General features: G+C 44.5%; 1 pseudogene; it reads right to left on the bottom strand.

Annotated features, from left to right (window-relative positions):
- Nucleotides 1-19,865: 19,865 nt before the first annotated feature.
- Nucleotides 19,866-38,623, bottom strand: LOC110557980 (large ribosomal subunit protein uL22-like; annotated as a pseudogene).
- Between the last annotated feature and the right edge of the window lie 33,466 nt (nt 38,624-72,089).

Raw genomic sequence — 72,089 nt, 5'->3', positions numbered from 1 at the left:
AGGTGACCGGAATCTTCATGGGACTGCCCCAGCTTTCACCCTTCTCCGTACTGTTTTACAGCAGAGGTGACCTTTTCGAAAGGTGTGTCATGATCCTACATCACCATCCACTATGGGACCCTCACTGTCCAGGACGAAGGCCAACCTCCAATCACTGCTACTGTTAGCTCTTCCCTGTCCAGATCCCATCTGAATGTTCGCACAGTGCTCCACTTCTTGCTTTCTCCAATGCCCTGGGTTCTTTGATGGCACCGCTCCCCCCATCCCCGCCCGCCATGCTATAGCTTTTCAGATGCCACTCCTTTTCCTTGTCCACTGGCAAGCTCAGGCTGCCCCTCTTGTGTCTTGGTTGGTGCTGCTTGCCTGGGCCTTCCCAGGTGGGGTTGTGGTAAAGAAAAGCAACAGTTTGCAGACATCATTTGTGGGTTGCCTACCCGTGGTCCTCAGGCAGCTGGGGAGCAAGCCTGAGGGGACAGATGATTCTGATGGCAGTACTCACAGGCAGGAAGGATACTGTCTTGGCCACTGTTCTATTGCTGTGAAGAGACACCATGACTAAGGCAACTCTTATAAAAAAGAAAGCATTTAATTGGAGCTGGCTTACAGATTCAGAAAGTTAATCCATTGTCATCATGGCAGGGAGCATGGCAGCACAAGGCATCCAACTGTGCTAGAGAAGTAGCTGAGGGTTCTATATCTGGATCCACAGGCAGCAGGAAGAGAGAGCCTCTGGGCCTGGCTTGGATATTCAGAGCCTCAAAGACCACCCCTACTGACAGACTTCCTCTGATAAGGCCACACCCCCTAATCCTTCTCAAGTCCTGCCACTACCTGATGCCTAAGCATGCAAATATATATGAAGCTATGGAGGCCATTCCTATTCAGACCAGCACAGACGCTTCTCCTAGAGAGAATGCCCAGAGCTTGGGTGAGGTCACAAAACCAGATGATTAGGAAACTGAGGCAGGGACTCCCTGGATCCAGCTGCAATTCTCTGAGACCCCTGTGTGAGCATCATTTTATATGTTGCTGTCACAAAATGCCAGACAAGAATGATTGAAGGAAGGAGGGGTTGAGGCTACACCATGGCAGCAGAGGCTTGAGATGCTTCGTCATACTGTGTTCACAATAAGGAGGCAGAGAGAAATGAGTGCCTAGAAATGAGTTGGCTTTCTCTTTATTCAGTCCTGGACCTCAAACCGTGAGAAGGCTGTTTCCAAGGTGATTTAAAACCCTATCACGTTGACAGTGATAACCATCACCCCCACCCCCCATTCCTGTCTAGCTAGCAGCAGCAGTCAGCATATCTCGGGCTTTGGGACCAGAACTTCTCCTCTAACCTTGTGGCTGCTTCTCCTGGCTGCCAAACACCTCAGCAAATGCCTGAGCATGTACAGTCTTCTTCCCTGTTTTCTCCTCTCCCCCTTTATTCTTCCTCCACACCCCATGATTATAGGCACAGTCTTAAAGCTTACAAAGCACTTTTGTGTATATCCCATCATTTCGTCTTCATAGCAACTCTATGAAATGCGTTGCTATGCTGTCTCAGTACTATGTCAGATATGGCGACGCACACTTGTAATAGGAGGCTACAGGAGCACGAGTTAGAGGCTAGCGTGGACAGCATGGGGAGAACTTGCTTCCAAACGTGAATAGTGACAGTAGTGGTAATGACACCTCCATTTCAGAGAAGAGTAAATTGAAGTTTGCAGAAGTTAAATCACTAACTCACTGGTAGAGAATAGGTTCCAAACTTGTTTGTTCGTTTGTTTTATTTCAGTGCTCGGAACCTGCCCAGGAACCTGCATATTCTAGGCATTGCTGTACCCCTAAGCTGTATCTTCAGCTCATAGAACTGGAATTTGAACTGAGGATCTTTAACTCTATATTTTTAGTGTTTCGTTTTGTAAACAAATACTACGCCACTGGTATTTAATTTGGAGCGATGTTTAAACCTGTAACATCTGCTCTGACACCTAAAAGATTTTATTGTAATCAAATTAATTAATAAATAGTTTGATGTGTAGTGAGGAGCAAATCCAAGGCTTCAGGCATGTCAAGCAAGTGCAGTAACACTGAGCTACACCCCCAAAACCCAAGATTTAATTTTATAAACTCTCTTAGAGATATAGGCATTGTGGATTCTGCCTTTAACAGCAACATTTGTGAGGCAGAGTCATCTCTGTGGATTTGAGGTGGCCAGGGCCTCTCTCTAAACAAACAAACAAACGAATGAACAAACTCATTTGGAGCACCTGAGCCTGCCTACTCTAGAGAGAAAGTCATTCAGTGTGCTTCCGTGCCTCCTCTCCTGCAGCTTGACAGTATTGCTCCTTTTTTTGCTTGCTTTGTCAGGATCTGTGCTTGTCTCCCAAGAACAAGAGTGTAACCTTGGGGCAAAGCTTGCCCCACATATTCCTGGCGCAGAACAAAAGCCTGATCAAAGTTTCTCCAGAGAGAGAGTCTTGTTGTTCTTATTGTTTTATTCCCTAGAGGTTCTTTTTTTTTTTTTAATTTCTTTTACTTTGTGTATATGAGTATTTTTCCTGCACGTATGTTTAAGTACATGTATCACGTATGTGTGCTGTACCTGCAGAAGCCAGAAGAGGGCAAGAGATCCCCTGTAACTGGACTTTCAGACAGTTAGGCACTGTGATGTGGGTGCTGGAAACCAAAACGAGGTCCTCCTGCAAGAGCAGCCACTGCTCTTAACTGCTGAGCCATCTATGCAGCCCTGTTTTACTCTTTGTACACATGAACTTGTTCTGTTTTTGTTGATAATCACAAAACCTTATAAAGCGTAGCTGTTATTATTTCTGTTATAGCTTGAAAAACAGAGGTTTGGGAGCTTAAGTGTGAGAAACAAATAAGAGCACTGGGTGCTTGGAGTAAAAACACCAAGGCAGCGTATTTTTATAAGCTGACAAATTGGAAAATCACAGACGGCAGTGTCTATAGGCCTAGCAGTGCCCATAGGCCTAGCAGTATCTATAAGCCTAAGGCAAGCCTTTCTTTGTGTTGACATTTGCTGAGTGGTCAGGAGGACACAATCTTCCATACCATCTGTGTCTTGTCTTCTCCTCTGCTTCTTACATTTGTCTTTGTCAAAACCACATTCTCTCTAAATGGAATATCCATGCCACACCCCCTTCTCCTGAGGCTCAGCCGTCACTGTGGAAGGGAAGGCAGAATTAACGTAACACCCAGAGGCAGTGAATGACAACCAACAATGAAAGTGCATCCTTTGTCCACACTGAGGCACATGTAGAATCCCCAGCATGGAGGTGAGAGTTGATCGCCAAGTCCCTCTGCTAGACATAGAGCTATCGGCAATTGTTAGCAGCTAGGAGAGGCAGCCATAGTGTCCTCTGAGACTGTAGCCCCTGGCTCGTTGGCCGCACTCCAGTGGAAGACCACACATCCAAGAATGTTTGGGCAGCACCAATTCGCCCTGATGGAAACCAAACCAAAACACCAAGTTGGGTGGGTAGAGAAGTAGGGGTGATTCTTGGAAGAGTCGGGAGAGGGGGAAGAATATAATCAAAACATGTATGAAATTCTCAGTCAGTTAATTAAACTAAAACACACAGAGGCCGAGATATCCTGTAATCTCAGCACTAGGGAAGCTGATGTAGGAGGATCCCAAATTAAAGTGCAGCCCGGGTATTAATGGACAGATCCTGTCCACGAGCCCACCCCACCTCCAAAGTTTTAAATTCAACTATCACAACAAAAAATCATACAAAAATGATCTTTTTAAAAACAACAACAACAACAAAAACAAACAAGTGTGCCAGGTGTGGCGGTACAGGTCTTTAATTCCAGCACTTGGGAGGCAGAGGCAGGCAGATCTATGTGAGTTAGAGGCCAGCCTGGTCCACAGAGCAAGTTCTGAACCAGTGAAGGCTACACAGTTAAATGCTGTCTTGAAAACCAGACATCAATCGATCGATCGGCCGATCAATGGATCAAGCTGAGTGTGGTAGGAGGCCCTGCACTCTCAGCATTCCCCCGTCTGCGAAACCCGTGGTGTGATGTTCTCGGTAGGCTGCTTATGAAAACCGAGCTCTAGCCAGGAGCCTTTGCCACTCTAGGGGACTCTTAGGACCCTGGTTAATGAAGTCACTGCTCTGGTCGTCGGTCGCTGACAAGTCAGAGGGTGGGCCAGGGGCCCTCTGTGTGTCCTGCTCTGCAGTGGCTCTCCGAGAGACTGCTAGCCCTGTCTTGTGCCTAGACTTGTCAATTAGCTGTGGAACGTGTTTCTAATTATTCGTTAGCCTTGGGGCTTGCTCACTCATTTCATCTTTATCTTCTCAAAAGGGAGAAAAAGTCCCTTTTGACCTTTTGATGAACTAATCTGAATTCTCCACATAGTTTTCTTATGCTGTAGAAGTCAGCCTGCCCGGCTCCCTGCTCCTGCTCCTCAGCCCCATTCTTTCATTTTCTTATTTTTTCTAAATGTACTTGCATTATCTGTGTGTTTTTTTTTTTTTTTTGCGTATGTATGGGTGAGCTCGTGTTTGCGGGTGCACATGACGTGCCTGTACATTTGGGTGATGTCTTCCTCAGCCTCTTTTCTTTATGTACAGAGGCAGGGCCTCTCACTTGCAACAAGAGTCCACCGGCTGGGTTACTCCAGCGAGCCAGCTTGCTTTTGCATTTCTTTTTAATGTATTTAATTTTATTTTAGTGCATTAGTGTGAAGGTGTCAGATCTCTTGGAACTGGCATTACAGACAGTTGTGAGCTGCCATGTGGGTGCTGGAAATTAAACCCCCGTCCTTTGGAAAAGTAGAGAGTGCTCTTAAGCACTGAGCCATCTCTCCAGCCCCACTTTCACATTTCTTATCTCTGCTTCCCTCACCCCCTTTGTGCCTACTTGACATCTATAAGAGCGCTGGCCATCTGAATGCTGGTTCTCACACTTGGCCTGGCAAGTCCTTTACTGGTTCTGCCATCTCCTCAGTTGCCTCTTCTATTTTTCTCTTGTGAGGAACACTGAGGGGAGCAGGTAATAATCCAAGGCCCAGGTGGTCAGACCAGCTCTTCTGTCTCCTATTGGACAGAGGGACTTTTCTGGCTTCTTGAATGATCTGGGCTCCAACCTCAGACCTGACAGGGTTAGAATCCCAGACTTGCAGGTTCATCACTGGGTCGTCACAAGCCTCAGCCTGCACATCTATATAGGAGTGACAGCTACACCTGTGTCATGGGGTCTTATGAAACCTGAATGAGCTAATGAATATAAAACTTTCAAAATCATGCTTGACACATCATAAAAAAAAAAGTTGCTTATGTAGAGGGCACTGGTGCTTTAGGTTCTACATCTCTACCACATACCCAAGAAGTAGAGAGAGACTCAGAGCCAGCCAGCCAGCTAGCCAAACAGAAAGACACACACGGACACACAGATGGGGCAATGGGGTAAGGCAGTAAACCCAGCCACTGCCTCCGACATGCTTCATCTGCTACTGCTCCTGTCCTAAAATTCTCATGGCTTCCCCAAACAGTGACACCACCTGGGACCAGTGTTCACATACATGGTCCTACAGGGGACTATAGCCATTCAACCTACCACAGTTAGCACCCACACACGCACACAAAAATCACCCCCGGAAGGACCAAAGAATTTCATATCTGCAGTGGTCAAAGTCCTCAAGGAACTTAAAATCCTCAGAGAACGAGCTTCTAGATTTTGGCTTTGGCAATGATTTCTGAGGTCCGAGTACAAATGACACAGAGCACACAGCCAATAGAGAAGTGGGACCACCTCAAATAGCAAGGCTCTTGTCCAGCAAAGATGACACTTAAAGGAGCAAAAAGGCAGACGAGCATAGGAGAAAACATTTGCCAAAAAGTTACTGGATAGGAGATCAACATGCAAAATACCTAAGATTTTCCTATAGTTTTTTTTTTGTTTGTTTGTTTTTGTTTTTTTTAAGACAGGGTTTTGCTGTGTTGTATTGGATGTCCTGGAGTCATTTTGTAGACCAGACTGGTCTCGAACTCATAGAGATCTACCAGCCTCTGCCTGCCCAAATGCTGGGATCACAGGCATGAGCCTGTAAGAATTTTTTAAAACATGCTTGGTTCCCAGCACCCACATAGTGAGTCACAATGGCCTCTAACTACAGTTCTAGAGAATCCAATGTCCTCTTCTGGACTCTGAGGGCTCCTGCATGCATGTGACGCACAGAAATTCACACAGGCACACACACATACATATAAAAATAATAAATAAGGGGTTGGAGAGATGGCCTGGTGGTTAACAGCACTGGCTGCTCTTCCAGAGGTCCTGAGTTCAATTCCCAGCAACCACACGGCAGCTCACAACTCTCTGTAACTCCAGTTCCAGCAGATCCAACTCATCTTCATAGAGATGCACAGCCAGGCAAGAACACCAACACATATAAAATAAAAATGTAAGGACAAGTAAATCGTTTAAAAATAAAGACATACATACATACATCTTTCAAAAAATGCCAAAAACCTGAATGGGCATTTCTCAGAGGTGCCATCCAAGGGATCAGTAGGGAAGATGGGAAGTTATCTCATTAATCATTAGGGCTATAGCGATCAAGACACAGCAAGCTATTAGCTCACAGCCATTGGGATGGCAGGCCCTTAAGAGTAGATGGCAAGAAGAGCTGAAGGAGAGACAGGAGTATTGGGACCTATATACAATCTTGGCAGGAATGTAGATGAGTGTAGCCTTTATTTAAAAACACAATGAAATTTCTTCAAAAAATTAAAGGCAGGGGCTGGATAGGTTGCTCAGTGTTGAGCCTGCACTGTTCTTGTAGAAGGTCTGAGTGTGGGTCCCAGCACCCACATCGGGCAGCCCATAAGTGCCTCACAGCTCCAGCTCCAGGGGATCCGATGCCCTCTCCTGACCTCTGCAGGCACCTGTGTTCTCACAGCGCATATGTCCACAGACAAACACTCGCGTCATTTAAGAAGACGAAATAATGTTTTGTTTAAAAAAAAATTAAAAGCAGCTACCACATGGCTTAGAATTCCTACCGAAAGGCTGAAGGCAGGGTTTGTTCCCCGATGTTTCCCTGTGAAAGGCAGAAACCCCACCCCCACCCCCGATGTAAGACCTACTGATGTCAAAAGAGAAAACTAAGCAAGTAGGTCTTGTGAAGTGATGGCGACAAGGGTTGTGGGACACCCGCTCAGGAGCCTATTAAACTGGGACGGGAGAGACGGCTCAGTAGGGAAAGATACTTGCCAGAAGCCTGAGGACTTGAGTTTGCTCCCCAGGGCCTGCATGGTGGAAGGAGAGAGCCAACTCCTTTCTGCTGTTTCCTGACCTCCACACACTGGCAGTAGCATCTGTATGCCACATCCCATGAATAAATAAATAGAATTTTTAAATCTTTTAATTAAAAAATTATTTTTAAACTGTATGCTTAATGAGATCGTGGGAATATTTGGATTAACGTGAAATTATAGTTATAGCCAAACGTTTTTTTCGTAATGGCTAATAAGAACAAGGAGGACTCATTATGATAGCCTTTGTTGTTCAGAAAACAATCTAATTGTATTAGTGATTCCCTTGATTTCCATGCCATACCATTAGCACCAGATTTTTTTTTTTTAATTTTTTTCCCTTAAATTAAAAAATAAAAAGCCACTAAAGCCTGAAAGGCTCCAATAATACTGTTCTGAATCGAGGTACAGTTAGCAAGAGCTATTGCTAGGATTATTTATCTTCACAAACTACACAGACGACAGCTCCAAATACTGCCCTGAGAAAATGAATGTAAATAGAAGGGAAACACACAATTCCAAATCAGGACCCTTATTTAACTGTTTGAGAAAAGGTCTCCTGTATCCCAGGCTGGCCTTGAACTGGCTATGCAGCTCAGGATATCCTTGAACTTCTGATCTTCCTGCCTCCTTCTCAGAGCTGAGATTACAGGTACGGGCCACCATGTCCGGTTTATGTGGCAGTCAGGGTCTTGGAAGTGCAGGAAAGCGTTCTGCCGGCTGTACCACACCCACAGCCCACAGATCCTTTCTGCACAGAAACCCACGGCTTAGGCCCCTCACTTCTACAGGGTTGGCACTTCTTGATGCTAGAGGTTCAGCAGAGAGGAGAGCTTTGCTCCTCCAGTTTTAAAACCCTGCCACAGAACTGGATTGTGTTGAGAGCAGGTTTGAATATTAAGCCAGCTGGCTGCCCGCTCTTGCGTATTCTCCTCAGGGCATCATCCCGCAGAGGCTGGCACTGGGGCTCCGCTGCAGGTGATGCAACCTGTTTGGGAAGGACATTTTAAAGAGAGAGTCTGTATTTTAATGGTCAGTTAGTAGCTGGCTACCAACTGTCTGAGCTCTCTGCCTGGGGACAGGAATGCCAGCCTTATTAAATATTGAGGAGTTGTTCATTACTGTGGGGATCTATGACAACAGCCTATCTGCATATTGGGAAAACAGTAGGCCTATATTCTGTAGAAGAGCGACTCCAGTTCCAGAGGACTAATGTTTGTCTGACTAAAGATGCATAAAAATGCAGGCTTTGTCTTGCTTTGTGTTGCATTGTGTGTGTGTGTGTGTGTGTGTGTGTGTGTGTGTGTTTTCTTTCTGGGAAATGAAAACTTCAGAAGTTTAACTTACATGGGGAAAGAGGCTGAAAAACAAGTCTTCTTGGGGTGTTAGAGCTGAAAGGTGAAGTAGACACAGGCCCCATCTCTAACCCAGAAGCTGTCCTTGATCAGAAGTTTAGTTTTCTCCACAGGAGTCTCGCTGGGGAAACACACTGCCCTTAAGGGCAGGCCACAAGGTGCATCTGTGGATGGCCGACAGAGCACAAGCTCAGTGCTGTCTTTGGAGGTCCCTTATTTCATAACATCATGTCAGGGCTTTACTTTTATTTTTCTCTTATTTAAAATTTTAATTTTTTATATATATATTTTTTCTCTTTTCATCTTATATGTCTTTTGCATATATGTTATGGCTTCCAGTTTAGTGATTTTATGGGATTCCTGCGTGTGTAAATGAGTGGGCCTCTGCATCAGTATCTTTTGTGTGTGTGTTTGTGTGTGTGTGTGTGTGTGTGTGTGTGCCTTTTTTTGGCTTCTTTTCCTCCTGCTTGTTCTGTCCCATTCTGATGTGTTAGTTCTTGCTCTGCCTTGTTATATTATAATATAATATAATATAATATAATATAATATAATATAATATAATATAATATAATATATAGTTCTTGCTCTGCCATATTATATTAATTATATTATATTATATTATATTATATTATATTATATTATATTATATATTTATAATCCCTTAGAAGCCCGTTTGTTTCCTAATGGGGGACAGAAAGGGGGTAGATTTGTATGGGAGAGGAGGTGGGAGGAACCGAGAGGAGTAGAGGGAGGGGAAACTATAATCAATATCTTACAAAGAAAAAAAAAATCTATTTTCAGTGAAAGAGGAAAAACCTTCTGAAAAAAAAAAAGAAATAAAAGAGAGAAGCACATGTTTTGAAATATCAGATTATTTCACACTGGCTCTGACTATATTAAATGTTTGAAATCCCGACTTGCATGTTGATGCATTATAAGAGAATGTGTTTGTAATTAGATTATGGAATAACTTCAGATTTAAGAAACCGAGAAATTGAATATAGGGCAGATAAGATATAAGGGATAAAAATAATGGGATATCAGCCGTCTCTTTCTAATAACCTCAATAATAGGAAAATAAAAACCTTGACATTCTGCGCAACACGGGCTGAAATCAACAACCCACAAGTGTGTGGGACAGTGGGAGGCGATGATTTGGTGCTGAGATGCAGCTCAGTGGCGGAATGCATGCTTCCCCTGTGCAAGAGCTCACTCTCAATACCTGTCACGAAGAGGAGCTGGAGAGGGCCTCAGCCAGTTACGTGCTTGCGAGGCAAGCCTGAGGCTCTAGGCTCAGATTCCTGAGACCCTCGTCAAAAGCCGGGTGTGGCGGCCAGAACCTATACCCCCAGAGCAGAGAGAGGCAGAGAGGAGAATCCCGGGGCTCAGTGGCCAGCTAGTCTAGCTGAATCGGTGAACTCCAGGTTCAGAGAGGGACTATCCCAACAACTTAAGCTGGAGAGCTATGTCGGAAGACGCCCAGTGTGAACCTCTGGCCTCCTCACACACCCTCAGGTAGGTGCACGTGCGCATTGTAAACTGACATGGAAGCCAGATGCCCACAGCTCTCCTTCACCAGCAGGTCACAGGAGCTCTTGCTGACTCTATTGGTGATTTAACACGGACTCAAAGTGGGCATGTGAGAGAGGACCAGTGTCTACCCACTGACTCTCATCACGCATCTTGTGACTACATCCATCTGCTTCTTGGCTGAGCCGGTCTTTCTGGGTACACATATATTTACAAATGAGAACAAAGGCTGTTGACCCCAGGGGTGCACCTTAGTCTTACTTTTCCTTCTTCCTGTCCATCCTTTCAACAGACTTGAGAGTCTTTTATTTCTTGTAGATACGAGAACTCAGGTCAACGTTCCTGTGAGTTGAGTGTTGAATGTCTCTATATCCAGATCTTGGGTGCTCTCTGGCTTCTGAGAGCTGTTCTGTAGCATCCTCCAATGCTTGTTAAAACAGTCATCAAGGGCTGGAGAGATGGCTCAGCGGTTAAGGGCACTGGCTCTTCTTCCAGAGGCCTCTGAGTTCAATTCCTGGCAACCACATGGTGGCTCACGACCATCTATAATGAGATCTGGTGCCCTCTTCTGGCTTGCAGGCATACATGCAGGCAGAATACTGTACATATAATAAATAAAGCTTTTTTTGAAACAAACAAACAAAAACAAAAACAAAAAAATAGTCATCAAGAACAAAATTCTTCTTGGAACTTGTACTTCTCACCCCTCAGTGGATACCCTGTGTGTGCGTGTGTGTGTGTGTGTGTGTGCGCGTACATGAGTCCAGATAGCCACAGAGGCTGGATGAGTTGGATCCATGCCACCACCCTTCTGAGCTGGAGTTACAAGGGGGTTGTGAGATGCCTGATGCAGGTGCTGGGAATCAATCGAACTCAGGTCCTGTGGAAGAGCAGTAACTATCTTAAGCACGGAGCCATCTTTCCAGGCCTCATCTAGTGTGTTTTATATGTTGTCTGCCTGTGAAATGAGCCTCATTCCCTAACTGAGAGGTCTGCCACCCTTACTTTGCTGCTCTGTAAGAGATTAGTAGTTAGGGCCTGGGCTCAGCTTTGACTGCAGCCGTGTGTCTTTTCTCTCTAGTTCATTAGTTTACAACTCTGGGTTCCAGAGCAAGTTACATTTACATTTCAGCTCTTCAGTGTGGCCAGACAACAGTATTGATCTTAAGCAGATGTTGCAAGTATGAAATAATCAGTACCCCAGGCATATCTTTGTGAATATTAAGCATGGTCACTGTCATGTGACCAACATCACCATCCAACATTAGCTGAGCACCAGCTCTGGACAGACACAGAATTAACAGACACTGAAGTGTAAACATTACCAGGCGATGAAGCTCAGCCTAGCGACAGAAATAAACAAAGGAGCGGTAAGAGCCTGGAGACATGGGTAAGAGCTGGTCTTTCAGAGGATCCTGGTTAGATTCCCAGCACCTACTTGGCAGCTCACAACTACCTGTGACTCCAGCTCCAGGGGGTCCAATGCCCTCTTCTGGTCTTCAAGGACATCAAGGATGTACTTGGTGAAAAATCATACACACAGTCAAGATACCCATATACATAAAAAAGAAAAATGAAATAAAGAATTCAGCATGGTGGCACATTCTTGTAATTCTAACACTGGAGAGGTGGAGACAGGCAGATCCCGGGGGCTTCCTGGCCAGCCAGTCTAATCTAACCAGTGAGCCCCAGCCAATGGAGAAATCATGTCTCAAAGAACAAGGTGGATGGCTCTTAAGAAATGATACCCAGACAAACACACACACAGACACACACACACACACAGACACACACACACACACACACACACACACACACACACACACATACAGAATGAGTACAGTATGATCCAAGTACTTCTATACTGACTCCTTCCTTGGCTCTCCCTGGTTTGGGAACAGTTCCATGAGACAGTGACACCTTTTCCAGGTAAGGAGGACTGGGGAAGGGAACTGAAAGCCTGTGGTCCCAGGAAGACAAGGTCTCACTTTCTGATCAGTTCTGCTTGGTGGCGCCACAGCCTAGCTCCTGGCCTTTGCACCTTGAGTTGTTGCTGACAGCTGCTAGAACACTCTCACCCATTTGGACTCGAAACCTTCCCTGCGCTGTCATCAAAGCTGACTATCAGGGACCATGATGCTGAGGAAAGAGCACTGGGTGGAGGGTCAAGGTCACACACCATGCTCCAGCTTTGTTAGCAGTCTGCATCAGAACATTGCTACGGATAAGAACAAAGCCTGCACTGGGTGATAGTGTCACACACCTTTAATTCCAGCACTCAGGAGGCAGAGTCAGGAAGATCTCTGTGTTCCAGGACAGCCTGGTCTGCAGAGTGGGTTCCAGGATAGCCAGGGCTACACAGAGAAATCCTGTCCTGGGGGGGGAGGAGGAGTTTAGGAAGAAAACCTGTAAAGAGGAAACGTTGCATTATATATTCTTATCCTACCTACTTTGCCATTGTAAGAGCTTAATGGGTCAGCAAGTAGCTTTCTTAAAAGTTGATTATGTTCAGACAGAAATGTGCTCTGTGAGAAGAGGGCTGGCCTTGTGTGCAGGAAGCCCGAGGTTCAAACCCCGTCACTGCATTAACAAGGTCTAGTGGACATGGAGGCAGGGGAATCAAAAGCTCAAGGTCATTCTCAGCCACATAGTGCATTTGACTTGGGGTACTTGAGACCTGTCTTTAAAACAAATTTGTTGCTGTTGTTCTGTGTCAGTGGTGAGTTAACCTCTGTCTGAATCAAGAAGGTTAGTTGCAATGATTCTCGAGCTCAAGGAAATGGGTCCAAGTCCTGGGTCATCCTGTGTTACTTGACCACCTTGCTTCACGGGACTGTGAAGTGAAAAGCGACTGCTGCGCAAACACTTGGGGACGGAAGCAGAGAGAGGATGCTAACTCCTGTGGCCTCGTGGCTTTTCACGTACGGAGTGGATTTGAAATGAATACCGTGACGCTTTCAAAGCTCTGACTTCTCAGCGTTTCCAGCATTTCCCTCTGTCATGATCCCACAGCAAGGATGTCTCTGGAGTTGGCTTGACAGATAGGTCTCAGGTTAACAAAGGGAACAGCCGTGTGTGTGTGTGTGTGTGTGTGTGTGTGTGTGTGATTGTGTGTGCAGTTACTGTTGACAATGTCCAGGCTGACAAATGGTTTTGGGTCCAGACTTCCCCCTGCATTATTAATGAAAAATTTCATATCACCTGAGGCTAACCTCGTTCCTCTCACAAGTCTTTGGCGACTAACAATCTCACTGCCTTCTGAAGAAGAGTCTGCCAAGCCGGCTCTCCTCCCACCCTTCCCCTTAAGAGATGCTCCAACACGAAGCTTCAAATTAGGTTTGAATAAAAGACTGTGATAAATAAGTAAGCGTCCCCCTACACAGACAGCCACTTGTTTGGGGATTAAAGTATCGATTTTCCAATGTGGCCGAGATTTAGAGGCAGGTTAATTAAACATTTACATATATGTGCCGAACAATATATTGCATGGTGCAATAATGTGCATTTTAATCAGAAACCATGGGTGTTTGTGTTTGCTTTTTCCATGTTAATTGGCACCATGCTGGCTCCCGCTTACGTATTTGGCTAGATGGAAGAAAATAGACATGATGTTTTAAATATTTTAATTAGGACCAGCAGTTGCCGGCTCCCTCATTTCTCATTGGACTGTTTCACATGCATGAATAAATGAGCTCGCCTGGAAGTTCTCTGCAGAAAGTGGTTGCCCTCTGGCCATAAAAAGAGCCCCATTCATTAATACTTTAATGAAATTAGCTGTGAGCAAAATATTATTCCTTTTAACTGTGTTCTAATTTCTTAATTTTAATTAGGCACATAATTGTAGGGTGCTGAAATTATCTTCATGTTCAGCAACTAAAGTTCCATCATCAGGGGCCTGTGGCGGGGGCATTGAGTACTCCCCATGCGGTCCAGCAGGAAATTTCCATCTGACTTTCTTTCTGCTTCACCAAAAGTCCTGGCTACCATCTCGCTTGCCATATGGAGATAGTGAGTCATAACTCCTTCAGATTCTGTGGGAGAGAAACAACATGGTCTACCATGAATCAGGGGTTTTGTTTTGCTGATGTTGTTGTTGTCGTCATCATTGTTGTTCTTCTTCCTTCTTTTTCCTCCTCCTCCTCCTTCTTTTTCTTCTTTCTTCTTCTAACAAGTTTAGCTACATGGGCCCCATAGAGGGCCTGGGGATGTGACGCAATTTGTAGAGTACTTGGCTAGGATGCATGAGGTCCTGGTTCCGTTCCCAGAGCTGCATTAAAACCAGGGATGGTATTCCAGGCCTGTAATCCTAGCACTCAAGGGGTGGAGGGAGAAGGATAGGAAACACAAGGCCATCCTCCATTATAGAGTAAGGTGATGCCAGCGTGGACTATGTGAGACTCTGTCTCAATTAATTAATTAATTAAATCAGGAAGGCACACTTAACCTAGGTTCCATGTCACTGACCCCTGAGCAGGTTTTGCTGGAGGACTCTCAGGCGCCTCAGTTCACCACCTCCTTTTGGCTGTTTCTGATGGATGTGTGAGCCCTGTGAGGATGAGGAGCAGGCGTAGCGGATGTCCTATCAATTACCAGTTTATGACTCCTAGCTCCGCCTTTAGGCAAACACAGTTGTCAAATTATGAGACTGAAAGGACCCCTTGATTTCAATGCTAGAGTTTTCTGATTAAGATTGTGGCCCTTGAGGGGTTTGAGAGATGGGTAGTGATTAAGAGCATGGCCGCTCTTGCAGAGGCTCCGAGATCAGCTCCCAGTGTCCAGTAGGCTGCTCGAAGCTGTCTGCAACTCCAGTTCCGGGGGATCTAGTGCCCTCTTTTGGCTCAGGTGGTAACCACACACATACAGTGCACATATGTACATGTAGGCAAAATACTCACACACAAAAAAATAAAAATAAATGAATCTTTAAGGTGGGGGCATTGTGTAACGCTCTAAGCAAATGAAAGAATGCCCAGATGAACGCAAAAGTAGATCTTCTGGGTTAACTAGAACAGTAATTTGTATCCTCTGAGTCCTAACTGTAGAAGATACGGCATGCAATCTGAATTGAAATTTAAGTGAGAAGTTATAAGCCTCTATGCAGTGGTCCACATCGCTTCCCCCAAATCAAAAAGATTTGTTATGACAAAAACTGGGTGTATATGATTCAATGATTTCTGGAAAAAAAAAAAAGGAAAGTTCATTTAATAATTGTTGGTAGCAGTCTCACCTTCCACTGTCAGTGCAACATTGTGTGCCTGGACTGGTAGTGTCTCAGTGAGCTGAGAAAGGCAACAGACCTAACTAAGTATGTTCGAGGCAGATCTGTGAGTTCAAGGCTAGCCTGGTGTGCATAGCAAGCTCCAGATCAGCCAGTGCTGCATAGCCAGGTCCTGCCTCAAAAAGTCATATATTTGATCATCTATGCAAAGCAGTAATAAAACCTTGATTGACTCTTTACGGGTTTAAGTGAGCTAAGGGCAGAGAGGACCCAATGCATACCGAGCACTCAGTAAATGCTAGGGAACAGTGTTGTCAGGCTCAGTCCTGGCACCCAGATGCAGGCTACCAGTGTGCGAACCAGACTGCGTATCTTACTCTTTCACGTGCAAAGCTCTCCCATGTGTAATCTTGGCCTCGTTGCATCTCTTTCATGAAGATGGATCTGAGTCCAGGCTTTACAGAATGAGGCAGACGTTATCCCAATGCCCGCCATTTTGGGTGCTTTTCCTCCTGCTTTGCACAATGCTGGGATTCAAACTTGGGCATGTGTACATACGAGGCAAGCACTGTTCTGGTCATCAGCAAGAGCCTTTCATCCAGAGGACTCCACTAAAGAGGACATAGCTCAGACGTAGCTTGCTGCTCACCCATGCCAGTTTTCACACTCGTCTTTCTTCACGACATTCGTTTCAAGTGTTACCTGCCTCACACAGGCTGGGGCAGTGCATCCCCAGCTCTGCACTTTCACTGTGTATCAGTTCTGTGCCGTCTAAGAATTTCCTTCTCACCTTGGTTGGCCCTTCAGGTTTGATGATGATATTTCTACTAGACAGGTTTTCTTACACTCAAATTTATCACCCTTTGTCAATTAATCAATTTTCTCACATTTTAAAAACAATTCCTTCTATGCTTCTAGATTCTAAAATATCTTTTCTCATGCATGTTGTTTTCCTTCCTTCCTTCCTTCCTTCCTTCCTTCCTTCCTTCCTTCCTTCCTTCCTTCCTTCCTTCCTTCCATTTTTTTTTTTTTCTGAGACAGGGTCTCAGTACATAGCTCTGGCTGTCCTGGAACTCACTCTGTAGACAAGGCTGGCCTCAGACTCACAGAGATCTATTTGCCTCTGCCTCCCAAGTGCTGGGATTAAAGGCGTGTACCACTATGCTCAGCTTGGGAGCTTGTTTTTTGTATTTGGTTTTTAATGAACTTTATTTTGTACATCATACAACTTGTGATATTAACAAATATTTTGATTTCCACATGGCTGGCTGGGTATTCAAGACACTTTGTGTCTAGTCTGTCTTTTCCCAGAATTTGGTTTCACCTCCGGGTTCTTGTCTACATATCTGTGTTTTGTTTCCCCTGAAGCTCGTCACAATTTTATGTATTATAGAATTTCAGAAGTCCTTCAAGCCTCAGTTTCTAACAAATTTTCAAAACTGGTAGGGTGAACTACCCAGACTTCAGTCTTTGAGATTGCTTCAGCTGATTCATTGCTCACACACCCATGTGAGTTGTAGAGTCAGCCCAGCCTCTCAGATCACACACGTATACATGCATATACGTCACAGATAGACACACACGCACACATTCAAACATACATTATCATACACACTTGCACATACAAACACACAAGCACACGTATAGACACACATATACACACAAACATGCACACATACAGATAGACACATAGTTGTTGGGACTTTGAAGTTAAAGAAATTTGCAAGAAGCAAAATATTTGTGATATCAAATTTTCCTCCATATCCATTTACTATCTTCAAATTTTTCATCTTTCTCTGTCTTTTAATAGTTTTATAATTTCATCTGTAAAATTATTGTAGATATATAATGTTTTTAGTTCTTCTAATTTGGCTTTAACTTATATTCTGATATGTTATTTTTGTGGTTGGTTTTCTCATTTCTCTAGGCTTCTCTTTAGCTATGTGTATTATGATGACAAATTCGTTAAAATCTCCATTTTAATTCTTGAGGCTCTTATAAAAGTATGGTTTTTCTATACCCACGCTTGCTCTGAATAATGACAAGAGACCTTTATGTATATTAAAAGCTTTAGGCACTATAGCTAGGCAGATACTCAGCTACTCTAACTTGATAATACAGGTTTGGCTTACCTGGCAGCCACATGGCCTGTTACCTGTCATCTTAGTCCTACCCTGGCACCTATTCATCCACGTCCCAATGGTGACTCTCTCCTTTTGTCCCCACTTAGGACCCTTTCACTGGGATCAGAAGTTCTACCTTAACTCATCAGCCCAGCTATTGGCCATTCAGCTCTTTATTTGACCAATCAGAAGGTGATAGAGAACAATTTACAGCACACCAAGACAGCAGATGCTGCCTAATAATGACAAGGCCAAAGTCCAGACTCCAACCAGATCTCTAGGTAGAGAAACCAGCATTTGAATACACAGTGCACACACACACACACACACACACACACACACACACACACACACACACACACAAATCACTCCAACAGGCTTTGGGTCTCAAATTTGTATTTAACTCTTAAAAATGAACACACCTTGAAGTTCTGTGCCAACATTCTCTGTCATTGCATCTACTTTCTTAAATGCATTTGTTCTGTTTTTGTTTGTTTGTTTTGAAGAAGCATGTGTGAACACATGTGTTGCTGAAAAGGAAACTTAGGACTAGACAGATGCTCCTGAAGGTATTCTCATACGCTTGGCTTTTGTCAGAGGTGTCCCTACGAGGGGTTCCTCAGAAAGCAGCAGGTATTGTCAATAAGAGACACTTTCTAACCTATTGTGTTTATGCATGAAACTAAACACTCATATTTTAAATGATCAGCCTGTATTAGACATTCTACCACAATCAAGATTTATGAGGCCTTTACTTCCTCTTACACTGTGAGGGTAAGACCACAGGGGGGATGTAACTGAATGTGGAGTGTGTTAGGGTATGATTCCATGGGTGAAGTAACCGAATGTTGGGTTTGTGGGTCATTCAGCAACAGTAAAGCGTATCTGAATGCTTAGTGACTGAAACTTGGAACCTGAAGCACCAACCGGGGTGGTTGCGAGGTGCTCCTGGCAGCAGTGGTGAGGGCTGCACTGGGCGTTGTAACCACAGCCCTGCTTCTCAGTACACAGCACCCACAGCCGGACTAGCATCCACCACTCCAGGCAGGCCGACACTGCCTGAGACAGCTCTGCTCAGATTCAAAACTACCTTGTGTCATACACTGTGTGTCTTTTTGCACATACAAAGCTTTCTTCTCCTCACAGAAACACCATGCCTTAATGACGTAAGACAAAGCTTCGAACACTCCCACACAATCATATTCTTCTTCACGCAGAAAAGAGTATGTCTCTGGATTGCATCATGTTAGAACGCTTGACTGCAAAAATTGTTGTTTGGGTTGCTGAAAAGTTTCGTTTTAAAAATGTTAAATGAACTTTGGCTTGGGATTAGGAGAGAATTTCTGGTTTCTGAAATGATGCTAACTGCATGTCTTTCATTTTCTACTAGGTGTTTATTAAAGCGTCATTCCCAGCAGTGATGATTATAAGTCAAAATATCTATCAACTTCGAAAAACGTCAAAGGTACGCTACATACCGCAGCATTGAATATTCGCCTAAGGTTTCATTTTAAAATATGTGCTTTTATTTATATGGAGGGGGAGTGGCTTTGCGCACCTGTGAGTACAGCGCCATCAGAGGCCAGAAAGGAGCATTCAACTCCCCAGAGCCGGAGTAACAGTTGGTGGTGATATGGCTGCTGGGAGCTGAACTCACGTCCTCCAGAAAAGCAGCAAGCGCTCTTAACCACGGAGCTACCGCTCCAGCTGAAAGGTTTGATTTTTTTAAGGAAAAATAAACAAGATGTCCATCTTATTCATATGCAGATTTGTTTTCTTTCTTTTCTTTCTTTCTTTTTTTTTTTTTTAAGCATTCGAAATGGCTTTCTACTAGATGTTCTAAATAGGCAAATGTATACGGAAAATAGTTTAGTAGTTTGGGAGGCAGTACTGACGGGCGTCCACTTGCAGGTTTTCAGTTAGACTTGAAGTTCTGTGTATGGGGTATTACCCTTTCTAACAAACCACTGGCAAAAAAATAAATAAATATTCCAAGCTATACTATAGCTCAGTTAGGATCAACTGTAAAAAATTGCTTTTCCCTAAAGGTTTGTCATATAGCCAACAGAGCCTGGGTGGACAGATCTTAGACCTCTTGTATAAGATCTACACAACAGTTCCCAGGGAAACGCTGATTCAACGAAGCTAGATATGGTCATTTTTACACGGCCTGGTTAAGTGGTTGTCAATAGCCTGTTTCGCTGCTTGATTGCTTTAATAACCCATTCGGCATGTTAAAACACACCCCTCCGGCCAGGGTTTATCAAACAGGGTTGATTAACTTTAACGGGTAATCCCTGAGACAATCTGCTTATAAATTAAGACCGCTAGAAGACCTTTACTTTTATCTTATTTTATGCTGAGTTTATTCCCATGCTGTCAGTTTTTGCTTCTTTGGTTTCTCCTGGGATATCTTTTTCTTCTGTGCAACCTCCTCTTCTGGCTTTGGAGAAGTGTGTTCCTTTTCAGTGAGGATCACTCTCCTTGTGGAAGGGAGAGTCGTGTATGGGTTCATCCGGCCATGAGCTCTGTTTGTGGGTGCATCTTAGGTGCCTTGTTCACCTGGATATGCTCAATCTACACCTAATCCCTTGACCTTGGCATTACTCTCCACATTTTTAATCATGTGCAGCGAAGACCCAGCCCTCTTTTTTGGCCATCGGCCCTGTGTCCAGCCCCACTGTTTGGCCTGGGCACATCTATGACCTCCACTATTACACTGTTGGAATGACACATACTGCTCCTTTAAAGCGACATCTTTCAGGCACTTAGTGACATGCACACCCTTGATGGCCTGGCCAGTTTTGAGGGTGTTCTTAAAGTGAACACAGATATTTGAACGTCTTGATTTGCATAATTTTTGTAGGGTTTTCTGGGTCAAGAGAGTAGTGAAGGACCTTCACAGGTCACCTCAGTCCACTTACAGGAGACGCTTGCTTTCAGCCTTAATAAATGGTAGAAGTATGGGTATCTCAAATAATGGAATTTCTTTGCCATGGTTTTTGTTGCACAAGGTCTGAGTGGCACCTGGCCTAGGCATGACTAAGAGAGGTTCTCACTCCAGCTGTTCCTGGTAGACATAGCTCTTGATTATGCCTTTTCTTTGGTAACTGGAATCAGGTTAGATTGCAATTAAAGGTGAGCAGAACTTCTCTTGTTCTAACTGAGAGCAATTTTCTTTTCCTTTCTTTCTTTCTTCCTTTCTTTCTTTCTTTCTTCCTTCCTTCCTTTCTTTCTTTCCTTCCTTTTCTTTTTCTTATTGTTTTTTTTTCTTTCCCCTTTTTGATTGCTACTAAAAGCAAGAAAGCTGAGAGACATGTATTTTCCGCTAGCAATCATGTGTTGATATATAAACAATTTAAAACGCAGTGTGCTGTGTGGTCAGCAGCATGTGATGTGGCCGTGGGGAATGCTGGCTTTGGACCTGTGGCCAGTCTTCCGTCACCTGGAATACTCTCAAGGCAGAAGATGGAAGGACAGAATTCCAGGACCACTGAGACATCATCCATCACTTAACCAAACAATTGCTTCTGATTGAGCAAGCAAAAAGATTATTTATTGATAGAAATGGTTAGAAAGAAAAAAAAAATCCTAGGCTGTCAAAAATGCAGCCTAGGATTTAAATGCTGAAGACTCATGGAAAAAGCAATCAGTCTCTCTCTCTCTCTCTCTCTCTCTCTATATATATATATATATACACACATATAGATACATGTATATCTATCTATCTACCTACCTATTTATCTATGTACTTAGCTACTTGTCTATCATTTAACTGTTGTCTATGTATACATTCATCATCACTTACTTTATCATTTATTAAGCTATATCTATCATTTGTTACTCTATCATCTATTTATTATCCATCTATCGATACATCATTTCCCTCTCTATCATGTATAAATCTATTATTTATTTTTATCTGTTTACCTATTTATATATCATTGTCTATTGAGTTAGCTGTTTATTGTCATCAAATCTACAAGTTATCAATTTTTACATCTTCTATCTATCATCTACCAATCTATCAACTATTATCTACTATGTACAAATTGTTATTATTTTTTTGGAGACACAGTCTCTCTGTGTATCCCTGGCTGTCCTGTAACTCACCTTGAACTCAGAGACCTGCCTATCTCTGCCTCCCAAGTGCTGGGATGAAAGAAGTATGCCACTACATTCAGCTTTATAAATCAATTAAAATCCATTTGCTCATTGTTCAAAAGTGGACCAAAAAGATTTATACAAGTGCTTATAGTCACACATTTTTTTTTAAATAAAAATATTGAAAGATGACAGGTATCAAAATAGTAGAAGGACAACAAATCAAAATTTAACATCATCTCACCACAGTGGAAATTATGCATTGTTCTGGTTTTCTTTGAGCTCTCCTGTGCTTCACAAAATTTCTGCAATGAGTGTGTATCATGGTTTAAATAAATGTTAAATTATTTAAATAATAAATAACTCATTAAAATAATTTCCTGTAGCATTCTGTTAAGTGTCAAGCAGCATCATTAAATGTCGAGACTCAGGCTCACTCTCTGAAACAGATACTTTGAACGGAAGAGAGTGTGAGGAAGCTAAGCTGGGAGAAGGGCTATGTTTGGCCACGATGATGGAGGATGGTAGACAGCATGCTTGTGGAAGATAGGTTTCTAATTTGTTGTTGTTCTCCGCCAGACAAGGGAAACATAACTGGTGGCATCATCACAGAGTTGCTGGGACTTAAATAGGTCTTTTGGCCTAAGAACCTCAAATCGCTGTCTCCTAGGGGGTCTTCATGTTTGAAACTTCTCTCCGCACTCACTGGAGGTGTACAGGAAAGCCCACCCTCCAGGACACATAGAGAATGGGCAGGCCAACTCCTGTGTTGACACGGGCTTTTCCCTTCTGCCCACCATCAGCTCCTTTCCTGGGGTGAGGCACCTGCCAATGAGCTCATGCCTCCTTGACCTCCCTCTAACTCTTACTTCCATGGCAGCTGGTGGTCTGAACAAACACACGTGAAACTATGCTGTCACTGGCCTTGCCACACCTGTGCTGAAAACTCAATTAGATCCCGAACTTCACTAGCCACAGTGTTTGGATGACTTTGAATATGTATGAGAACAAGATCTCTAGAGCAGCCCACAAGGTCCTTGGTGGCTTGCTGCTCCACTTCTCAACTAAGGTCCTGCCTCTCAGCCCTTGATGTTCTGACACAGAAGAGCCACCCCTTGGCTCCGTTTCTTCCCACCTCACTTTCCCATGCTATCCCTGCCGCCTCATCCCGGGGCCCATCTTTCTCTTATTAATGATTCAGTTTCAAACCCCATACAATTTCTTCTACAGTATCCCTTTGGGGTTTCTACGTCTCCTTCTAAGCAGTCACCAGTCTGCTGGGTTGACCTAAGCAATCATCTTTTGTGTGATGCTGGTCTCTCAGGCAGGTTACACGAAAGTGGAAATCATTTGTCCCCCAACACATCTCCTGTGGGCCCGGAGGCCCATTGCTTAATAGGAGCCCAGTAAGTGTTTGTTGCATGAATGAACGTCTTAAAGTTTCTTTGGAGCATCCTTTGTCTACTCCTCCCACTCTTCCACTGGTCACCACTAGTTTGGAAACAAGAGCGAGAAACAAGAAAATTGGAAGCCTGCTTGTGCCAGCCCCTCTTCTGTGATGTTCCCTTGGGTGTCGGGGTTGTGTCACTTCATCCCCCAGGTGGTTGTTCTCTGCATTTTGCCTGTCTCTCTCTTAGTTCAACCATACCAACCTTGAGAATGTTGTTGGTCTCTGTTTTGAAAGGAGAGAGGAGGAAGTCTTACAACCGCATGGGAGGCTCATTTCAGTCCTTGCAGGAAAAAGAATGTGGGTGGCAGTTGGATAGCATTATGGGCAGGGAGGGGGCAGTGTGGGAAGGGAAGAAACTAAAAAAACATGCCTTAGGAACTTTATCAGAGCAACATGTGGCGGTGTGTGCCCATCATCCCAGCTTTCCCTGTGGCAGAGACAGAGGGTTGGGAGTTCAAGACCATCCTGGACCACAAGTTGAAGGCCAGCTTAGATTGCATAACAAGACCATGTCTCAAAAATTCTAAATTGAAAGAATTTTAATAAGAAGGAAAAAGAGAGGGGCAGGAGGGCAGGCTGAAAGAAGGAAGGAATGCGAGAGTCTTTCAGTGATGACTGGCCTCTGAGCATGGGATTTCAGGCTGGTGGTGAGCCACCTCTGTGGTTCGCCCTTCATGAATGGCTTGCCTGTTCCCATCCCCACCCATGCACAAGTTAAAAATAAAATAGAAATTTCTTTTAGGGAGAGAGGTGTGAGTGTTTGGAAACTCATTCCTCTTTTTTAACCTTCAGTCCTCACACCTTTCCTATGCGGAGACAGGGGGTCATCACCAGCACTGAGGTGAGGCTTGGCTTATGAAAGAAAATGAATGTCATGGTCTGTTTAAAAGGCAACTCACATTGACATCTCTTCTCTAAGTAACAAGGAGGACCCTAGGGAGAATGCTTAATTCTTGTTCATAAGGGCAAATAGAATAGACATCGGAGGTGGTTGAAAAGAGGACAGGTCGGGAGGACAGGACAGGACAGGAGGACAGGACAGGACAGCAGGACAGGACAGGACTGGAGCCTATCATAGATATTCTCTGAGAGACTCTACTCAGCAGGGGACTGAAGCACATCCTGAGACTCACAGCCAAACTGGGCAGAGAGCAGGGAGACTTATAGAAGAAGGGGGACACAGAAGGACCCAGAGGGAACAGGGACTCCACCAGAAGACCAACAGAACCAATAAATCTGGACCCAGAGGGGCCTGCAAAGACTCATGTACCAACCAAGAACCATGTGTGGAGAGGACCAGACCTCCTACCCAGATGCAACCAATAGGTAGCTCAGTCTCCATGTGGGTACCCTAGTAAGGGGAACAGGGGCTGTCTCTGACATGGACTCCTCAAAACTTCTAAGGCCATCAATGATAAGGAAAGACCATCAGAACAAAGAGAAGTAGCCAGCTTATGTGTTCAACAGCAGAGGAGTTCTTAGCCATAAAGAAGGATGAAACTATGGAAAATGGATATATCTGGAGATTTTCATATTAAAAATAAATCAAGTGCAGAAACATAAATACATGTTTTGTCTTATTATTATTTCCACTTTTTATATAGACACATAAAATCATGCATAACACTTTCCCAAGGTGGGGTGACCTGTCCAGGCCATAGAGGAAGAGGATGCAGGCAGTTCTGAAGACACTTGATGGTCTGTGACCAGTAAGAGAGGAGGGCTCCCCCTTTCTGAGGACTAGATGAGGGGAATAGGAGGGGAAAGGGAGGGAACAGGAGGAGATGAGGGAGAGGGCTACAATCAGGATATGAAGTGAATAAATTTAAAAAAATAAAATAAATAACATAAAATAAAAACCAAATCTCTTCTACCAGAGAACTTGAAATTGTTGTTTCCATTTGATTCATGGCAAATTAAACACAAGCAATTATGTACCCCTTCTTTTCCTTTCCTCAGCCATGACAGAAGAAAGAGGTCTCTGAAAGAAGAAACAATAATGACAGTTTTCTTTAACTGTCCATTCAGGGATGGATGGAGTCCTGCTTTGCAGTTTTACTTATTGTAAAGGAAGGGTGTTAATTCTCAGGCTGTGCATTGCCTGTGTGTGGCTGGAAAAGATGCCTCTGGCACTGTCACTCCCAGTGTCACTTCAACGTGTGGAAGATCCATTGCTTCCTACTGTGTGGTAGAGGGTTAACATTAACGGTTTGTGATCAGTGATTTTTCTAAAAGAAGTAACATCTGCGTTTTAAACAGGAATTTTAAGCAGGAAGACCTAGATGCACGAGGCAAGCCCTCAGAAGCAGACTAACGGTGCTTTATGCCATTAATTACTGCTGCTTATCAAAGCGCCTTCTCCAAGCTAATTGCTGAGTCCCAGGGGGTCTCACTAAGATGAGCTATGGCCAAGAATAAACAATAAAACCCAAAATCAGCAGAGGTGGCTGGTTTAACGTGCCGAAGAGCTACCGAATGTCCACCGCCGTATCTCTGTCAAGTTAGGCCAGGGAGAAACTGGTCGTGGATGAATTGTTGGTTCAAGGGGGTTCCTACCAGGATAAAAGAAGCCAAGCTGTCTTCCCTGTAGGTCTCGGCTAAGCTCAGCACATCCAGGTCCCACCTATAGATTACCATGGGCAAAATTAACCTGGAAACTTAGCAATTCGGACTTTTAAATGATCTTTTCTTTCAGGTGAGCTACAGGATGGAAAGAGAGCTCCCCCTCAACCTTTTCTAGCCTGGCGTGAGGCCTTGATGCCTCTAGCTGCTGTAGCTAGTGGACAGCTTTTCTGTCATGACAGAACTTCTGATCTGCAGCATTCTTCAGCCTCCAGTCCTACTGTCTCCTTTTTTTTTTTTTTTTTACATTTATTTATTTATTTTTAACTCACACATAAAGGGCTAAGCATATGACTCTGAGTGCTAGCCTTCTGTGTGCTAAGCCTCACAGCCTGAGACAAATAGCTGAGGTGCCTATTTAACATGCAACGTGAACCTGGCTGCCAGGTTCTTCCAGCATCCCCGACTCCCCACCTGTCTCAGGGTCCTCCTCCTGGCTGGCATACCCTGTCCCCTACCCTGAACTTCCCAGCCCAGGGAGCTGGGCTGTTCTTCCCCATGGAATCCAGCCATTTTGATTACCCACTCCTTTCGTACCTTCGGCCTCCTGGCTGCTGCCGCTAGATCCCCTCTCATCCCCTCTCTCTTCCCCTCCTCCTCTCCTCACATGGTCCAGCTCAGTCTGGTCCTGTCCACTCCCGACTCTCCCAGATGTGTCTGCCTCTGGCTCTGCTGTCCCTTCTACATACAATAAACTTTCTCCTCCATTAGACCCAGGAGCAGTCATGTCCTTTCCTTTCTTTTTTCTTTTTTTTTTTCTTGTTTTTCATTCAATGTGCTTGCTCACTCAACACTGCAATAAACCAGACATGGTGGCATTACAGCTGTCACACCAGAACTTGGGAGGTAGAGGCAAAAAAGATCCAAAATTCAAGGTCACCTTCCATCTCCAAGATATAATGAGTTCAAGCCCAGCCTGAGCCACAAGCTTGAGACCTTGTGTCAGAGCAACCAATAAACTGCGGCCTAGTGACTAGGTGCTGCGTGATGGCTCACACGTGAATGCGTAGCGTGATGTTTAATTCCGGTGTGGTGTGTCCAGCTCCTCAAATGTTGGTCCTTTCTTCTTGGTGACAGCAACCCACATTCTTTCTTCTGTTTTTTCTAAGATTCGTTATCATGACATGCATTTGCCCTGCTGTGCAGTAGAACACCAGGAGTTCTTAGCCATGACCACTTGTCAACCTAGTGCCCGTCTGCAGCTTTCTCCATGTCCTCTGCACCCTCTCCTCCGCAGGCCCCCGCTACATGCCTGACTTTTCCAAGACCCGCTCTTAAAGTTTAGTGTGTTTGACCCAGAAGCTCTCTCCAATTGATAGCCACTCTCAAATGAAAAATTGGCTCTCGCCAACAGTCTCACTCTTTATTGTTTTGGTTTTTAATTAAGAAAATGTTTTTGCTAGAAAAATTGGGTTAAATTTATTTTTTTTCTCTGTATCTTAGGTATTTATTAGCTTTGACTAACAAGCACAAATTCACTTCATCATATAGTATCATCTTCACATAGAGGAATATCGTTTTCCATTCAAACTACTCTTATTTTAATAACACAATTACTTTCTATTTGTCATGTATCTTTTTAAATGACAGCAACTTTTTTTTTTTTTTTTTTTTTTCAAATTAAGGGCAGGTCCCATACCTAGCACCAGGTAGCCAACAAAGAAGTTCCTTATCTCGTAATGTTTTTTCAGGCCATTTAAAAAAAAAATCATACAGGTCCTTTTCATAATATTCTGGCTTCCGCTTTTGTATTTTTGTGGGGCTTGTACTTGTATGACCATGTGTCTCTCTGCATCTACGCGTTTCTCATACTTTTTCTTTGGCTCCCCCCCCCCCGCCTATTTGTTTTGATTTATCATATTATATTATTTATTTATTACTTTTTAAGTTATATTTTTATATTTATAAAGTAAGTTTTATTTACTATTTTATTCTTAGATGTCTGTTTGTTTTCCAAGTAGAGATAGAAAGAGTGTGGATTCAGGTGGGAGAGAGCTGGGAAGGATCTCAAAGGAGGTAGGGGAAGAAGAAATTATAACCAGAAAATATTGTATATTGAAAAACTGTTTTCAATAGAAGAAAAGTAAAGGGAATTTATAACCATAAGCTTGATATTTTTCTGGCCTGGCTACTTTCATATAGCGCAGTGATTTTTCCATTCTTTCCATGGTGTCACAGATGAAAAGATCTTGTCTTCTGGGTCCAGCAAGATGGCTCAGTGGTAAAGTTGCTGCCACCACGCCTGATAACCTGAGTTCTATCCCCAGGACACTCATGGTGGAAGGAGAGAATATGGCCCATGTTGTGGGTACAAATGTGTGCACACAAAATAAAAAGGATTAAAATGTAATAAAACTATTTTTTAAATAAAGAATGAAAAATATCTTTATTGTATGTCTTCACATGGTAACACTGTTCATTTTATGTCCCTGCTAAATTTTGTTTTGCTTCCTTTAAGGGATTTATTTACTTATGTTGTGCTTTGTTTGTTTGTGTGTGTTGTGTATTTATGTGATACATGTGTGTGGACATGGGGGTTGGGTATGCAGGTTCAAACTGAAGTCTTCATGCTTACACAGTAAGTGCTCGCACGCTCTGAGCCACCTCCCTGGTCCTCGTTTTGAAGTTTAAACATGATGTTGAGTTGACAAAGCCATTGGAAAAATAGTACCCAAGGGGTTTCTCTTCTCTCTGATTGGTGGGTGGAAAAGGCCAACCTTCAGGTTGGGAATTCAGTTCCCTCCTTCCACCACGTGGGTCACAGGGATCATCGGGTTGTTGGGATTGACAGCAAGCGCCTCCACCTGCTGAGCCACCTCACCAAGCTCCAGTAACACAACTGTCAGCCACTTCCTTCATGGAGGCCTATGGACTGCAGAGAATCGGCCCCAGGAATACTGCTTCCTTGGAGCAAGTCCTGGCAAATATAAATGGCCTTAGACAGAAAGGCAGGGAGACAGGAGAGAGCAAGAAAGGCAAAAGCAGGGAGAGGGGACTCTCAAGAAAGTGAGAAAGGAGATAAGAAGAGAAATAATGGAAGAAAAAAAAAACCAGAGGGAAACAGAGAAAAGAGAGAGATGTGGGGACTGCCAAGGCTGGTCATCCTCCGAGTGGCCCACACTTTATCTGAGAGCTGTCCAGACACTGCGGCATTGAACAGGGCCCCAGACAAAGGTCTGATAAGCCGTTCCCTTCCCTGGATGTTAATAGCTGGGGGTTTCCCTACCACAGACAGAGCTTTCCCTAGCAGGTGTGAGAAAGCAGCTGCTGATGCTGTGGCTGCTGGACAATGATCAGCTTGAATGTTTGGAGTCACCTTCGAAGGTGTCGGGCCCTGCCCTGGACATGCTCCTTCTGAGCGAGTGTCATCTTAGAAAGTGAGTTTGTGAAATGGGGTGTGATGGGATGGAAGCCATGCTCCCATCCGACTTGATGGAAATGAGTCCATCTCATGATGACAATCCATTCCCATTCCCCCACTGAGGATGGGTCTAAGGGCCTGAAGATGCTCCTGCACCAGGGACCAGACGCTCCCTTCCCATTTAACAGGAACCGCAAGGGCAGAGTTACCCATACTGACAAACACTAACCTCGTCAAAGGATGCCCTTCAGGGGAAATGCGGAGCAGGCCAGGTGAGTTCCTGGGGTGCACACTGGACCCTCTTGTAGCTTTGTCCCAGGCGGGTCTGGCTTATGCTACAGCTTCCTCACTGTCAGCCTCAGACGAACAGAAACAGTGAAAGCCCAGGGTTCTCTGAGACCTCATCTAGACATGGCTATTACAGGAAGAGACCAGTGAAGTTGATAGCACAAGTATTCCTTTAGGATTCTGATGTCAGAGAAAGGAACTCATCGGCTCTGAAGCTGTCACATCTGCCTTAATTATGATTAATAACATACACATACCTGAGATGGCTCTTTTTTTCTCTCTCTCTCTCTCATGCTGACTTTCTTTAAATGTCTCTTTGCTAAATATGATCTCGGGGATCAGTGCAGCGTAGCAATAGGAACAGACTGGGGGTGGGGGACGCCTCTGTGTGCAGCGGAGCTTGAAACATTTGTGCCTGGTTGGGTAAGCTGGCCCCGACACCGTATACTTTGTGTACTTTTCATTTTCCCTTTTCTTTCCTTTTTCCTTCCCTCCCCCTTTCTTTCCTACATCCTTTCTCACTTTCTTTATTTGTTTTCTTTTTCTGGAACAGGGTCTGCACGTTGTACCCCAGGCTAGGCTACGACTCGCTATGCAGCCTTTGCTAGCCTCAGACTCACGGGAACCCTCCTGCTTCAGCCTCCCGAGTGTTGGGATCTCAGGCATAGAGTACACACTCAGCCTCTTTTCTGTATGATTTACAGGTCTATGGGCAGAGAGAAAGTTTGGGGTCAGCGAATTTTAATGTGGTCAGAAACGAGCTTGCTGGATTTAAAGAAAAATCAGTACATTCTGTCATTGCCCCTTCAGGAGAACGGCCTGCCATGAGCTTCTGAGGTGAGAAGCTGTGTTGGTCCATCGGGGAAGGAACGGATGGGAGGGAGGAAGCACAGTGTTTCTGTAAGAGGGAGGAGAAGTTGTAAATGGTAGCTAAACCTGGGTAGATGGTAGAGCTGCAGCGGTAACTGGAGCTCAGTCCCCAGACCTGGTGTCTCGCTGTGCTTTCTGTTGCTGTGATAAAATACCGTGACCAGAGCAGCTTGCAGAAGGAACAGTTTGTGTGGTTTACATGTCCCAAGCATAGTCTGTCACCGAGGAAAGTCAGGGCAGGGCAAGGATTGAGGCAGAGACCACAGAGGACCTGTGCTCACTGGCATGCCCCACACTGCTAACTCAGCTACCTTTCTTATACACCGTGGGAGCCCAGGGGTGGCACCAGCTCCTGTGGGCTGGGCTCGCCATCCCAATCTTCAGTCAAGAAAACGTCTCCTAGACTTGTTACAGGCCAATTTGATGGAGGCTTTTTCTCAATGGAGATTCCCTTTCCCAGATGACTCAAGCTTATAGCAAACTGACAAAAATTCAGCCAGCATACCTGATTTCTGATTCTCCCTCCCTTTCTTCTTTCCTCCCTCCTTTCTTCACTTCCTCCCTCCTTCCTTGCCATCCCTTCTCTCTTTCTCACACACACACCACACACACACACACACACACACACACACACACACACACCACACACTCGCTCGCGCATGCGCGCACTCACATACACTCACACACACTTATACATAAAATAACAAGGTGCTTTATGTGAGCGCTCTATGTGACAACACATAGCTCTGTGTCATCGACACGAAAAGGGATATGGAGAAGTGTATGCCGGAGACACCATTGTACGGGAGGCTGTGTGTTAATGTGGACAGGCCTTGCCTTGCTTCTTGCCGAGTAGACATATCCTTTGCTTACTCTTGTTAGTGTTCCCCGAGTGGCTTACATTGGCGCAGCGATTTGCTCTGCTATTACTGCTTATTCCGGGGTGGATTTGCACCTGACCTCATTCTGTTGTTTAGGTAAAGTTAGCAGGCCTCGGAATTCAGGGAGTCAATGGCTCCAGAGTTCCTGGGCTTAATTAGACAGTTCAAGCTCTGATTGGCCGCCGTGAAGCCAATCAATCAGCAAGCGTGCTTATTCGCTCTCCGGGAACTGCGGAGCCACAGCAGAGCCCCGCAGAATCACTCATTCAGCGTGGACCAGAGCACTAGGCAGGGCTGGGGTGTGTGTGTGAGGGGGGCATGTCCACAGGCTTCTGGACAAATGCAGTAGGCTCTTCCTGTGTGCAGTGTAAGGAGAAGCAGACTGCCCTTGTGCTGCAGACGGAGACACATTGAAGTTACATGTGCTTGCTTGTCAAGATGGAGACAGGTCGTGTCGACTACAACAAAAGCTGCCTTGGAGAGGGAAGCAAGGGTGCATGGGAACACGTGGGAATAACAGTATGACTGCCATGGGACCCACCCTCCCAAAAATGCGAGTGGCAGGTAAACCCCAAACCTATTTGGCTGTGAGGTTCCTAAGGAAAGGACGGGGTCTCTCTCCCTCACTCTGGCATCAAGAGATCCGGGTTCTGTGTGGCACATTTACTGAACAAATAAATAAAACGCTCATTCTAAGGGAGGTTCAAACATTGCTCAAAGCGTGTCTTTACCCAGAACTTAATATCTGTCATATGAATATTCATTTCCCCTATTCTCTGACTTTCACCCTTTCTAAACCTATTTTTTGTAGGGGTGCTCATGGGGGTGTGGGTACACGCATGCAGGGATGCACGTGGGAGTCGGAAGACAGCCTTGGGTTATCTTAGGAGCCTTCTCACTTTTGTTTGAGGTGGGGCCTGTCCTTGGGCTGACCTTTTGCTGCGTAGGCCAAGCTGACTAGCCTTAGAGTTTTCAGGGGCCCACCGGTGTCCACCTCCCATCTTGCTACTGCTAGAATTCCGGGCCTGTGGTGTGCCTGGCTTTTTATTTGAGTTCCAAGGAGCTCGGATCATCACAATTGCAAGGCAAGGACACTAGCAGCGGAACCATCTCCCCAGCCCATAACCTTCATAACCCCACTGCGGACACACCCAGCATGCACAGCTTCATGCTGTACAGGGATAGTCTTAGGGGACCTGCCTGGTTGATTCAGTTGTATAGGTTTTGTAGTGTGTTTTTTCGTGATGGTAATGATGATGATGATGATGATGATAGGAGCTGGAGAGATGGCTCACAGATTAAGAGCAGTGGGCATAGGTTTTACTCTCCACACTTGGGGAATATATGAATGTGATGCACTTTTGTTGTTTTTCAATATTCAGAGACGACTTCTGCTAGCAATGATGCAAGCACAGACAGGTACCAACCCTTCCCAGAGGAATGTGCAGGCTAGAGGTGAAGACAGGCTACAATAAAGCATGAAGGGCCGTCTAACTTGGATGTGAATGAACATGGAGGCTTCTACAGAGAAAGCAGCACTCTGCTTATGCTTGAAGGCTTGGGGGACATGGTCCGTGGAGTGGGTACCAGCACCGTGACCTCACCACTATGGAGGGCCAACACAGCCCTCTGCATGACTGAAGGTTTTCTTTTGTTCTAGCTAGGCATGTGATACTTTCTAGGATCAGCTCATAAGCAATGACCAAGGAGAACAAGTAGCTAAAGACCCCAGATTCCTGTCCCCCCTCTCACAGATTCCCAGAGGCTTGACTGTCAGCTGGCCATTTGGCCGCTCAGTAGCCCTCTCCTCTGATCTCCATGGCCCACACCCACTGTCTTCCTTGTGTTCGAAAATTACCTTAAAAATCCTCGTTTCTGTCCTCTCGTATAAGGATCTAACTTAGGACATGGGGGGGAAGGGGAGTAAGAATCCTAATCAAAGCCAGCCATTTTTAATAAAAGCCCAGAGTTGGTAAAGAATGAAAAGAAATTAATTGTGAGTTACCGTGAAGTGTGTGTTAGCACACAGTACTAGTTGGAGTGAGAAGATGCTGCACTGTCTGGTTTCCCCCTTAGGTAGGTTGTCCTAGGAATAGCAGTGGTGGGTCTGTACCAGGGTATCTGCAATCACAGCCCCCTAGGAACACACACACACACACACACACACACACACACACACACACAGAGGATTTATGTAAGTGTTGAATATAATTTTGTACAGTTGGAGTAGCTTATGCTGGGAATTACATTCTTAATCCTCTAGATTCATCTTCTCATCTGATGTACTAATTAGATGCCAAACACTAATACAGGAAAAAACCAAAGTTTCGTTTGTGAAATCAAATGTTGAAAAATAGATCCTCAACATAAAAATAACCGGTCCTTTGATGTGGTGTTCGAGAGGAAAGACCTGAGCAGCCTTTCAGGAATGAAACAACCTTGCCTTGGCCTTCCTCTGCTGTCTGCTTGACCGGGCAGAAAGAGACTGTGTGTGGCTTCTAAATTGGTTTTGGTCCCCACATCCCTGACCTGGTGCCTTTTCTGAAGCGGAAAGTCGTCAGAAAAGCCTGTGCCGTGTTAAACTTCGAGAGCTCTCTCGTGGGCTGGTGTCTTCCCAGACACTGACAATCTGAATATTTCCTGCATGCTAAGCAGACAGTTGTCAGGCACTTCCTCTAGGCGAGATAGTTATAAATGCCGTTTATGGCCCTGCTATGACAACTGTGAAGGACATGCCAAAGAATTTATCACAGGATTACCCAAGCACCAGCAGAATACCTAATAAGATTCTAAATGACCCAAGATGATAATAAGATCTAGCTTGTAGCAATAAGATATTAATAAACTGCTCTTTTCAATAAGGGAGACTCCTGGCATCATTACCCTGACATATTTGTTTTGCTTATATTTTGTGAACAAAGTAGGGCTGCTGGATTGAATAGTAAATTTATAAAACCCCGTGATGTATGAAAAACACAGCCCATCTGAAGTGGAACCTACAGGCTAAAGTCAAGAGCCCAGTGCTTGCCTATGACTTCCCAGTGCTGGCATCCCAGAGCCATCGATTCTAATTTTTCCATGCCATTTGCCTTTGTATTTAAAATTTATATAAGAAAAATATATCTCCTGCTGTTGACCACAAGGCCATCATTCAAATGAAGAAACTTAGTAAAGTCATAAACCAAGAGCGTGTGGATAAAGAATGAATGGAGAATACAGAATTCAAAATGAGATCTGGGATCCGGCTGGTGCCCCTGCTTTCAAAATAAAAACCATTTAGTGTTAAGTTAATTAAAAATATGGACCTTGCTTGTTATCACTTAGCTATTCCTTTTCGAGGGCCAGTGGCGGAACTCAAGACTCGCTGGCGGTCATTTTTCTAACGGCGTATTCCACCAGGCTTGGCTCCTCCCTTGTCTCAAACCTACCTTGATTTTTGTCTTGCTGCTCTACAGATTGTTTCTGAGGACACTATGGGTGGATAAGACCTTTAAAGACCTTCACTTCAGTTCTAAATTAGTCTTATGCCTGGAAGTTGTCTCCAGTTACCTTTACCCTGGCATGGCTGGTAAGATGCCTTAGTAGGTACAAGTGCCAGCCGTGCAAGCCCGACTATCTGAGTTTGATCCCTGGAGCCCCCCAAAAAGCCAGGTGTGGTGGCTGACACCCTGTAACCCCGGGACTCCTGGGGTGAGATGGAGGTAAGGCTGGGAGAATGCCTGGGGAACAGTGGTTGGCAGCAAACAAGAGACATCCTGTGCTAAGCTGGACGGTGAGAACCCATTCCTGGAAGTTGTGCTATCACATACACACACACACACACAGCTGCGTAGTGGACATTCCCACACTGACAGGATGATTTAAAAAGAACAAATGATTATCACAGCAGATTTCAGAATTGGAGTTAGCAGTTGTTTTTCAATTGAGGCATGCTTTACATGTGATGAAATGTACAGTTATTAAGTGTATAAAGTCATAATAAGTGAGGTTGTGTGTAATCGCCACTCGAAGCAAACTGTACGGTCATTTTCGTCAACTCATTTTCGTTGCCTCTACTCATTCCAGTGTGCAGGCCTCATTCTCAGCCCTAGTGACCGCCTTTCTTGTGCCTATCATTGGATCCATGTCTTAAAATGTAGATAAGTGGAAAAATCTTTTATTTATTCTTTGACAATTTCACACATGCAAACAATGTATCTTGATCTTATCTAACCCCCCCGCAACTTTTCCCCCCACTCATACTGGACATCTCTCTTTTTTATCCCCCGTTCCCTGCAGCCCTGATATTTTCAGTGGCTCATTGAACCCAGTTAATGCTTCCTGCTGGAATGCTGGCTGCCTTTGCTGGCTTAATCTTGTGCATATCTAGTGCAGGTAACCATGACTGCAGTGCGTTCGTGGGCGCGATGCACATCATGTCAAGAGGAGAGGGTTTCACAGCGTTCATCCCCAACCTCTGGCTTTCGCATCCTTTTATCCTCTCTCTGAGATCTCCTCTGAAGCTGTGGGGTTCATCTCAATGAGCCGTTTGTGTCTGAGTGCTTCTTTGAATGCTGTACTCATGTGCACAGATATACACACACACATTCACACAATTCAGAGTAAAATAACTCTCTATAAAGGCACACCAAATGTATGCACTGTAAAATAACCAGCAGATAAACTGACCTGCATGAAAGTTGAAAGCCTTTGTTCATCCTGTTTTTGTGTGGACTTTTTTTATTTATCTTAAATACATGCCCAAGAGTGAGCTTACAAAAACTGGAGAGATGGCTCAGTGCATCTTCCAGGGGACCCGGGGTTCAATTCCCAGCACCCACATGGCAGCTCAGAACTGTCTGTAACTCCAGTTCCATGGGATCCGACACCCTCACACAGACATGTTCAGACAAAACATCAATGCACATGAGCTAAAAATACATTACTTTTAAAAGAGAGTGAGCTTCCTGGGACAAAGGTAGGTGTTTAAGAAGCTTCCAGATGATTCCACCAGCAGTTGTGGGTTCGGAAGCACCACACCCCCCACCAGCACTCACTGCTGTCTATTCCTTCCGGTCTGGCCATTCTGATGGGTAGGGAGCAGGTTGCTCGTCTCGGTTTTAAGTATCAACAATATTTAAAAATAGCCAGGTTGGGAGAGGGCTGGCGCTGAGCTTTGAATAACAACCCACAACATTCCTTTTGTAAAACGTCCCAAAGTTCAGCACCGACAGCAAGAGACTTTAAGGCCTGTGAGTTTCAGACCACCACGGCATCTTCCAGAGGCTCCGCCTGTGTCTCTCTCCAACTCCAGTTCCTTTGCTTCGTCATAACTCTCCAAAAAAGGAGATGCAGTCTATCTGGTTAAGCTTGGTGCAAAAGCAGCACAGGGGTGTCATGACCAACTATGTAGAACTGGCCCCCACCTACACCCGGTGGCATTTCCTGCACAAGCTAAGGCATTCGCCGTCCTGGAGCTGCCATTTTGTAAAGAGACGAAGCGACAACTATCTGCCTTGGCACCTCGAGTTGAAACTCAAGCCCGGCCAATGTACGCCAAGCCTTCTCAGCAAGTTCTGTTTGAGACAAAAACTTTTTAAAACTAGAAATAATATAATTGCTTCCTACCCCCTATAGATGATAGTATTCAACCTAAGAGAACCAACCCCTGACGCTTGAGGGACGCTCAGGCTTGAGTTTGCTTTCAATGTGAAGTTACATACTTTCATATTCCGCCCTTCACACACACCCACATACCTTTCATTGTACCTGAGACCTGCCTTCCTTCAGTCAACGGTAGGTAGTCCTGTGACTGCTCCATCGAGCTCTAGGTTGGGTACCCATGGCTGTTCTCCAGGCCATCACTACTGGTCTCCAAGCTGTTCTTTGTTCAGTGTGCTAGAAAGGCCAGGAAGACAGTGGCTAAAGGTCCCACTGTCACCTGAGCAAAGTGGCTAAGACTGTTCCTGAGATACACAGGAAAAATTCCAGGTTGTCTGACCTTCAACCTGGAAATGGCTACCTGCCACGGGGACACTTAGTAAAAGGCTTGAGCTTAAAACAAATGGCAATGATGGAAATGACATTAATAACACACACTGACTGAACGCTTACCACAATCGTCAACTCTGTGGCCAATATATAATGCTTTTGTTAGGAAAATGACCCCATGGTTCCTGAAAACTGTTCTTCTAGGTCATAGTAGGTTGCTAAAGTCCGCCACTAGGGGGCAGCATTGACGCTATTGTCTTAATGGAAGTCAAGGCAAATTCTGTTTACGAGTCTTAATCTTTTTAGGTACATTTTCCTGCTCATTTAGGATGAATATAAGTAATCTTCCAGTTATCTTACACAGTAAGTTAATAATTTAAGAAATGAACCTGGCCCCTCATAAATACTGCAGAGGAAGGACAGTGACATAGTTTTCTTTTTTTCTGGTTTTCTCAATCCATTATTTTATGTCTTCATTAATTATTCCATTTGTAATAGTTGCGCTTGTTAAAAGGGAAGTCTCCACTATCAGGAATGAGTTATTAGCACATGCTTTCTAGGCTGTGTACTTGCCCAGAGCACTTAGCTTTCTGTCCGTTTAGCTGAGTATCGGTTGCATATGGGTATTTTGCTGGGGAGGGAACGTTCGTCTCCCCTAACGCTCAGCTTGGCAGAAGACGGCTGTGGGCCTTACACTTTGTTTGTGGAGGTGAAGTCGGCAGCTTGGCTAGACTTACTGTGTAAGCCAGGAGTGCTTCCTGGCACTGTGAAGAGTTCATCAATTTCTTACATGATTTGCTCAAGTGTTTTGCTTTGTGTGGCGAAAGTGAGGAGATGTGCTTCGGGTCATCTGATCCTTGATCACTGTGCCGCCTCCCAAGAACCACTTCTTTTCTTTGTTATGAACTCATGATCCTTCTTCACTCTTCTAAAGAGTTCCCCTTCCCTTACAGCCTTCATGTTTAAACTCAATTAAGTTTTTGAGAGAGGGTTTCACTATGAGCCTCTGGCTGGCCTGAAACTCCTATGTAGACCAGCCTCACCTTGAACTTGTGGAGATCTGCCTGTCTCTGCTCCAGAATGCTGGGATTTAATGCAGCACCACCATGGCCAGCTCCATTTTAGCAATTTTAAGCTTTTTTTGAGTTCCAATTTGACAGTAGATCTTTTTTCATCCTTTCATTTGAATTTTGTGTGGTATTGTTGTATTTCATTCTTGAGTCTTCTGATGGGTATGTAACTGACTGAATTATTAAAACCTTCAGAATCTTTGCCTTCAATCAACCACCTTAGTTTAGTTAAGTTCCATGACTTTAAATGCGATTACTTTGAGCTGCTTCTCAGCCATCTTGTTTGTCTCAATACACCCCCATTTCTTTTCTTTTTTTAATTTATTTATTTTTAAATTATTTTTGAGATGGGGTTTCTCTGCGTAGCCCTGGCTGTCCTGGAACTCATTATGGAGTCGGGCTGGCCTCAAACTCACAGATATCTGCCCACTGCTGCCTCCCCAGTGCTGGAGTTAAAGGTGTGTTGCCACCATGTCTGGTTTATCATTTCTTGCCACCCACCGTCATCCCGTTTTTGGTTTCATTTCAAAGAACTGCTTGTTTTAGCGCTTAACCCTTCTCCCTACTTACATTAAAGTCATACATTCTATCACCAATGTCTCAGCGATCACTGACTTTTAATATTGATTCGCAGAGTCAAACTTTAATATTTTCCGAGCTGGAGAGGTGGCTCAGGGGTTAGGAGGAATGGGTGCTCCAAAAGTTCCCTTGGTAGCTCCCAGCCATCTGTACTGTCAGCTCCACGGGGACCAGCTGCCCTTTTCCGGCCTCCACAGCTAACTGCATACACATGTGCACAAGCAGACAAGCAGGCACACACATATAGACCTAATGTAAAGTTGTCGAGGTTCTTCCACTTGTCACATATGACAAGGTGTCATTCTTTTTTATCAGTGAATAACTGTTCAAAAATGCCACGTTTTTTACAGCTATGGGTCAAGTTGTATCTTTCAAAAAGATTAACAATAAAAAGATACATCTTAGACCTTCCCCTCAGCCCCTCAGAATGTGGCCTCATTTGGAAATAGAGTCTTCATAGAGGTGATTGGATTAAAATGAGGTTGTTGGCATGGGCCTTCACCAGCTGTGGCTGCTGTGCTTATCGTCAGGAGAAGTTTAAACATAGACACACACCCAGAGGGAGGCCCAGGGGACCAGGGAAGCAGGCAGAACACTGCAAAGGCTGGAGACACAATGTCACAAGCCAGAGAGTGCTGCGAGAGACAGAGAAGGCGTCCTCCTCTGGGGAGCTTCACGGGAATGTCACCCTGCCAATGCCTCAGTTTTTGATCAGCAGCCTCTAGAGCTCAATGGGACATATTTTTGTTGTTCTAAGGTACCCTGTTTGTGGTATTTTATTACAGCAACTTGGAAATGAAACATTATTTGTTTAATCTCCCATTTTGGTTATGTTTTTCTTAACTTCTAGTAGCAGGTCGTTTTTTTTTTTAATCTAATTTTTTAAAAAAAATTATTGCATCTTGGTTCTTGCATCATTCCTTATAGCTTCTTTAATGTCTTTATTTGTTTTATTTTTATTTTTATCTATGTAAATGTATGCATGTGTGCACACAATCCACAGAGGCCAGAAGGAGAGCCAGTTCCTCCAAAGGGTGTCAGACTATGAGCCACCTGTCATTGGTGTTGGGATGGAAACTCAGGTCCTGTAGAGGAATGGTGGGAGCAGCAGGCACTCTTCACTGCACAGCCATCTCTCCAGCCTTCATCTAGAAGCCCTTTAAATGTGCACATCTTTAATGCCTGCTTCAGTCTTTCTACCGCCTTCAGTTCTTAGCCTCTATTTTTTTTTTTTAAGATTTATTTATTTTTATGTGTTTTGCCTGCATGTATGTATGAAGGAGCCACATCCCCTGGAACTGACAGTTGTGAGCTGCCATGTGGTTTCTGAAATCAAACCTGGGGCCTCTGGAGGAGCAGCTATCACTGAGCTATCTTTCCAGCTCTGTAGCCTCTTTATTCTCTCTGTTCCTTCTGTCCTAACTTCCTCTTCTCTCTCTATCGGTCTCCTCCCTCTTTTCATTCTCTCTCTTCCCCTGCCCCTTCCCCTCCTCTCCTCCTCTTCTCCTTTCTGTGCTCGGTACTGGGCAATAAACCAGGATTCTGATGAATGCTGGGTAGCTCTGCCCTCAGTGAGAATCCCCAGCCTGAGCCTGTTACTGAGCTCGTTTTTCTCTTGGACTTCTTTTTTTAAATGATAAGCTTCCTTTCAGCAAGATCTTCCACATCTTCAGGGTTTCGTGTTCCTAAGGTTCCGAAGATGTTTCTGGACTAGTTTTGTATTTTCTTGCACTGGGCACCTTAGTGGACATACTGGTTTGCTGTTAGTTTTTACTTTAACTCCTTCAGTGAGGCTTTCTAAGAGTGAGCTTGGACTCTATACACAAGCAAGCTTGGGATTTGATTTCCTGTAGCATGTTCTTCACTACCTGGAGCTGGAGAAGGCTGAAGTTCCTTATGTCTTCTTGACCTAGTCAGTGTTCTATGGCTATGAAAAGTCACCATGACCAAGACAGCTTTTACAAGGAAAGCATTTAACTGGGTCCTGCTTACAGTTTCAGAGGTTTAGTCAATTATCATCATGGCGGGGAGTGGTATATACTAACTTATAAGTGGATATTAGACATATAATATAGGATAAACCTACAAAAATCTGTACACCTAAAGAGCTAAGCAGGAAAGAGGACCCTGGGTAAGATGATCAATCCTACTCAGAAAGACAAACAGGATGGACATTGGGAGAAGGAGAAAACAGGAAACAGGACAGGAGCCTACCACAGAGGGCCTCTGAAAGACTCTACCTAGCAGTGTATCAAAGCAGATGCTGAGACTCATAACCAAACTTTGGGCAGAGTGCAGGGAATCTTAGGAAAGAAGGGGGAGATAGTAAGACCTGGAGAGGACAGGAACTCCACAAGGAAAGCAACAGTACCAAAATATCTGGACACAGGGGTCTTTTCTGAGACGTATACTCCAACCAAGGACCAATCATGGAGATAACCTAGAACCGCTGCTCAGATGTAGCTCATGGCAGTTCAGTATCCAAGTGGGTACCCTAGTGATGGGAACAGAGACTGTCTCTGACATGAACTCAGTGGCTGGGCTCTTTGACCACCTCCCCCTGAAGGGGGAGCAGCCTTGCCAGGCTACAGAGGAGGACAATGCAGCCAGTCCTGATGAGACCTGATAGGCTAGGGTCAGATGGAAGGGGAGGATAACCTCCACTATCAGTGGACTTGGAGAGAGGCCTGGGAGGAGATGAGGGGAGGGTGGGTTTGGGAGGGAACAAGGGTTGGGGCTACAGCTGGGATACAAAGTGAATAAACTGTAATGAATATTTTTAAAAAGGTTTTTTAAAAAAAAGAATAATAGATTAAGTTCTCCCCAAACACCAAGCTTCTGGAAAAGGTTTTCCTTTATATTGAAAAGGGATACTTGAGAAAACAATTTTTTTTTTCTTCTTCAAACAATTGTATATGTTGAAATGAAAACAAACAAACAAACAAAAAAAGAATAATAGACAGGAGCATGGCGGCGTGAAGGCAGACATGGTTCTGGGGAAGTAGCTCTGAGTTCTGTATCTGGATCTGCAGGCAGGAAGAAGAGAAAGCAGCCAGGCTGGGCTTGAGCTCTCGAAACCTCAAAGCCCACCCCCACCCAGTGACACACTTTCTCCAACAATGCCACAACCCCTAATCCTTTCAAATAGTGCCACTCCCCAGTGACCAAGCCTTCAAATCTATGAGCCTATGGGGCCATTCATATTCAAACTACCATGCCTCCCCTTCTTGGATCTTCTAGAATCTTGACTTCCTGTTGGTCCCAGCTTCCCCTTGCAGGCGCTGCTCCATCTCCCTCTTGATGACTGAGTGTTTGGGCCCAGCTTTTTGCCATTCGAATCTCTATCTCCTCACCTTGCTCACCAGACAAGATGGCAGCCCTGGCAGTGTTCACCTCCTTAGCTCTAGCACTTGGGGTAGGAGAAGAGCCTTTCTTCATGATTTCTTACAAGGTAGGCTGCCTCTCAGAAAAGCATGCGTGGCTTCCCCAGCATTTTGGTGCCATTTTAGAAGTTGTCTGGACTGCCTCATTTCTCTGGAACAGTGAGCCAGGACCAGTAGGCAGTGAGTGACTGTGAAGGAGAGCCAGGGTCTGTGAGGAGGAACATGTTTGCTATGAGTTAGCAACAGCCCAGTCAGTCACTGGAGAATGGGGTGGGGGGGGGAACTCAGGGAAAGAGAGGTTCAAACTTTTACAGTATTTTATTTTAGTCAGATTTAGAGCACTGTGGAAGGATAAAGCGTTGTATCCAAGGTCTGGCATGGTCACACGAAGACGGCACTTTTATTCTCTGCAGATGGATGCTCACCTTTCCCTCCCACTCATCCCTCTATGCCTTTTTCTTTGTAGAAGCAAAACTGTGCTTTGTGAGCCACGGGAGGCCAGGTGTCTGCAGGAGATGGCACGTGGCTTCAAAACATCTCCATGCCGACTTCACCCTCAAGGCAGTGGACTGTTGTGAAGAGAGTCAGAGATGTTCCCAGGGCGTTCCAAACTGTGGCTAATGGAGGGAAGGGGCTTGACTCAGAACTGCTGCTTTTAATTTTTAATCCCATCAACTGTGATTTCATTGTCTGAACAAGCTCAGCAAGTAAGTCTCTTGTTCCATACTGGAAATGCCCTTGACACCCAACTAGACACCTTGTCTAAGTCCTGGGAGCTAGTTACTGGATTAAACAAAAAACTAGGACTGAACATTCTTTTTGCTTGATGACATTTTTACTTTAAAGAATGTTCAGTCCTAGTTTTTTGTTTAAAGTAAAAATGTCGTCAAGCAAAAAGACCATTCTCACCTCAAAGGGAGTAAGGCATAGTCAGTCCTGGAGCTGTAGTGAGGGAGCATAGATTTAGGCTACCCCAAATACCATGTTCCAATGTGCTAATGTTTTCATGAAATCTTCATAGCAGTGGTACAAGAAAAACATCAATCAACGTTTTTTAATTTTATTATTTTCATTGATTTATTGATTTGGGGGTACAAGTGTGTACGGAGGATTGAACTCAGGCTGTCAGGCTTGGTGGCTGCCACCTTCACCTGCTACGCTGTCTCACTGGCTCTCGGGGTACTTTAAAACCATATTGGTGGAAACATCAGGTAGGTAAGTAGGGCCACACAGGCAAGTGGGAGGTCTCTGCTGTAAGCCTCAGATGCTAGCTGTTGACGTTCTTAGCCTCGGTGCTGGTGGAGGCTGAGAGGACTATGCACACATTCCAGAAAGGATATTACCAAATGGGCATGAGAACAGATGCCGGGTCGTACTCAGAGGTGGGCAAGGAGTGGCTGATAACGGGCTAAAGCAAGCTGAAGGTAATGCGTCTCCAGACAGGCTACCTTCCCGTTCTACAGGACCAAAGAAGTCATACATACTCAGTCTATCATATTCCATAGACAGAATAGGGTCCTAGGTCAGAGCACAGATTCCAGAGCCACACCGGGTTTGGAGTTCTAGCCCAGCCGCCCTCCACTATTGGGACAGCGTGTTCCCTACCTTTATTGTCTAGGATAGCAACAGGCGCGCCTGCCCTCGAAGGCCTTGAACAAGGTGGAAACACATCAGCTACTTATACCCTCGGAATGCTCTACTGTTGACAGCAGTCTATAGAAGACATTGGTTTTAGGCTCAGGGACTGCAAAGAACGTCTAAAATAAGATCAGAGTACTGGAGAACTCTCTAAAATTGTACCCTAAATTGTGTGTGTGTGTGTGTGTGTGTGTGTGTGTAACAACATTTCTTTAAATTAAGATTCTCTTGGAATTCAAGTGTGGCGCAAACAGGTCTCTCCTCAGGTTCAGCTTAGAAAACGTTACTCAGGGGCTGGCACTGGTCCCTGGCTTTAACACCACCATACTGGAGTGGCACTGACTAATAATTGTAAGGAAGAAATGGTGGCCATTAAGAATGCCCAGAAAGTCAGAGGATGGTTTCTGTTGAAGACGATTAATGTCATTCTTCCTCTATGGGTGATGTCATTGCCAGGTGAGCCTGCCTGACTTCTATGATGTGCCATGGAAAGATTAGGGATTCACTTGGGGCTTCTCCCTGAGAGGGAAGTGTCTTCCTTTCCCAGGATAATCAGGAGCGAACCAGTGGTGATGGCTGTGAGATCGGGAGGCCCTGGTGAAACCCACAGATGCGTGTCTGGGAATTCCTCAACCTGGTGGCTCCCAGGAACCATGACTCTCTTTCCTTCTGTCCTTTGCCTCTGGCCTTAGCCTGGGCATCTAGGGGAATCTGGAAAGACTTGTGAATGTGTAAGCAGTAAACCCATTTCTGTGTGTCATCTGTGTCACAACACCATCGACAAGGAAGGCTGTTCCCTCCTGTTGTCTCGGATGCCTCCTAACATATATAAACATATTTATACAGCCCTTGGTTCACAACATTCACAGGCAACGCTCTTTGAGGTTCTCCCTTTTGGTAATCTATTTAACTCAAAGAAAGTCCTAGTCATATTGTGGGCAGACAGTAGGTAGGAACCTGACAAAAGGCTAATGAGCTCTCCTGTGATTCCCTGGGAGGACCGAGACTCATTAAGTCTCATTTCCTGGGCAAGTCACACAGGGAGAAGGAAATAACTGTAGTGAGAGCCGGAGAACTTATTGCCTTCAGATTTCTGAGCGTCTGTAGGTGCAGCCACATGGTAATCAGGGCAAACAGTGGAGGCTTCTAATTAGATTCTCTGAAATATTTAATTAGGCGCTATATTCATATTTTGTTATTTTCCGATAGGAGCTGACCTCATACTGGGGAGCATCCGTACACCAAACACGGCTTCTTTTGGTGAGATTCGGTTCCTACCATCAACCTCCAGCCTCCTGCCTAAAGCTCATGTTTCCACTGTGACCATGGTCAAAAGAATTGCCTGAAAGTATGATTGATGTCTAGGAGGCCATGGGCAGGATGCCTCACGGAAAAGGCACTCCAGACAGACTTCTCATAGCAAAGGGGAGTGAGTATTGGTGTAAAACATCAGGGTGACCGAGGCTAATTCAGACCCCAAGTCATGTTTGTGTTAAATATGTAGAATTTGAAGCTGCCTGTCTTTTAAGGTCACAGCTATTTAATATAACATAGGGGGCAGGGATGGAGTCTTAGTTCAGGAAGGGTAAGTGAAGGAGACTACTGTATTTTCTTAATTTAAAAATGCACCTGTAATCCTAGCGCTTGGGGAGGCAGAGACAGGCAGATCTCTGTGAGCTCTAGTCTAGCCTGGTCTACAAAGCGAGTCTAGGACAGCCAAATCTACACAGAGAAACCCTGTCTCAGGAAAGAAAGAAAGAAAGAAAGAAAGAAAGAAAGAAAGAAAGAAAGAAAGAAAGAAAGAAAGAGAGAGAGAAAGAAAGAGAGAGAGAAAAGGAAAAATGCACTTTAAGATAAACTTTTCTAGCTGGACATGGTAGCTAGAATCCTAACACTCTGGATACTGAAGCAGGAGGATTACAAGGTTGAAGCCAACATAGGCCTACATACGTGTGAAGCCAATACAGCAGGCCTTGCCTTATACAACAAAGTAAAATAATTCATTTTTTTAAAAAATCTTTTTTATTTGTTTTTATCTTATGCACATTGGTGTTTTGCCTCTATGCACATCTGTGTGAGGGTGTCAGGTTCCCCTGGAACTGGGGTTACTGACAGTTGTGAGCTGCCATGTGTGTGCTGGTTAAGAGCGGCCAGTGCTGAGTCATCTCTCCAGCCCATTAAAAAAAAAAATCTTTTAAGAAACATTTTATTTTATTTTGTTTTGTTTTGTTTTATTTTATGTGTATGAGTTCTTTGTCTACATGGTACATTTGTCTATGTGTCACCTTTTGCCTCATGCCGGGGGGGGGGCAGAATAGGGAATCAGATCCCCGTGAACTGGAGTTAGGCGGTTGTGAACCATCATGGGGGTGCTGTGAATCAAACCCGGGGCCTCTGGAAGAGCAGCCAGTCTCCTAACCACTGAGCATCTCCCCAGCCCTGATTTAAATGCTTTAAATTAATTAACCAGTTAATTATTCATAGGTGAGGTATAATGAACCCCAGGCTAGCCTCATGGTCACTGTGTAGCCCGGATTACCTTAAACTTCTGACCCTGAGCACTGGGACTGCAGATATGCATTTCCAATGTCTGGCTCATATGTACTGGGGGTCCAGCTCAGAGCTGAGAGCAGGCTAGAGGGCCATCTTACCAACTGAGCTGTGGCCTCAGTCCTGAGATATTTTTAGGATTAATAAAATCATGCTTAATAAATTCAATATAGTATTTTGCTTTCTCCCCAAAGAGATGCTACGGAATCTGCAATCAACATGTCCTCAGAATGTAGGAAATCCCGTTCATCACTCCCTTGAAGTCAGAAAGTCTTTCTCCAAACCTGTTTGCATTTTGGTTCATAAATCACCAGAGCTAAATCTCTTACATTGGTAGCCAATGCTTTAAAACAGATAAACTGTGCTCAGGCTGCAGAAAACCTAAGCCTGATCCATGGCTGGGCTGACCCAGAGCTGGGGCAAGCCTCTGAAGATAAACTTTTGCAGGTGGGAGGGACTCTAAGCCAATGTCAGCGCAGATGAGAAGTTGGAGGTGTGGCCAAAGTCAAAGGTCAAGTCAGCAAAGGGAGTGGTTCCACTCAGAGTGAGGTGGCTCTCAGGCGGAGTCCGTAGAGAATCAAAACCTTAGAGCAGGGCCAGGGGCAAGAGCTTTCGTCACACAAGGCTGCTGAACTGAATTTCATGCCTCCAGCCCCCACAAAAAGCCAGGTACAGGGGCATGCATGTACTTTCGTCACTCCAATAGCAAGATGCAAGTGGAGACAGGAGAAATCATCTGCTTGCTTTGAGTGTGCTGCGCAGTGACAAGGAACTGGAGAGACTGCTTTAGACAAGGAGAACCAATTCCTGGAACTCCTGGAAAGTTATCCTGTAAGCTGTGGTACACGCTAGCTCAACCCCTGTCCCCACACACACACATACACACATACGTATACACGGTTGAAGTTGAAAAGATGTATTTGTCCTTTCACAGTGTGAGAACACAGCAACAGAGACAAGGTGCCAACTGCGGTACCATGAGAGCAGCCCTCGCCAGACACCAGATCCTACCAGCCCCTGGATTTTGGATTTCACAGACTCTACAAGTACAAAAGAGGAAAAGGCCAACAACAAACTTCCATCACTTACACCTTAACCCAGCCTACACCCAAGCTTTTGGCCGCTGTCAGGCCTTCCGAGTGAGCTGTCTTGCTTTCCCTCCCAAGGGACCACGTCAAGGCAAACCAAGGTAGAAAAATATCTTTCCTTTCCCATCTTTCTCATGCGCATGACAAGAGAAAATGAAGGTACGCCGAGGCCCACAGGGGACCGTGGGTGGACGGAGCCCTCCCATAAATCTTCATTCAAGGCTTCGATGGAAGGAAAGGGGATGCCACCAGCTCTACCAACACCATCCATTTCTTTTCCGGAAGACACAGGTCACAGGCTAACCTTCCACCCCCTCTGAATTTCTCCTCTAACTTGCTGCAATTTCCCTCCTGTGCTGTCTGCTGCTGTCTCCCTATGCACCCTGCATCCTTACTTGAAACTCCTACAACTCTGAAAACTTTGTTCTGAAAAATGAGTGTCCGGGTGCACACACATTTTTTTTTCCCCAAGTAGGTCCTGTTTCTGAGTTAAGACTGGTCTTTAGTGACTGCAGAACACTTTTATTTTAACAGGGACTGGTGACTATTCTAAAGGGGTTTTGTTGCTGTTGTTCTGTTTTTCTGAGACAGGGTTTCTCTGTGTCGCCCTGGCCGTCCTGGTATTTAAAGTTTTTCATTTTGATTATAGGTATGTGTGCGGGAGGCAGTGGTGACGGTGATTGCTTTTTCATCTTCTCTACTGGGTGAAGGCATGCTTGAAGCACGGGGTTGCCCAGTCTGACATGTTTTTAGCCACATCAGACCTTCTGGTCTTCAGTAGCAGGTACTTGGGGAAGTCCCCAGGAATCCAGAGGTGCAGGTGAACTCTGGGCTCACCTCCAGAGCTGCAGGGTTGATGGGCCTCTTCAGAAGGGAAGGGACTGCTGCAGTGGTCTGAGCTAGGCTCTAAGAAAGAACACGGATGTTGTCGGGCACGCCTTAGACTGTTGGGAGTCTGCCCATAGTCTGCTAACCCCGAAGAGCTTGTCTGCCACTTGGTGGGTGTTCAGAACACACTGAAAGTCTTCAGTGGGGAAGGAAGATAGCCCAAGCCACCTGCCTTAAGGGTCCGGAGGTCTCTGCTATTTCTTGCCTTCCTCCCACATGGAATGCTAACCCAATGTAGAGTTGTATCTCTTTTTTTTTCAACTCCGAGTTGTCCTGTGTTTTAAACCAGCCCTCTGGAGTTCTGCACTGGGGTTCCATTTGCTATTAAGGGCTCTAATGAGGAGGGACAGGCAATTATTATTATTTATTTCACTAATTAGCCAGATAATCATTCATTCTGAAACTATGCAGGGCTGGAGAGCTGTTCGGGTGCCCTTTGTCTGATGTGGATTCATTTATTCCCCTCCCTCCCCAATTTTCCTTTTACTTAAGAAAAGAAAAAAGAAAAGAAAAGAAAAGAAAAGAAAAGAAAAGAAAAGAAAAGAAAAGAAAGAAAGAAAAAGGTGCAAAGGCAGGGGGGTGAGGAGGGAAAATTTTAAAAAGATGGAGAGACCATTTCTGAGCTGCAGAGACAATGCATCCAGGAGCCCAAGTTCATAAAAACATCACCCTTCAGTCTCTGAAGACATCATGCTTGATGATAGCCATAAAACACGTTAGTGTGAAATAAATTGCTGTTCTATTCAAATCCTTAAACGTACCACTGTAGATGTCACCCGAGAAATGCAACTCTTTTTCCCGATGCTGAGGTATATTTTATCATAATTTGTGGGGTGGGTGACAACCTTATACACATGATCGCCTTTTCCTGCTCAGTTAGCTTGGCAAGGTCAGGGTCCTTTGGCCTTTTATGAATGTAGGACTATTAAGAAATGAGAAGGATACCTGAACAGCACGGAGAGAAAGCTGGATTTTTCCTTACTGATAAACACATTTTTTTTTTCCTTCTGTGGTGTTTGCTTTTAGGAAATTACCTTTTAAATATTCTGAGTTGATCGGCGGGAGGGGGGGGATGAGGGGACCATTGCTGATGTTTTCTTGTTGTTGTTGTTGCTTTTGCCCTAGGACAGAAACAACTTCTGAGAAGTTGGAATTCCTTCTCAGTATCACAGTGTAGCATTTGGTAGGACTTTTCCCATCAAAAAAAAAAAAAAGGTAGAAAAGTAGAATGAGGAATTATTGCTTATTTAATGTAGTGGTTCCTATAGGGTCGTTGAGGGGCATGAAGGTGTTTCTGTTAAGGTGAGTCTCTAGCCTGCTAGATTAGACCTACAGGTTTCATGGTTGTTTTTAATTAAGATTGTTATAGTTCAATTTATACTCCTCTGGGGGTGATAGAAGCCACAGCCAAGGATCCAATGGAATGGAGGTGAAAGGCCAGATCTTGGTGAAAAGGAAAGCAGACCTACCTGCCTGCCTGAAGGGTGACATGTGTTCCTTAGTCTTCTGTCACTGTAACAAATTACACAGGGTGATTCACTTACAGAGAGAAAGGGTTTGTTTTGGCTCATGGATTCAGAAGTTCTAGGCCATGACTAAGTAGTGAAATTCACAATGGGGCCATGTTCAGGAAGCAAAATCAGGAGGCTCGGCTCTCCAGCCCCCTTAAAGGAAAGCTCTCAATGGCCTGAAGACCCCTACCAGACCTCAGCTCTTACAGTTCCCACCGCTTCCGGTAGTGTTGTCCTGGCAACCCACTCTTAGCATACAGGTCTTAGGGCCTGTGTGTGATCCAAGCCGTCACTCTTAGCTGTGACCAAAACTGAAGGACACCCTCTCTGCCCCCTCCACTCCTCAATAGATCAAAGGACTCCGTAGGGAGCTTCTGGCTTTCACAAGTCTCTCCCTTTTTTGGACTAGCAGTCTGCAAATGCCTCTAGTAGTTTGAAAAACAGCTCTGGAACTTTTTGGATAACCATCAAGATGGAACCCACAAGTTTGGGGCAGCAAGTTCCAGGAAGCTTTGTTTGTTTTCGCAAACTTTCAGAAACTCTGTCATGGAGAAGTTGTTACATCCCAGGGCCTTGGGAACACCACAAATCCTTCTGGTAGCGATGGAAGCAGGAACAGTGTCCTCAGGTGTGTAATGCTCACCTCCACAGTGATGTAATATTATCTGGACATTGGACATATCGATACTAATGCATTCATATCATAGTTAATCTTTATATTTTATATCAAAGGAAATCATGTGATTGGGTTGGGGATGTGGCTCAGTTGGTAGAGTGCTTGCCTAGCATGCATGAAGCCCTGGGTTTCTTCCTGAGCACTGGATCAAACTGTGTGTGTTGTGTGCAGCTGTTTAGTAGGTGGAGGCAAAAGGATCAGGTCAGTCTTGGCTACATAGTAAATTCAAAGTCGTTCTTGGCTACATAATGAGTTCAAAGCCAGCCTGGGTTATGTTAGACTCTGTCTGAAGGAAGGAAACAAGGAATAAAGAAAACAAACAAACAAACAAACAAACAAAAAAACCAGAGAGAAATAGAGAGAGAAAAAATCTAAACGAAGAGATGTTACCCTACCTAAAAGTGAGATACAGTTACCAAGTACTATACTAGAACAAATAATTCGAAATAATTCTGCTATACTCTTGAAATCACTTTCAAGAGGTCTAGGGAAGTAAATTTCCAGCACTCAGGGAGTCAGAGGCAGGCAAATCACTGTGAGTTTAAGGCCAGTCTGATCTACAAAACGATTCCAGGACAGCCAAGGCTACACAGAGAAACCCTGTCTCGGAAAAAAAACAAAACAACAACGACAACAAAAAAGCTGCATTTTAAACAGATTTTCAACAAGTGCCACTTCTCTTCAAGGTCACCTTGCCAAGTTACAGGCACTTCCTGGTGACAAGAAATACAGACCTGTGAGGGGGATTGAAAGGCCTCAGTGCAGCCACTCAGAGGGAGGGAACTTTGTAGCAGCCATTTACAACAGAAAAGAGCGGGAAGTAAAACTGAGAGAACGAGAGACTATGAAGCAACAGAATTGGAGGATGGGAGCTGGGCGGGACTGTGCTTAGTTTCACAGCCAGGACACGGCAGGATGTCACCTGCTCCCTGGCAAGGTGCTAGATGAAGCCAGTGGCTGTAAGTGGTGTTTGCTCGCCCAGAGAAGAGGCTCCGATGGCCCTTTGAGACCTCAACACACGCAAGTGAGCTTTGCCAGCAGGATTTGGGGTGGATCTGACAATGAGAGCCCCAGGTCCACATGAGGATGGACAGACTTCTCCGGGAAAGACTCGCTTGTCGAAACCACAATCAAGTTTCAGGCTCTGTCTAGGCAATAATGATTTGCTTTTGTTGTGTCTCTCACGAGGTGCCTGTGTGGCCTGCTGTGTAGCTTCACTGAGGCCCCTGATCAGACGTGAATCATCAGCTTCAATCCCCCACTCTCCACCCTCTCCCTTCTCCGCCACTCTTGAACACCCTGGTTCCTTGTTGCTTTCAGAGAATGTCCCAGTTCCATTTCTGTGGCTGCAGTTCTGTGTGTCCTGACAATCCGCAACTTCAGGACGAGGGGCCCATTTTAGCTCTCAATTCCAAATTGTATTGTACGTAGCTGCTGGAGCCTGAGGCCAAGGGTCACATCACACCCATAGTCAAGAGCAGAGTGAACAAATAAGTGCATGCTCAGTGCTTGGTTAGCTTTCTCTGCTGTTAATACAGTGCAGGACCCTAAATCAGGAAGCCGGGCCGGCCACTTTCAGGCTGGCCCTTCCCACATCAATGAAGGCAGTCAGCACAATCCCTCACAGAGAAGCCCACGAGCCAACCTGATCTAGATAGATACACCTTTCCCAAGACTCTTCCCAGATGGTGGCCAGCTGTCGCTAAAGCTGTGTGAGTCCAGTGCCGGCAGGCTTTGCACCATAGAGGCGGTCCTGCAGGGGGTTGTTCTGTCCCCAGAGTCTCTGTCAAGATCTTGCACACATCCGGAGCTCAACACACAGTTCCTGCACCATGAGCGAGCAGTAAGAAAGACTAGCTCCTCTTCTCCATGTCCTCTCCCAGTGCCAGGCTTCATGCTGAGTCATGCACGCACGCATGCATACACGCACACACACTGGTACGTGTTGTCCATGATGCTCTCTCACCACTGAGGTTACACTTCAGTGTCCCCCCATTCACAGAACACCACCCCAGCTGAGGTGCACCGGAGAGGCAGGAGGCACAATCTTGCCTTAAATAAGAATTGTGGTGGCACCGATTCTAAAAGAAAATAATTTTAAACAAGAAGCCGCAGAATTGCAAAGAAATGAACTAAGCAGGAAAAAACTGAATCTGAAAATTTCGACAGCCTTCCCGGAAAGAGCCCTTCATTTGTGGCCAATGCTCAGTTAAGACTGGATCTCAACTAAGCAACAAGAACCATTTGTCAGTGTGGGTATCTATTAGTTTCACCTGTGTAGTACATCTTTACACTCAGAAATTATTGGTTATGTATCAGAAACACATAAGAGACACAAAACCCACCTACTTCTGATGTCTGTGAGTGTATAGGAGTGTGTGCGTGCCTTTGTGTAAGGTGGCCAGTCTGTGGTGGCATGTGCCTTTTATCCCAGCACTTGGGAGACGGCAGCAGGTGGATCTTTGTGAGTTCCAGACCAGTCTGGTCTACAGAGTGAGTTCCAGGGCAGCCAGGGCTGCTACACAGAGAAACCCTGCCTGGAAAAACAAGAAGCAAACAAATAAATTGTTACAGCTGTGTTCTCTGCTCCTCAGAAACTAGACATCATTTGCACACGTCCTCAGTTATCTGTATCTTTTCCGCACTCTCTTGCTCGATCATTTTTCAAGAAAGAAACCTCAGCATCAGGATGAGTAAGTGACCTAAATTCACACAGCTCCAAAGCCCATTGTCCTTCCACAACATTGTCAAGATCTGGCATAAACTATTTAAAATTTTTGGGCCTTCTTATTCTAGCGAGTTTTGACTCTCTACTTGACGTAGCCTTAGAACACCGGTTCTCAACCTGTGGGTCACAACCCCGTTGGGGGCAGAACAACCCTTTCACGGGGGTCGCACATCAGATATTCTGCACATAAGGTATTTACATTACAACTCGTGACAGTAGCAAATTTACGGTCAGGAAGTAGCAGAGATAATTTTAGGGTTGGAGGTAGCCACAATAAGAGGAACTACATTAAAGTAAGGTTGAGGACCACTGGCCTAGAGTCACCTAAAAGAGGATTTGCCTAGATCAGATTGGCAGTGTCTAGTGGTGGGGCATCTCACGGTGGGCAGCACCGTTCCCTGAACAGGTGGGTGGTTCTGGGATGGGCATGAGAGTTAAGCAAGCATGGGCCAGCAAGCCAGCCAGCAGTAATCCCTCCATGGTTTCTTCTGCAAGTTCCTGCTTGAGCTCCTGCCCTTGCTTCTTTCAGTGATGGACTGTGACCTCTAAGTTGAACTAGCCCCCCCTCACACACACACACACACAAATTTGCTTTTAGTCTTGGGATGAAACTAGAGCATCCCCCAAACAGAAATCAAGGTGTAAGCCCCAGGGAAACTCCAGGTGCCTAGCTCTTTTTGGCTTCTTCATGACTAGAGTTTTCAAGATCCTACACTGTCTCTGAGGTATTAAATTCAAGCTCACATACTGATAAAAAAAAAAAAAAGAGCCCTGAGAGGATTGTCATGGATCTGCAAGCCCTTCTCGGTTTTCCTGGGCCTCATGGTCCACACAGCTTTGCCCCATGGAGTCAATTAATGCTAATTAATGGTTCCATGGAGTCAATTCCTACTGCTTTTCTTTCTTATTCACTTGAAAATAACTACAGATCAACAGAAAACAGCGGTGGCCTGGAGAATTTCAGTTCCAAGGGCCTGGGCATTTTGTTCTGAACGACAATATTTAACAACAAAATTGCTTCATTTCAACCTCGATGCGTTTCTTCAAGTGGGAGCCCTATAATTTAAAAATAATAAATGCAACAGACTGAGCATATTGCTTTCATTAATCCCAGATACTGCTTATTTTCAGTGCTTTTAAATTATTTGGGTGTGCTCAATAGATTTAGTTGAAGTGGAAAAAGAATCATTCAAATTTCAGACCATTTGCGGCCATCAATTTATCTGCAGTTTTCCAGCCAAGTAACCGGACTTCAAAGTAGCATTTAGTTTGAGTGATTTCTTACCCCACCCCCGCCCCCACCTCCGGCTGGTTTGAAACCGTGAATTAGCCAAGTAAAAATGTCGGCGGAGGTGAAGGAGCCATAAACAAGAGCATCATAAGCCCTGAGTTATCAGCCAGTGCAGGTGCCCTGATGGCACGCCGCCTCAAGGGCATCCAGAGTGAGAGTGCAAACTTTCCCTCTCCAAAGTGAAGGGCAGCAGCAAGACCGCCACCTTGACATTCCACTTCTAACCTTCCCACGGTGAGAATTCCAGAAGACTGAAAAAGACGGGAGCCTGCAGGCCCGGCAGCACCCGGCCATAAACGCTGGGTTTCCGGAGAAGAGCACCAGGTGCTACGCTTTCCTTTCAGATAGAGGCTGACTCACTGAGTTGGGGAGATACCTTGGCAGGTAAGGGTTCTGGCTTTCCAAGAAGGAAGACCTGAGTTCAAATCTCCTATCCATGTAAAAAGCTGGGCTGCCCCGTGCCCCTGTAACCACAGCACTGTGAGAGGTGGGGACAGGGTGATCACCTGCCTGGCTCCAGCTTCATCAAGAGACTGTCTCTGGGGCATAAGAATAGAATGGGACACCCAAGGTCCTCCTGTAGCCTCTATGTACACATACAGGTATGAGGGCCAGACCAGACATGTCTGCATACCACATACCACACCACACCACACCACACCACACCAGACACACACACACACACACACACACACACACACACACACACACACACACTATTTGGAGTACAAGTTATGGCCTCTGTATTTGTATCCTATATCTGGAACCCTGTTGAGGACCCCTGCATTATTAACGTGCCTCTTGCTGTTCTGTAGCTGTCCAAGACCATGCCTGATGAGACAGAAGTGTGCTGAGTGATCCTGTGAACAGGCCGTTTTTCTACGCGACTCACACCTACAGTCATTCAACTTTATGTCAACCCTGTCACTCAGGTGTAGTGTTCGCCCATCTTCCAAACGCAGAGAAGCGACTTTTCAAGGAGGCCCCGTCAGTGGCCCCGTGTTGATGCGTGTTGGTGCGCACAAAGGTCTTTGCGGTTTCCCTACACAGTTACAGTGTCTAAGGAAACGGGAAGAGATGGCCAGCTGCAGGGAAGGTTGAGCATGCTCTTCTTTCAGAGTTGTGATAATATAGAGACAGGGACCTAGTCCAGATAGTAGAACGCATGCTTGAAGCCCTGGACTGCAACCTCAGCATTGTAAAAAAGCCAAAACAGTAGTTCAAATTTATAACCCCCGCATTCCAGAGGTGGGTGTTCATTCAGGGGGCTCAGAAGGTCAAGATCATCCTTGGCTGTAGAGTGACTTCAAGACCAACCTGGGCTACACAAGACCGTGCCTCTGAGTGAATGAATGAATGAATGAATGGTCCACATACAACCATAAAATCAGGGTGATGTTTTGCATTGCGTGCCTAGGCAGACAGGTAGAGCTCACTTTGTCAAAAAACTGTCTCCTTGTTATGGAAAGGAAACTCCCAACTCCATTACAAAAACAAACACAAGGTACTAGCCGCAGAGTCGATAGCTCAGCAACACATAGAAAGAATGATAACAATCCCAGGCAATTGTGGTTTCCACCTCATCAAAATTGACGTTTAAAGTTCACCATGGGTTGTCTGTGTTTCAGATTTACCCACGGTTTGTTTGGGTTTTGAATTTGTGGATTTGCTGAGAGTCTGGGCTGTTTCCTAGTTGGATAAGGGGCAAAGTGTAGGTAACACAGGGTCCAGGTATAGGGTCTCACTGGAAACATTTTTTTTTTAAAGACCCAGTGCGTTTAAGGATTGAAAGATGACGACACAGCATTTTGGGGGGGCTCAAAAGGAAAAGACGGCACCCAACCAAACCGTTTGCTCATTTCTTTCCTGTTACTGATCTCTGAAGTGGCCAGAACAGGCAGAGACTCCGCAAGGTTTGTTTGAAATGAATTGATGCTTTCTGTCAAGGTGAAACTGCTATGCTGAAGAAAAGGCAGACAAGGGAAGGAAATCCATCTTGCAATTCAAAGTAATTCTATTGTTGTTTTCTTTTTCAATTCAGTAAACAAGGTGTGCAATGAGATGCCAAGTGACCTTGTCTTTCACTGTAATTAATATTTTTGGTTCCCAAACCACTGGGGAACTGGGAATGGATTCATGCTGCTCTGGAGTTAGGGGAACGAAGCACAGATCTAGCTGAAAGAGATAGACTCCTGGGTCCTCACAGTGCTCATTTACCAGACACTCACCAGGCACCTACCTGCCTATGGGTTAAAGCTCAGACTGAACTTGAACTTGGCCTTCTGAAACTCTTATGGTATATAAGAATACCATAACAGTTTTTACTGCTGTAGCAGTATAAACTCAAGCAACGGACATGATGAGAAGTGAACTCAAAGCCTCATAATTCCTCTAGACATTGAGGTCAGTTTGGTCTACATAGCCAGTTCCTAGTGAAACCTTGTCTAGACACACACACACACACACACACATGCCAGAATGAAGAGAATTTTGTCACAACCTGGAAGCTGCCTTTGTAATTCTACCATTTGTTCGTAGGCTCAGCCTGGACTGTGGAAGAGCTAGACACCCTAGCAAAGGGAAATGATTTACACTTGAAAGCTACAGCTGCTATAAAAATAAACATTGAATCAGTTTCTTCCTTTAAGTCCATGTTCCATTAGAATAACTACAGTAGGTGACATTTTTCACATTTTAATTGGTGTTTTGCTGATTTTATCAGAATTTCTGCTGATCAAAGCAAATCGGCTATTTATTTATTTTGTAACGAAGCTAACTGTTCCCTGCAAGTTTAATGTACTGTAATGAATTTTAAATATCCTCCCAGTTAGATTACAAAGTGCTTGAATCTAGGCATCCTTGTTACACTTAAATTATTAATTACTCAAATGGACAAAGGTAACGTTCAGAAAAAAATGTCACATTTTAAATGAACCTGGATTAGATGAAAATGCTGGGTCGACCTTAAAAGGTTTCAAGACGATCATATTTTCCCTGTGATCTGCTTAACCTGCTCTTACCTGCTTGGTTCTTAGACATATGATAAATACATTCATTATTAGTTTATTCTCAGTAGCTTACAGAACAATAAGTTTTTATGTTATTTACACTCCAGTGACTTTGGTTTAATTGGCTTCTTTTATGCTATTTATATAAATATAAATCATACTGGGTTTTAAAGTATTAATGATGCATTTTATGTTGTAGTGCTGTTTTTGTTCAGAGCAACACTCCATAAATTCACATTGTCCATGGGCAACAGCTAAGGAATGATACAGGATCTCCTTCCAAAGTTGAACAAATGCCTCTGAACCTTACAGAACTCGTGCTGGAAAGGAAGAGATCCACAGAATTACAGTGCACTTACAGTTGAGTTAGCAAGCTAATTTATTCAGATATATTTGGAGAACAATTCTCCAGTCTGTGGCTTGGAAAAATGACAGACTTTTCTCTCCCACTGATCTAGAATCACCTTGGAGATGACTCTCTCTGCACATGTCTGTGAGGGATTTTCTAGATTAGGTAAACTGAGGTAGGAAGATGGACACCGTTCCGAGGCCTGGGATTCTAGACTGCATATGAAAGAGAACGCCAGCTGAGCAGCGGCATTCATCCTCCCTGTACCCTGACCACATTCTCGAACTGTCACCAGCTGCTTCAGGCTCCTGCTGGCAGGAGTCCCCTGCCAGCATGGTTTCCACCCTTGAGCTGTGAAGGGAAACAAACCTTCCCTTCTTAAGTTGCTTGTACCAGCTATTTTGTGGCAGCAATGGGGTCAGTAGCTAATGTCCATCAACACCCCATCCTTGAGGCCCTCTGACAGGAAAAAATAAAATACCCACTTATAGAAGATGGGCATTCGGGTTTTGCTCCTTCGCCTGCTGCCTGCAAATCTCCCATGGCTTTCTGAGGGTACACCAGGTACAGGGGGGTTATTCAAATGCCTGGCTCCACATAAGTTTATCCAGTTCTGTTTTTTTTTTCCATAGATAGTCACTTTGGAAACTGATCTCTCTGCAGAGATGATTATGCCACTTTTTATTTGTTTGTTTGATCACTCTGACAAAACACCTGCTTCAGAGGTCCTCATCCATCAGGGTGGAAATGCTGGCAGAGCCCAGTTCCCCACCTCATGGAAGAAAGAAAGCCGAGAGGAGACAGACAAGGACCTAGGAAGAGATGGGGGCCTGGAGAACAAAGCTCCAGGGACAAACCTCTTCCAGTAAGCCCTGCCTCCTAAACTTTCTAGAAGTTCTCCAAATTATACTAGCAATTGGGGACCGAGCTACTAATCCATGAGCTCTTTTGCAGAACACTTTGTGTTCAAGCCAAATTTTAATGAGGAGCACATGATGAGTTATAATTTATTCACCTTGATTCACCATTATATAGTCAGTTTTCAGACACCTAAAGGAGTGCTCATGACACAAAAAGTAGCTTCCATACAAAGAATTCTAGATTTGGGGACCTTTCTCTTGCTGGAAAACTTTGGTCAAGTCCCTTAGCCTCTCAGACTGGCTTTCCTTATTTGTAACGTTGACACGTGGAGCATCTTGCTTGGTGGCTTATTCTGAGAAACCAGTGAAGTGAGGTTATGGGGAGCACAGAGTTGCTAGATACAGCTCGTATCGTTGTCCGACTTCGGTGAAGTCACTCTACAGACCCTAGGGCAGCCACAAGGCAGGTAACTGGCATATTTTTAACTCAGATGGAAACCACTGCAGAAAAACAGCAAGAACTTAGTGAGAACGATGTCACTGTGAAAGAGAGAACATCTGATATTGAAAACAATACTACCCAAGACACTAAAATAGTGAGTGGGCCACTGGCAGATGCTTTCAATATGAATTGGGAGTTCTTTACAGAGCAGGTTGGAGAATCCGCTGGTGACAAGAATCTAAAAGAAATGGTTCATTGGGCCCACATCACAATTAACGAGGGAAACTCACACCACAAAGCCCATGACATACATATATTTATACTTTTTCTCCATACCAGCTCAGTGGTTTAAGTTGCTTGGGTGTAATGATCCATTTTACAGATAAAATTATGGAGGGTTGAAATGGTGGAAAGGGGTTTGCTTCAGGCAGACTTGGGCTGGGTCTTCCCTTTTGAGAGATGGTTTCCTGGGAGTAGAACCTTATTTGTATGAGTAGAATAATCAGCTAAGGATTATTGAAACAGTTCATTACATCCTCACAAGCATCCTATGGGCAGGTGTTCTAGAATTCTCTTTTGTTGCTGTGATGAAGCACCTTGACCTCAGAGGAGAAAGGGATTTGTTTCAGTTTGCAATTCTAGGTTACAGTCCATTGTTGTAGGGAAGTCAAGACAGAAACTTTAAACACCCATTCAAACCACATCCACAGTTGAGGGCAGAGAGAAATGCTTCACTTGCTTGCTTGATGTGATCCAGACTCCATGCCTAGGGAATGGTGCCACTTACAGTGGGCTAGATCTTCCCGTATCAGTTAACCTAATTCAGACAGTGCTGTGGAAAGGCTGCTATTAATATTTACTATTGTTACATACAATTATTATAGCAGTTATTATTTAACTTGCTATCGTATCAATAAAAGATACAGGTACCTGCTGTGTTAATCTATCCATCTATACACTGGAACTGGACAGAAATTTACCCCCAAAGCTACCTTGTTATCTCCCAACCCCACATCCAATGCCATTTGCTTTAATTACTCCTATCTGGGCGACTTTTCACTCATAAGTCCCTGAACACTTGTTTTCCATCTGGGCCGATTCTCTCCATTCACTGGTCCTCAGAACAAGCTCCTCCTGGCCATGTGCTTCTTGTTCATGCTAACCCTTGGTGACTCTGCTTTCTTCTTCCTCCTCTCCTGTACCCCTCTCCCTCCTCCTCTCCCTTCCATGATCCTCTTGCCCTCCAAGCCCTCGAACCTTCGCTCCGCCTATCTCTCTTCTGGCCAACCTAGGTATAGGTATTTTATTGGCGAATCAGGGATAACTTGAAGTCACGGTTCACAAATGTCATTTTGGTTATGTGTGAGGGTTTGCTCAAAGAACAGTAAGGATCTGAGAGGAATAACATCTGAACACATAGTGGCTCCGGATCAAGCACCACAGGACAGTTCCCCACAGACAGGCCCGCAGGCCCGAAGTGTAGATAACCCCTCACTGAGACTCTTGCCGGGCAATTCTGGGTTGTGTCAAATTGACAACTAAAGCCATCAGGGAAGATGTGCTGCCATGAAGGTCGTGCTACAGATAAGGGAACGGGCAAAAAGATGTCACAGAATCCAAAGCTGATGGGAAACCCAGAGTTTGCAGCCAGAATATTTGCTCCAGAATCCATACTCTCAGAATGTAGCTTATCCTCTCCAACTGGACTGGCATTGCAGGTAAGGAGTGAGGGGTTCTTCAGCTTCAGCAAGCGTCATTACCAATGGATAGGGTTGTTTGATTGCAGGCAAACCACCACAGCTTACAATTCAGAGGGTCTGGAGGACACTGAGAGTGTGCCTTTTATCCATACTCTCCAGCTAATGCAGTGTTCTGGGGACTACATTTGGAGAAGCAGTGTGTCTGTATGTACCAGAGGCATGAAATCTTGTAGCCTCAGACACACACCGAAGGACTTTCGATACATTATATATGTATAATGGTCCTGTATGGGCAGGCTCTAGACATGGGCTCACACCGCAAGACCTCTTTAGGATCCTGGGAATGCAAAATAGAATCCCTTACTTGGATATTTATAAAGGATTCCCAAGTACAGCTGGGCTCACCTCCAGGGATCATGAGAGTGAGAACATCACAGGGGCACCCACTGGCTACTATTCAGGGGTACTCCATTAACAGGAAGTCTGGAAATGGACAGAGACGAGTAGGTGGAAGAGAGAGTCAGAAAAGCATTGTTTTGTCTTCCTGGTCAGGCTTGAGGTGGTGCCATAGGACAACTGTCTGCATGGAAAGTTCCAGAACCATCACTACTTTTCTGGATTTTTTTTCCCTTAATGACCAAGAGAATGATTTTATTCCATTTGCTTTAAGGTGCCCAGAGTGTCCCAAGCTTGTTTGTTCCTTTGGTGATATAGTGTGATGAAGGTAACCCAGCAATAAAGAATATCATAAAGATATGCTCAGCTGTGTAGAATTTCATGGAGTTTCCCAAACAGCTCCCTTTGTTTGATGCATTTATGAAGCTTCATACAAAAACTCAAGAGTTGGAGCTGGAGAGATGGTTCAGCAGTTAAGAGTGGGTACCGCTTTTACAGAAGACCTGAGTTTAGTTCCCAGAACCCATGCTGGTCAGCTCACAACCTGTAAGTAGCTCATGGAGGTCTGATACTTTCTTCTGGGCTCTTCATGCCCCACACAGACATACACAAAATGCATCATTTAAAAAATAAAATAAATCTTAAAAAAATAAAAACAACTATGAGTTTAAGTTATGACTGATAAATTTCTCATTTGAAGAAGAAATGAGGTCTGAATGTTGCTATGAGGTGTCTGATATTCAGACTTGATAGAGCCCAGTGGTCCTCTGGGAGTACATTCCAGCCACTGCCCCTAACAGGCAACGTCAGTGCTTGGCAGAGCATAAAACTCTGGGACCAAAGCTGTTGCTCATCAAGGGCTCAGTTGGGAGGAGATACAACTGTGGAGGATTTTCTGAAGAGGATGTTCTTCCCTGTCAGACAACCTTGTTTGACAGGGAAGAACATTCTCTTCAGAAAATGCCTTCCAGAGGCAGGCATTCCTGTTTTACCATATACGAGCATATACACCGAGCGGCATTTCTTTGTATTACTTTATACTGGCTTGCATTGAGTGCTATTAAAAACCAAGATGGCACAAAGACCTTGTACTTATTTTAAAATGTTGAAGCTCATTGCTCCTTACATATGTAAATATTTTTATTAATTTAAAATTTTTAAATTTATTATAAATAATAAATTTTATTTCTATTTGTAAGAAAAGTCAAAGACAAAATAACAGATTCCAAAATCGTCATGAAAAGGATACCTACCTCTGGTCATACCTGCTTCATAGCTGAAAACCAAATGTTATAAAATGTAATTTAATGACCCTTATAACCCATTCCCATTTCTTGAGGTATCCACCGTCCCACAATGTGAATGAATCTTCCTTGTCCACATTTTGTTCTGGTGTTAGGTGAGTCCAAGCAGCTACAAACGATAAGAAATATTTCTTTGAAGATTTTCAAAGTTTACATAAGTCTTGTCCTGTTTAGCTTTAACTGTCAATTTGATACAACCTAGAATTATTGGGGAAGAGAATCTTAATTAAGGAACTGCCTGATTCAGACTGGCTTGTGGGCAGGTCTATGGGGCGGGGGTTGTCTTGATTATTAAGAGACGAATCTACCGTGGGAAGCCCATATCCTAACCCCATTTAAACTGTATCAGAAAGCTGCCTGCATGCCTGCCAGCAAGCAAGCAAGCAAGCAACATTGCCCTTGGTTCCTGTCCCACTTGTTTTGTTATTGTTTGTTTGTTTGTTTTTGTTTTTTTCAGTTTATTTACTTTACATCCGAGGGTGTCCCCTTCCTCCTCTCCTCTCAGTCCCCTCTCCCTCCTTCCCCCTTCTCTTTTCCCTTTCCCCCCAAAAAAGAGAAGCCCCTCCCCCTGTGTCAGCCCTCCCCAACACATCAAGTCACATCAGAACTGAACATTTCCTCATCCACTGAGGCCAGGCAAGGCAGCCCTGCTAGAGGGACATTATCCAAAAGCAGACAATAGAGTCCAAGTTAGAAACAGCACTTCCCTCCACAGGCGGCCCACATGAAGACCAAGCCCCCGCCCGTGGGCCACATGTGTGCAGGGGTCCTAGGTCCAGACCGTTCATGCTCCTGAGTTGATGTCTCAGTCTCCATAAGCCCTGGTGGGTCTGGGTTATTTGTCTCTGCTGGTCTTCTTGTGAGGTTCCTGTCCCTCCAGGTCCTTCCATCTTTCCCCAACACTTCCACAGGACCCCCAGAGCTCTGCCCCATGCTTGGCTGCGTGTCTGAGCATCCATCTGGATCTGCAGCTGGGTGGAGCCTCCCAGTCATGTTAGGCTCCTGTCTGCAAGCGTAGCAGAATACCATTAATAGTGTCGGGGGCTGGGTCTCTACCGCAGGGTGGGTCTCAGGTTGGGCCAATGGCATCTCTTTATCAAGCTGGAGGGCTCCAACAGGATAGGCTCCTGGGAGGATATAGGTGTGACTCTAGCTGAGATTCCTAACTGGGGGGGGGGGGGAAGGGAGGACATGAAGACTGAAGTGACCACCTCCTAGCCAGGCCAGACTAGTGGAGCAAGGAGAACAACAGCCCACCCACGAAACCTTTGATCCAAAGTTTCCCTGCTTACAAGGAGTGCAAGGATAAAGAGGGGACAGATATTGAGGGAATGTCCAACCAATGATCAGCCCAAACGATCCCACTTGCATAGCTGTGAAGTGAGTTCTTCGCTAGGTGGTAAGGCTGTGTGGAATAGCAAACAGGCTTGCTTTCAGGCTCCTGCCTTGCCTTCTCTCAGTGACAGCCTGTAACCTGGAATTGTGAGCCAAATGAACTCTGTCTCTTCCAAATTTGGTTTTAGTCAGGGTATCTGTCACAATAACAGAAGCGAACCCCAGTCACTAGCTCCCCACTCCAGATGCTGTTTTCAGTAGTGAGGAAAGATTGGGAACTGATGAGCACACCAGGATATTTTTGTATTTCAGAACTTTTGCATGGCAAAGGATCAGAAGCCTGGGGAAGTCATTAGCAGTTTAAGAATTTAGCATTTGCCGGTTCCCCTCATAAGAATGCTAATTGCATCTACAAAGCAAAAGCATAGAAATCGAGTGGTTTTAAAATTAGATCTCCTAGCTGCAGTGTGACTCTGAGAGACACCTAAACATCAGAACCTGATGCTGAACCCTTTGTGCTTCTGCTCAGTTTTCCTCCAGCTTAAGCACAGTTCTCCCCCCAAGGCAGTCATTCTGAACTGTCTGCACTCTTTTCCTTAAAGTTGTCATGGTCACCTTGACCTACTGTGTCAGCCTCAGACAGCCAAGGGATCTCCCAACTCCAGGGAGGAGATGGGAAGTGACATATTAATTTCAGTATGAAACAGCAGGTTCAGATTTAGAGGCCAGGAAAAATATTTGATCAAATAGGGGTAAATGTTTTTGCAAAATATGTAGAGAGTGTTCATGATGTATTATTTAAGATAAATTACAGAGATGAATTTTAATACTTTACTCATATTCATCTATATGTTCAACTAAGAATTTTCACAGCATGTGTTAACTCCAATATCCCTTACAGATTATTATATAATAAATGATATAATTTTGTTAAGCCATTAATTACAAGTGCCATCATTCTTTTAGTGCTTGTAATTTTGGGGTTCCTGAATGTTAAAGGCTTCATCTTATCTTGAAGAGAAAGGAAGAAAGAAGGAAGAAACTGAGCACCGTCCTTGAGAGGCTCCCCCAAATGGCTGCTGATCTAGACTTCTACAGCCAACAAAAGCATCCTTTAAATGGAAGATGAGACTAAAATTAAAGTATTTTTAGGTTAAAAACAAAAACCTGATAATTTGAATCTAAGTGTAGTAGATATACAAGGAATAAAGATCAGGAGATAGCTCAGTGGTGAAAAGGCTAATAATTGAAGTGTTCCAAGGTCTTGTCTGTTGGAGGTTATGGTAAAAAAACAAACAAAAACAAAAAACAAAAAAACAACACTGAGTTGTTTTGGGATAAGTTGTTTTGATAAGTCTAGAAGTCACTGTATACACTTAGAGAAACAAGTAAATGAATAGTGAGAGATTCTGTAACTACCAGGGTAAGTGAGGAGGGTTGGAACAATCACAGTAAAAACCCAGTCAGTAAATGAGAAGAAGGGATGGAAAAAGCAACATAAGTAGGTGGTTAAATAATTAAAAAGATGATAACAGTTAAAGCCCAAACCACCAGAAATTGTATTATAGGAAACAAAATAAAGCTTCTAATTTAAAGGAGAAACATGACGTGCCCAGCCCCAGCTGACAGACCTAAAACATAACCTAAGGCTCAGGGTACATTGTGGAAGAGAAGGCGGAAAGGGTGTGAGAATCAGAGGAACAGATGTCTGCCATGCAACTGTGTTTTCTGCATATGAGGAAAAAGCTGCACCCAAGAAATCTCAACAACATTCCTACACAAGACCTGCACGGGGACAAACGGGTTGACATTCTCATGAGACGAGGCCGCCTTCGTTTCCTCCTTCAGTTAACACATTCGCCTCACTGACACACATCCATCGAAGTGCCTCTATTTCCTAGGAGATTCTAAACCTAGTCAAGATGAAATGAAGGCTTACCATGTTGTAAGGCCATTTACTCCAATGGGAGACCTTCTCTCCAGGGAGTCGGGGAGGGCTCGTGAGAGCCAGGAGGTCAAGAAAAGGTCATGTGTCTGGGAAAGTGGAAACCTGGAAGATTCTTGAAGGCTCTTCCCTAGTGTTACAGAGCAAACACCTGCTGGGGAGGCAGGGTGAGGGGAGACCTGAGGAGCTTCGTGTAAGGTTTACAGGTTTCCCGGGCTTGCAGCTTTGCCAAGGCCAAACCCGTTTTTGGTGGGTTTTGTTTGTTTTATTTTTATTTATTTATTTTGTGACGAAGCTTTCTTTGAGTCATCTCTGGAAGTGATACCTTACCTGTATTCCTGTTAGTAACTTCAGTAAAAAGGCGGACTTTGGTACAATCATTACTTTGGTCTGCCGTGGGTCCCCTGTCTGGAGTGGGGTGAGGCGTGGGGAGTGTCTGATGGGACATGGTCTAAGAATGGAGTCCGTTTCTGAGCACTTGTTGGAACACTCCAAGAAAACAAGATAAGAATCTTGTGAGCTCACTTTCTTCAAAACATGGAATTGTTCTTGGGATGTGTTTTGTTTTTTTTTTTTTTTTTGTGCCCCTCGAAGGTGTAACTGAAAGGAGTGCATTTACTTTGAGAACTCATTGTTTCTTGTTGCTGTTATTCAAATATTTAAACTACCCTTTAAAAAAATTGTGGCTCGAGCTGGAGAGATGGCTCCGGGGATAAGAGCACTGCCTGCTCTTCCAGAGGTCCTGAGTTCGATTCCCAGCAACCACATGGTGACTCACAACCATCTGCAATGAGATCTGGTGCCCTCTTCTGACATGGCAGGTGTACATGCAGACTGAACATTATATACATAATAAATAAATAAATAAACAAACCATGGCTTGTCTTTGTAATTGTATATGGCTTGAACCCACGAGAACCTCACCCAGGTGACCTTTCCTAACCCTCAGAGTATAAACTGTCTGGTGCTCTGAGTACAGTTGTCTGTCGTGTGAGACTTTAGTCCACCTCATTTACCAGCTCCATCTTCCCAGGTCCCACTGCCTCTAAAGCAGTGATGTGTGTCGCTTTCTTCTCCTTAGGAAAAATCTTGCAGGGAGCAAACCGTCACGATACTTAGCTTTGTCAGCTAGAAATAAGGGACAGGTCTGTCTTCTCTTTCTTTGTATCAGTGAGATATACAGATATTTTGATATTTCTCATGCATACTTTTGCCTATAAGTTGGGGTTTTTGAGATCACTTTCTCTAAGTTGATGAAATGTATTAATGTCTTAGATTTTCTTGTTAGTTTTATACCTGGTCATCTTGAAAACTCATATAGTTCTAGAATTCTTATGCACTTATATGAATTTATCGTATGTCATTGAAGTACTCATCAGTTAACCATAGTAAGTCTGCTCAATGGAAAATTGTGTAGCTTTTAAAATAATTATGTAGATCAGGAGGCAGGGCAAGTAAACCTTAAAAGAACGAAATTGTGGGATTCTAATTGTATCATAAATTTAGTATGTAAAAGTAAATTTGAAGTACTAGTTTTGATAAAGTGTGTGCTTTTGTGTATTCACATTAAGAAAGCTTTTTTTTTCCTGTCTTCTTCCCTTGTGCTGGATAGTTTTACATCGACTTGACACAAGCTGCCGTCATCTGAGAGAGAACCTCGGTTGAGAAATTGCCTTCATAAAACTGTGCTGTAGGCAAGCCTGTAGGTCATTTTTGTGATTAGCAGTTGATGGGGGAAGCCCAATTCACTTCGGGTAGTACAGTGGGAGGTGATCCTGGCTGCTATAGCCAAACAAGCTGAGCAAGCCACGAGGAGAAGTTAGTCTTACTCCTCTAGGGCTGCTTCATCGGCTTCTGTCTCCAGATTCTTGCCCAGTTTGAATTCCTGCCCTGACTTCCCTTTGATGGTGAATACTGATGTGGAAAAACAAGCAAAATAAACCCTTTCTTTCCCAACTTGTTTTTAGTCATGGTTGAAGGGACTCTGGCCAGCATCACTCAGATAGACCTTCCCCTTCTTCCCTGTTCCTCTTCCGCCTTGCTAAAACGGCTAGGTTACATTCCTAAAACCAGCCACCAAGGTTTCTTCCTTTATTTGGCCACTTCCTCCCTCTGAGGCTGACTATCAAGGTCCAGCTATCAAAGTATTGAAGCCCAGCAATCAAAAGCCCCCTTTGGTTCACCTAATTAACATGCCCAATCAAAATATACTACCACATCTAAGCCCATTCTAACAGCCCTCCTCTTTTTCTCTTCTTAAAAGTTACACCTGCCTGCAAGGTCCTTTGCTGCTGTTTTTCTGCCTGAGTCAGAAAGCAGACACTTTAACTTTTCTTCCCGCTTAATAAAGGGACTCTCTGTGAAAACAGATGTTTGGGTGTGGCTTGTGCCTAATCTGGGGGGGAGGGGAACGGGAGGAGGAACCCCTGCTGTGCAGGGTCTCCAACAATGTTGTTTCATCACAGCAATGGAAACTCTAATACACCTCTGTAAAGTATCCCGCTAAGAACTCTCTTCCGTGTTTGTCTTAAAACACTGTTCCTTCTCCATCTGTTTTAAAAGACAGTGTTGCAGGGTACAGCATTCTTGGTTCACAATTGTTCTTATTCTCCTCAAATATTTTTGTGCCTTGTTCTCATTGTGGAGTTTCATAAGGATGGTGAATAACCACACAACAGAGTCAGTTTTAGGCTGTCTTGAAATCTCCATCAACAAAATTAGTCCCAAACTCTTCCATTTAGCCTCAGGCAGATTCTTAGGACAAGGGTGAAAAAGCAGCCACATTCTTTGCCAAAATAGTGTAAAAATGATCTCTAGCCCAGTTGCTAAAACTTCTTGAACTCTCTGAAACCTCTGAGCTGGGCCTCCACAAGCCACACAGCTCTCACCTGTGTCTTCCCTGCTCCTGCTAGGATGTCCCCTTAAGTTCTGCTTACAGCATTCAGCCACTTTCCTAGTTCAAAGTGGTTGAATTCCAAAAAAAAAAAAAAAAACCCCAGCATGGTCAGGCCTGTCACACAATATCTCCTGGTGGCAACTTCTGCCTTAGTTACTTTTCTATTGAGATAAAACACGAGGACCAAGGCTTCTTAAATAAAAAGGCTTTTAATTTGGTTTAGTTGCAGAGGGTTATAAGGGACTGCTGAGGATTCTCCTGTTGATCTTAACCATGAGGCAAAGAGAGAGAAAGCACTGGTGATCACATGGAGTCCTTTGAAACTTCAAAGGCTGCTCCTAGTGACATACCCCTCCAACAAGGCCACGCCTCATAATCATTTCCACCAGCAGTCGACCAAGTATTCAAATATATGAACAACCTGTGGGGGCCATTCTTATTCAAACCACTATAATTGACCCGTAGCCCTTTTATCCTATTGACTCGGCTTCCAGCTTCTGAGGGATCAGAGAGCGCCTGCAAACAGGATTCAGTGGCCTCAGAGGACAGCGCAGGGCCCACCGGAGCTTTGCTCCTGTGTGTCAGTGTCTCCCGAGACACTGGAGTTTTGGTTTCAGCTGTTTCTAAGACCACTATAGGTGTGGAGTTCTGGTTTCTGGTGGTCCAGCTGTCAGTGCCCGACTGGGAGTCTGCACTCTTTTGGGCCTGTGGTCCTAACCATGGGCTCAAATAGTAGATAGACTAGATCTACAGTTGGGTACCATGCCTCTAGCGGGTTCATGAAAGTCAAAGAGTGACCAAGGTTTGGACTCCATCAGGCCATCTTGGTGCCTAGCAGGCAGCTCCACTCTTTTCTTTATTAATTAAATTTTTTTTAATATTAGTTATAGTTTATTAAGTTTGTATCCCAGCTGTATCCTGCTCCCTCATTCCCTCCCAATCCCACCCTTCCTCCTTCATCTCCTCCCTGCCCCTTTCCAAGAATAGGGGAGGACCTCCTCCCCTTTCGCCTGACCCTAGCTTATCAGGCATCTTCAGGCCTGGCTGCAAAGTCCTCCTCTGTGGCAGTCCCACTCTTGATGTACTCTTTTACAGTATAATTCATAAAATACACTTTGGAAATTCACAATCCCAGTGTTGGCAGTGATTAATAAGTGTGGAAAACGAGGAATTTTCACTTTTTTACTCTAGCCCCTTTCCAAGAATAGGGGAGGACCTCCTCCCCTTTCGCCTGACCCTAGCTTATCAGGCATCTTCAGGCCTGGCTGCAAAGTCCTCCTCTGTGGCAGTCCCACTCTTGATGTACTCTTTTACAGTATAATTCATAAAATACACTTTGGAAATTCACAATCCCAGTGTTGGCAGTGATTAATAAGTGTGGAAAAACGAGGAATTTTCACTTTTTTACTCTATGTATTTTGTATTCTTTCAATTTTAAATGCAAACTTATCCATTGCTTTTGTAATTAAAAACAATTTAATGTGAAAAACAAGATGCTGGGAAATGGACATATTGATAAAGATTGACCTGAAAGAAGCTCCAGGGAGGTAAAAGTTCATAGAAACAAGCCACACGGCTCATTAATTTCTACAGCATCTTTAAAGACGCTTCCATTTGGCTTTGGAAAATCTGTGGCTCTCACAACCAGTCAAGGGGTGGTGCCAGGATCTATTAGAGCAGAAAATGAAGAGAAAATGTAACAATAGTCCAGTGAAATCAGTGGCGACATCCCATCCTCAATGTTGATCTCTCTCATATGACTCTTATGCGAAGGATCTTTCACTAGAAAGCCCTAAATAAATTAGACAGCTAAATGAATTGAGAGCCAGCTGAGAACAGCTGCATTTGCTGGGTTCCTCTTGTATCTAAGGTGGTTCAAAGAACCTCTAAGAACCTGAATTTAAACAGGAGATCGCTGTTAGTGGAGGGAACAACCTTGTTAGCTTTGAAGGAAGACTTTGGCTTGGCCCATGAAGTCTTCATGGAAATGGCCCTTGTCTGGCTCATATTACTGTAATTGCTTGTGCCGTGTACTTTGAAATTAGATATGTATCTTAAGTAGTTTCATGACAACTTTCAGTAAATGTTCGACCTGGATTTTTACATACCCTTGGCTAGCCTCAAACTCCCCGGATAGCTTAGGATTGTCTTGAATTTCTGATCATGTGCCTCCACTTTCTGAGTTCTGGGGTTACAGGTGTGTACTTCCACACCCTGTTTATATGGTGCTGGGGGTTCAAACCTGGAATTTTGTGCCTGTTGGGAAACATGCTATCCACAGAGCTACACCCATAACTCTAGATACTTACCTTCAGAGCCCACTAAATGGAGAGCAAAAGTGAGCACCTCCTACAGGATGCAGCAGGGCGCTCCTCAGACGGCAGTGTAGGAATTTCTTTGCAAACTGATCTACTGCACTTGCTGCGGATGCTCCAGTGTTTGTTTTGAGACGTCACTAGACTCCAAAGCCCCTGAGAGATCTCCAATCTGTTTGGCTAATCTGACTCCACGACAGGCTTCATTTTCAACTTTGCCTAAGTAGGCCTGAGTTTCTGTTTCCCGGAACACAGAAAACCAGTTTCTGGAAAAACTGCAGCGCGAAGGTAGCCATTCAGCTTAAAGGTTAACACATGGGCTTGAGCTAAGTATACAGCAAACCTGAGGAAAGGGCCTTAGCGACTCTGGAAAGTTCCTAAATGTTTAGCCATTTCTAAATCCCCCTTAACCTCCTGAGTTACTATTAACCAATCTAATGATAGGTTACCTCACTCCTTCTGGAAATCCCCCTAATTGCCTTTAAATTGAACCTGCATGCTCACTTCGTGGTCCCCATTCTAAGGAATGGTGTCCCTGGCATGCTGGAAAATTTCTGTAGAATAAACGATCCTTGCTTTTGCATATTATTTGAGTCTGGAGTCTTTCTTCAGTCATTCTCGGGCCCTAACAGTTTGTTTGTTATTTCAAGGCAGGGTTTTTCTGTGTAGCCCTGGCTAGCTCGGATCTGTAGACAAGGTTAGCCTCGAACTCAGAAATCTGCCTGCCTCTGCCCTTCAGAGTGCTGGGATTAGAGGTGTGAGCCACCACCAGCGACTGACTCTCTGATTTTTAAGAAACTCCCAGATCTGGGCATGATGGCACATGCCTGTAATCCCAGCACTCAAGGGGGCAGAAGCAGGTGGATCTCAGTGAGCTTGAGGCCAGCTTGGTCTACAAATCGAGTCCAGGGCAGCCAAGGTTACACAGAGAAACCCTGTCTCGAAAAGAAAAGAAAAGAAAAGAAAAGAAAAGAAAAGAAAAGAAAAGAAAAAAGAAAAGATGGAAAGACACTCCCAAGCTCTGTAAAGGTGGCTGGCTGGCTTTGGAAACCCAGCAAAGTACCAAGAGTATAACACGTGTTTGATAATGT

Source organism: Meriones unguiculatus, chromosome 6, assembly GCF_030254825.1.
Source record: "Meriones unguiculatus strain TT.TT164.6M chromosome 6, Bangor_MerUng_6.1, whole genome shotgun sequence".
In the NCBI taxonomy this organism is placed as follows: domain Eukaryota; kingdom Metazoa; phylum Chordata; class Mammalia; order Rodentia; family Muridae; genus Meriones; species Meriones unguiculatus.
This window is presented reverse-complemented; position numbering and strand designations above follow the sequence as displayed.